Here is a 72,089-nt window from a genome sequence, read left to right on the forward strand (position 1 = left end):
TTGTCTCCAAAACTTACACTTCCTCCTCGTTTACGCTCGAATGTGATGAACTGAGTTTCATCACCATTCATATGCCTTGAGCATGCGCTGTTAATATACCACATCTTTGACTTCTCGGCACATCTCAGGCTTACCTGCAATGTAACTAGTTACTTTTAGGTACCCAATTCTTTTTGGGTCCTTGCTTGTTAGGTCCAACAGGTAAAGCATCATATTTTATTTTATGGCGGCATACTTGGACAGTATAGCCATTCTTTCCACAGAAGTCACAACTGAGCTTCCGTTTAGGATTTTTCACTGACTGGTCAGCACCCCAGTGCTGAGCGTGCCAGCACACCTTAGTGGTGTGTCCTTTCTTCCCACAGAAGTCACACTGGACATTCCGCTGGGGATTCCATCTCTGCTGACCAGTACTTCGATACTAAGCATTCAGAGGAATATTTCTTTTATTTTGAACCTTTAGTTGGTTCTGAATGGATGTGACGTCCTTTCTCAGTTTCTTGGAATCTGATTGGACCTCAGAGACAAACTTTTGCATAATTCCGATGTTACTATGCAAATCTGAGTTGTCCTGAAGAAGATATCGAAGGTCACTGTTGAGCGATTTCCGCAAGTGCACGGTATACGCTTGTAGTAATAAAAGATATCGATCCCACAATGAACGTTTTTTAACAAAACTTATTTACAATCGGTTAAATTTACTTTAAGGTTTATAATATGGAAAAATCGTTTAATCGGTTTTGGTTTTGAAATTGCTAGAATGAGAATTAGGTTAGATTATGAAAACGTTAGAAAATATTCTGATTTAAGAATGAATTTGCAAGATAGGAACTTTTAGTACTTTTTAGAAAAGTAAACAGATGTATTTGTTTGCATTAAGCAAAGAAAACAACTTTAAACTTTGTACGAATTATAAAGATGAAATAAATGACGGAACCTCTAATTAATTGGCTTTGAACATGACAAAACCCTTTCGGGATAGTTGCCCTTAATCAAATTAAAACTCTTTCGAGATAATAATTTGCCTAAGTGTTCAACAAAGTTTCCTTGTAAAGATTTTGGATTAAATACGTTTAATGAAAACACCAGCAGTCACTTTAGTGGATTGGTTACCATAAATGCTGCATAAAAATCTATCGAATAGAACGGACTTTATTAGATGAAATATAAATTGATACAAGTTTACAGAGAACATGGAGCATGGAAACATTTGACGACTTGCAAGTGAACGGGTTGATCAATCCTTTCCTTGGGTTTCGTTAGAGTTTGTCAGGCTCAGGGGCGGATCCTCTACTCAATCTTCTCGTTGAATCTTCGTAATAGAGACTGGGTCGGTCTACTACCAAAATGAAAACTAAACTGGAACAATGTCTAAACGCTACTAAACTTGTTATTATTGAATAAACAATGTGTGTACAGCATATTGCTTTTTACAGAATCGAAATCTAACTTCTGAATCACTTGATTCGGAATTTCTGCATAAATTCTATACTAATCTCTTTTTTCTACATCTCTTCAACTCTCCATCAACTCTTTATTTATAGATGTTGAAGAGTATTGATTGAAGTGTCGTGTCCGTTGTGAAGGACCGTGTCCGTTGTGAAAGATCGTGTCCGTTGCGAAAGGACGTCATTATCCACCCGAACGATCGCGTTTCGTCGAAAACGAAAGTGTGTAACTAGGCTTCTCAAATCTCCTGCTCGTACCGAGAATATTAAATTCTCTACCGAGAATGGGGGAGCATCAATTGGTCTTCAAACGAAGGAAGGAAAAGCTGGGGAACGCGTGTCGCGACCGTGAATTTGGGGGCCGTGGTCGCGGCACGGAACGTTTTTCGGTTTTTCAGCTTTCGTTCACGTCCTCGATTTGGCGTTATTAATTTCTGTCGTCTTCGACTCCTTTTGTAGGGTTTTTCTTCTGTTTTTGAGCTCTTTTCGTTCCTATTTGGATTTTACCAAATATTTATGTACCTTACAAGAAAGAAACATATTCGAGAGTAAAAGCTTCCTAAACAGTTATAAATAGCATAAATTCGTAGCAATATTGATGTAATTAATGATGATATTTTAGGTATATTTTGGGCTTAACAAATCTCCACACTTAATCTTTTGCTAGTCCCGAGCAAAATTTCACTGAATTTATTCTCTAACTAATCTCTTTATGGAAAAAAAAAACTTTGCCGCGACCGCGAATCGCCATTCACGGTCGCGACACGGGCGTCTATCAGACCTTTATCTTTTCTTTCTTCTTCAGTTCATGCACCATTTCGAAAAATTAAGCTTCTTCATGTTCAAATGGTGTGAATTTACACCTTTTTAATCCCAACAGACACCTTAAATTGTCCTGGATTGATTATAAAGTAATTGACAAAGTTCAGACTTCTGTTCTTACATTTTTTATTCATCTCTATCAGACAGAATCTGATTTCTCTTTATTTCATCCTAACATCATTATAAATAATTAGAGAAGATCATATTTCCATACTTTTTCATCTCTTTCAGACAAAATCTGATATTCTTCTCCAATTATTCAAACCTTTCAAAAAGTTCCAGAGACTTTTTCCTTTTCTCAAAAGCATGATTTCCAAGCATAAATCTTCCAAGAAGATTACTGCTGCACGCAACAAGCGTCCTGATTTTTCAGAATGCTATGATGCACCATTTCCCATTTACATACATACTGAAGAACTAAGATATTATAAAACTATTTGTTGTATATAGTTTGTATATAGGTTTGATTTGTGTTTGTTCTTTCTGTAACTTGTATATATGTCTTCTAATTTTATTAAACTATCAAGTTTGATTCTTTGATTCTTTTTGCTTAAACATACGTTAACCATACAAGTTATACGAATACATCTGAATCTAAGTTTAAATGAAATAGTTTAACTTTTAATCTGAATCCAAGTTTAAATGAAACAGTATAACTTTTACAATGACTCTGTAATTATTTTGAATCTGTATCCATTTCAGAAATGTTTCTGAACATCTGACTTTTCATATATATTACACGCTCATAAATTATAAATCATTAATAACTATTTCATGAACGTTCATTTTATATGATAATTCTAAGTTTTGTTCTGTATATATGTTTTTCAATTTTGATAACATATCAACTTTGATTCTTTGGTTCTTTTTGATTCATATGTGTTAACTATGCAAATTATTTGAATGAATCTGTATATATGTCCATATGGAATAGTATCACCTTCACCATGAATTTGTCTATAATGTTAAAATGAATCTTTATGTCATTTCATTATTCTGCATAAGTTTCAATGTTTCAGATTTAATATGAATCAGTGATTAATAATTTGATTTGTTTAATTTTCATATGTTTTTGTATATAGGTTTGTTTCTAATCTTTCTTGTACATATGTTAATATTCATTTATGTAAATATGTGTTATGCAATACGAATTCCAATTCATTTCATACTTTAATCTTATGTTCTGGTTTATGATTGTTAAAATTTATACACTATTAGCACATGAATCTGTTCATATCATTTTGTTTTTAGTACGAATAAATGTAACGAATAATTTTTAAGCAATATTTATAAATGCAACACTTGTTTTATGCAAATGCAACATATATTGCAACACAATTTATTAAACATTATTTTTCATAACGTTACATTTTCATAACTTATGATTATTTGATTAGGTTATCATTATCTATAGAAATAATATTTCTATATGAGCAATATTTTTCATATTTTTCACAAATCTCCGATACGATTTTAAGTAAATTGTCTCGGGTGAATGTATTTTAAGTAATAAATTCTTTATTTTCAATCTCTATTTTATATCATGCAATTCATGATACAATAAATCTTATTTTAAATTTTCAATTAGGTTTATAGGCATTAAATTGAACTAACAATTTTAGCTCGGTTTGATTTCGTCTTACATTAACACCAATTGAAGTTTTTAAGGAAACTTTAGCCATAATACATGTTGAATTTTAAGTCAATATAGGATGAATGTGCTATTTTTCTTTTTCCCAATTTACAATTTCAATTTTCTAATTCATATTAATTAATCAATTAGTTGAATTCTTAACTTTTGGCCACGATTGAGACCAACATTATCACAATCGAGGTATGAAAGGGAAGAAAATTAAGTACCATTTACTTTTGGCCACGATTGCGACCACCCTTATCACAATCGAGGTATGGAAGGAACGTAAAAGCAAAAAAATAATAAGCGTGTATAAGTTTAAAGTAACGATTGCGTCCACCCATGGCATGGTCGGTACCTCTTAAGCAAACACAAAGCAATAAAATACGTATAAAGTTACGATCAAGACCACCCTTATCTCGGGCGTAACTAAGCAAATAAATTAATCCCAAGTACTTATTTAAATTTAATATATCTCATATATTAGTTTAGGTTTGGGAAAGGAAATTTTGTGCTTTGAAATGCCTTGAGACGAAAGACTCAAAAACATGCGTGCTTATATCATCCTGAATGCTTCAATTCAAAATTGAAAATACAAGACAAATGATATATCGTATATTATACTAAGTTAGTTTGATATTTTGCGTATAAATTTGCCATGCGAAGTTAGTCTTTTCGGCTTAACTAATTCAAAAGGTAATACTAAGATATATGTTCTATGTTCATAAAGAGATTAGTTAGAGAATAAATTCAGTCAAATTTTGATCGGGACTAGCAAAAGATTAAGTGTGGAGATTAAAAATAGGAAAAGGTTGCAAAATGGGATAAATTTGTGCCTATACTCGTCCTATAGGGCGCGAGTCGCGACCGAGAATGCTTAGCCGCGGTCGCAGCATGCGAATTTCAGAGAACAAATTGCTCTAAATTCAGCCTGTTTTTGCTGTACTTGCCGAGAATTAATAATTCTTGGTAGAGAATTGGTCAAAAGTGCCTGATTTTGTGCTTTTGGACTTGGGTTGTGCAATTTTGTTGATTAATTGTGTCCTGAACGTAATATAAATTGTACCTGCACTCAAAAACTAAAATAAATAACATTAAATGCAAGGAAAACCAAGGGTTTATCCTTATTAAATTTTTAGTAATGAGACATTAAATTCCTAATTAGAGTTCTTGTAGAACCAATGTTCATTAATTCACATAAGTTGAATGAACAAGCATTTGAATGGAAATTAATCTTTTAAAAGGTAAATAAATAAATAGTGAATGTATATCAACTCTTAAATACGAGTAATCATTTAATCATAGTAAAGTTTAGGTATTGGCAATGTATGTGAAATAATCAAATTAACACAAAAGTAGTTAAACATGATAAACAGATTCATTGAAAAGATATACTGTTTCATTTTGATAAGTGCATACGGATATATGTTAAATAATTATCATGATTAACATAAATGAATCAACAAATAAAAAGTAAACTTGATTATTTAATTAAAAATGAAAATTCACTATTATGTTCAATAGTTAATAATGGTTATAACTTATTAGCATTTAAGATATATATATGAACAGATTCATGTGCTAATAGTGTATAAAGTTTAACAATCATAAACCAGAACATAAGATTAAAGTATGAAATGAATTGGAATTCGTATTGCATAACACATATTTACATAAATGAATATTAACATATGTACAAGAAAGATTAGAAACAAACCTATATACAAAAACATATGAAAATTAAACAAATCAAATTATTAATCACTGATTCATATTAAATCTGAAACATTGAAACTTATGCAGAATAATGAAATGACATACAGATTCATTTTAACATTATAGACAAATTCATGGTGAAGGTGATACTGTTCCATATGGACATATATACAGATTCATTCAAATAATTTGCATAGTTAACACATATGAATCAAAAAGAACCAAAGAATCAAAGTTGATATGTTATCAAAATTGAAAAACATATATACAGAACAAAACTTAGAATTATCATATAAAATGAACGTTCATGAAATAGTTATTAATGATTTATAATTTATGAGCGTGTAATATATATGAAAAGTCAGATGTTCAGAAACATTTCTGAAATGGATACAGATTCAAAATAATTACAGAGTCATTGTAAAAGTTATACTGTTTCATTTAAACTTGGATTCAGATTAAAAGTTAAACTATTTTATTTAAACTTAGATTCAGATGTATTCGTATAACTTGTATGGTTAACGTATGTTTAAGCAAAAAGAATCAAAGAATCAAACTTGATAGTTTAATAAAATTAGAAGACATATATACAAGTTACAGAAAGAACAAACACAAATCAAACCTATATACAACAAATAGTTTTATAATATCTTAGTTCTTCAGTATATATGTAAATGGGAAATGGTGCATCATAGCATTCTGAAAAATCAGGACGCTTGTTGCGTGCAGCAGTAATCTTCTTGGAAGATTTATGCTTGGAAATCATGCTTTTGAGAAAAGAAAAAAGTCTCTGGAACTTTTTGAAAGGTTTGAATAATTGGAGAAGAATATCAGATTTTGTCTGAAAGAGATGAAAAAGTATGGAAAACTGATCTTCTCTAATTATTTATAATGATGTTAGGATGAAATAAAGAGAAATCAGATTCTGTCTGATAGAGATGAATAAAAAATGTAAGAACAAAAGTCTGAACTTTGTCAATTACTTTATAATCAATCCAGGACAATTCAAGGTGTCTGTTGGGATTAAAAAGGTGTAAATTCACACCATTTGAACATGAAGAACCTTAATTTTTTGAAATGGTGCATGAACTGAAGAAGAAAGAAAAGATAAAGGTCTGATAGACGCCCGTGTCGCGACCGTGAATGGCGATTCGCGGTTGCGGCAAAGTTTTTTTTTCTTTAAATCTCGCTGAAGTTACCGAGAATTTTAAATTCTCGACAGAGAATTTCGATTCTCGGTAAGTTCAGAAAAAAAAAATTTCTTCCTTTCCCTTGAAATTTTGAAAATCCTGAATTCTCTACTGAGAATTCACATTCTCAGTAAGTTCAGAAATTTTCAAACATCAAACAAAAGTCACAGTAGAAATTTCAATGAACTCTATATAAATAGAAACTTAAATTTTGTGTAACTTTTAAAATATAAACTAAACAAAAACGAAATGTAGGAAATTAAAATATGAAAAACTAAAAACTAAAAATGTGATAATCCTTAAGAATTCCCAAGGAGAATCTAAATCATGGACAGAATCAATTACTTAGACCGGTTTTAAATAATGGTCATGTCCATGTAACTTACCTGGAACAATAATTTTTTTTTTTACTAGCATTTTTTTTAGCGCCTTTCTCTTTTTTTTTATGCGTTTTCTCAATTTAAGGATTTAGTGATTTCGATTGAATGTCCGAACTTCTAGTTTAGGCCTCGAACAAAAACTACGCACATGAACCGAAACTTTCAAAACTATATTAAAAGTATACAATTCCTTCATGGTGAATAAGATAATTTTATCCTACTTCTGATATATCTGACTGAGAAGAGTTGATCGGCTATTTCTTAGAGAGATAAATGTAGGTGTTTTAAGGAAATGATAAAAAGGAAATTATTTGGGTTTAGTGTAGGAATTGAATAAATTCTTAAGAGATATGATATTTTGGTGAAGGGTTAAGTTTATAGAAAAGAGGTAAAGGTGTTTGAGAAGAGGTAAATTTTGGTGGAAAAAGTCATCTGTCACGTCTGACATCATGTTTCAAAAATTTGCTTTCCCTCCTGATGTAACTGCATGCTTAATTTCTTTTCTGTAGACTCCTTCTTTGAATTTCATTGATAATCAAATCTCCAAGTTATCTTTGAAAAAACTTGAATTTTTTATCTGCAAACATCTAATTGCAAACGTTAAATAACAACGAGGATTTAGTCCTAGTGACCATCCTCAAAATAAAAAACTATAAAAATAAATAAATACATATATTATAAACCAAGGTGCGAAATAAAACACGAAAAACATAAATTTTTGTTAAAAATTTGGCGTTCCCCGGCAACGGCGCCAAAAACTTGTTGAGCGATTTCCGCAAGTGCACGGTATACGCTTGTAGTAATAAAAGATATCGATCCCACAGGGAACGTTTTTTAACAAAACTTATTTACAATCGGTTAAATTTACTTTAAGGTTTATAATATGGGAAAATCGTTTAATCGGTTTTGGTTTTGAAATTGCTAGAATGAGAATTAGGTTAGATTATGAAAACGTTAGAAAATATTCTGATTTAAGAATGAATTTGCAAGATAGGAACTTTTAGTACTTTTTAGAAAAGTAAACAGATGTATTTGTTTGCATTAAGCAAAGAAAACAACTTTAAACTTTGTACGAATTATAAAGATGAAATAAATGACGGAACCTCTAATTAATTGGCTTTGAACATGACAAAACCCTTTCGGGATAGTTGCCCTTAATCAAATTAAAACTCTTTCGAGATAATGATTTGCCTAAGTGTTCAACAAAGTTTCCTTGTAAAGATTTTGGATTAAATACGTTTTAATGAAAACACCAGCAGTCACTTTAGTGGATTGGTTACCATAAGTGCTGCATAAAAATCTATTGAATAGAACGGACTTTATTAGATGAAATATAAATTGATACAAGTTTGCAGAGAACATGGAGCATGGAAACATTCGACGACTTGCAAGTGAACGGGTTGATCAATCCTTTCCTTGGGTTTCGTTAGAGTTTGTCAGGCTCAGGGGCGGATCCTCTACTCAATCTTCTCGTTGAATCTTCGTAATAGAGACTGGGTCGGTCTACTACCAAAATGAAAACTAAACTGGAACAATGTCTAAACGCTACTAAACTTGTTATTATTAAATAAACAATGTGTGTACAACATATTGCTTTTTACAGAATCGAAATCTAACTTCTGAATCACTTGATTCGGAATTTCTGCATAAATTCTATACTAATCTCTTTTTTCTACATCTCTTCAACTCTCCATCAACTCTTTATTTATAGATGTTGAAGAGTCTTGATTGAAGTGTCGTGTCCGTTGTGAAGGATCGTGTCCGTTGCGAAAGATCGTGTCCATTGCGAAAGGACGTCTTTATCCACCCGAACGATCGCGTTTCGTCGAAAACGAAAGTGTGTAACTAGGCTTCTCAAATCTCCTGCTCGTACCGAGAATATTAAATTCTCTACCGAGAATGGGGGAGCATCAATTGGTCTTCAAACAAAGGAAGGAAAAGCTGGGGAACGCGTGTCGCGACCGTGAATTTGGGGGCCGCGGTCGCGGCACAGAACGTTTTTCGGTTTTTCAGCTTTCGTTCGCGTCCTCGATTTGGCGTTATTAATTTCTGTCGTCTTCGACTCCTTTTGTAGGGTTTTTCTTCTGTTTTTGAGCTCTTTTCGTTCCTATTTGGATTTTACTAAATATTTATGTACCTTACAAGAAAGAAACATATTCGAGAGTAAAAGCTTCCTAAACAGTTATAAATAGAATAAATTCGTAGCAATATTGATGTAATTAATGATGATATTTTAGGTATATTTTGGGCTTAACAGTCACTCAGTTTGACCTCCTCAACCTCGTCACATCGCATGCTGAGTGCTCTAATTTTCTTATTACACTTTTTGACAAGTGTGTAGAGGTCACTCAGGGCATTAACCATTTCATTTTTGAGCTGGGGAAGTGATATTACCTCATTTGATTGCTCCTTATCGTCAGATGCAATGGAGGGGTCAGCATGCTCAGAGATGCACGGCTCAGCAAGTTCGTCAGCCATAAAACAGATCTTTGCTGACTCAGTGGCATCAGCTTCTGATGATGAAGACTCATCACTGTCGCTCCATGTTGCCACCATTGCCTTTTTGCCGTTCTTCCTTTCTTTCCTCAGCGTGGGGCAGCTTGACTTAATATGGCCAGTTTGATGACATTCAAAGCATGTAATCGGCTTTGAATTGTCCTTCTTGTATTTGCTGTCGCTGGACTCAGCTTTATACTTATCAAACTTTCTGTAAGGCTTCTTAGAATATTTGTCATTCTTTTTGAACAGCCTTTTCATCTTCCTGGTGAACATAGCCATCTCCTCATCATCTGTTGAGCTCCCATCAGTGGAGTCAGCTTTCATGACAAGAGACTTTTGCTTCTTATCTTCAGACTTTTCCTTCACCTCAAAATTCTTCATCGAGATCTCATGGGTCAGCAGTGAGCCGATGAGTTCATCATATTTATAGGTGGTTAAGTCTTGAGCTTCCTCAACAGCTGTCTTCTTTGCTTGCCAGTTTTTAGGAAGACTCCTAAGAATCTTCTTGACTTGTTCTTCCTCGGTGAAGATCTTCCTAAGTCTCTTGAGCTCATTGATGATGTTTGTAAACCTTGCATTCATGTTAGATATTCCTTCATCATCGTTCATTTCGAACAACTCGTATAGTCTCATCTGCTGGTTCACCTTGGACTCCTTCACCTTGTTGGTTCCTTCGTAGGTGACTTCCAGCTTCTTCCAGATCTCTTGTGCCGACTCACAACCTGATATCTTATTATATTCTGCAGCATCAAGCGCACAGTGAAGCATATTTATAGCCGAAGCGTGATTCTGTAGCTTCTTGAGATCATCCTCTGTCCATTTGGCCTCAGCTTTGACAACTGTTTAGCCAGCCACAACTTCAACAGGAACAAACGGGCCTTGGACTATTGAAAGCCATGCACTCATGTTTGTTGACTGAATAAAGTTTTTCATCCTATTCTTCCAGAAGGTATAGTTAGACCCGAAGAATAGGGGAGGCCGAGTAATGGACAGCCCCTCAGGTAAGATCTGAGTTGTTTGGTTTCCTGGGAGAAACCGAGTGCTGTTTTCAGCCATAGTGGGGATCAGCTCTAGGTAGTTAAACCTTTAACAGTGAGCTTTTAAGCTCTGATACCACTTGTTGGTCCCTTATAACGTAACAAGTTAGTTCCAGGGGGGATAGGAACTATTTAAAATTTTAATACGTTAAGGCTGACTTCTTTTTCTTTGAAAAAGGATTACACAGCGCGCTGAGTAAATAAGACACTAGCTTAGTCAACTGGTGACTAAGTCAGCTTCTTTCGTTGAGTCAGAAGATAGCACTTTGAGTCTATTCCTGAACTCAGACACTCAATGCACACAACTCAGCTTGACCTCTTTACTTGGTCAGTTTTGATTAAGCAAGCAATATATATATTAAGGAGTTTAAGGTTAGAAAGATATTACTCAGCAGATTTATCTAGGTTCGGCCTCCAAGCGTACGTCCTGTCCCCGGAACACGTTCTGAGATTTCGAATTCTCTAATGAGCTCTTTAACGGTAGAGCATCAAACCTTTTACAACTTAGAAGCTGAGTATAACAAGAGTACCTTCCTCTATACCTCTACTCACTCCTAATCTCACGCTGAGTACTATAACCGAGTACTCAGCCTCTCCTTTCTAATCTCTAGAAATGATAAAGATTTGTCCTAAACAATAATTGCTAAGACACCTTAGATGATTGAATAATCACTCTAGACTTTTACACAAAAGATATGAAATTTGGTGTAAGAATATGCTTTGCTTTTTCTTTCAGAACTTTGAGTAGAATTTTGGTCAACGTAATGGCTTGATCAAGTTCTGTGTAGAATGAAGCAACTGGAGGGCTCTATTTATAGAGACGTCTGAGGCATCGGTCATTTCGAATTTCGAAATAATCGTTGGAGGGAAACGGCTTCCTGTCGTTGTCACTCAGTCTTGCTCAGAGCTCTCGGCCAATCAGATTTGAGTATCTTCTGTCCTCGGTCAGTGTTGAGCAGCTTTAAGTCAGCTCGACAGAGTGTCTCTCCATTTATGGTAAGGTCAACTAGACAGCGTTCTGTGTCTTCTGAACTTTACCCAAAGTGGAATTACTCTGTCTGGAAGTTGTTCTTGCTCAGCTGCTGTCTCGTACTCTTTATCGATTCAACTCAGCGGCTTCACTCCGAAGTTGTTCAACGAAGGTCTTCTAGATCCTTCTCTTGCTGAGTTGCGTTTTGATCGTAACGACAGCGTTTCATACACGCGGGCCGAGTTGTCTTGATCTGTTTGACTTGGGCTTTGACTTCCGTATTGGGCTTTGGCCTTTTACTCTTTATGTCTTATAAATAATTTTAACTCAACATTGAACAAACACATTAGTATAATAAATCAAAGCATTTAAACTTAGTGTGTTTAGAATATATTTAATTTTACTTAAATAATTTTGTCAAATCAAAATCATGTGGAAAGGTGTTTCAACAGTGCCTACCATCCACAGACAGATAGGAAAATTGAAGTGGTGAACTGTTCTCTAAGGAACCTGGTGAGGTGTTTGGTTGGTGAACATGTAAATAGTTGGGACTTGAAGTTGTGTCAGACAGAATTTGCTCATAATCATGCAGTTAACAAAAGTATTGATTTTAGCCCATTTGTCGAGTATACCAAATTGTCTGCCAAAAAGATTGCGCATGTGGAAATCATTGAAAAGATTAATCTGAATGCATATCGTATACAACTATTTTCGTACTAACAATGTTTTTAATGTCAAGCATCTAATTTGATTTATAGGTGATTTGGAGAACGATGACAATTCAAGGGCGAATTCTGCTCACCCAAAGGAGAATGATGCGGCAAAGGAGAATGATGCGGTTGAAGAGGAAATAGTTCAACTTTTAGAGTTTAAATTTTAGTAAAAGCACTACTTGTTTTATCATCTATGACTTTATGCAATTAATGCACCGACGGTTTTATCATCACTTTATTGCAGTAAATGCATTAGCGGTTTTAATTAGGGGTGTTCATTGGTCGGTTCGATTTGAAAACTGAACTGAACCGAAATAACTGAAAACCGAATAACCTTAAAAATGAAAACCAAACCTAACCTAATAACAATAAATAACCAAACCGAACTGAATAATTCGATCAGTTCAGTTCGGTTATTCGGTCAAAACAAAATAAGGAACTTCGGCTAATGTTTATTAATATATTTAGTATATATAGTGTAGGACAATTCTTTTTAGTTTTTTTTTAATAAATAGATTTAGTTCAGTGGCTGTTATATTGTATCCTGATGTTGTATTGAAAAAAAAAATATTTTATTATATTATATAATTAAATATAAATTATAATTTATATTAAATTAAAGGGTAAAGTTCAAATAAAACCCATGTGGTTTCACTAATTTTCAAATAAAGGACTGTGGTTTACTTTTTGTCAAAACAAGGATTGAGGTTTCAAACTTGGATTAATGCTATTAAAACCATTTTTAACGATCTGAAAATGAAAATTTTCAATAATTAAAGTTGTTCAATGTCATATTTTCTATGGATCTACATTTTCGATTTTCGAAAATCATCTTTTTTGGAACTTTCTCTCTCTAAACACTAACTTTCTCTCCCTTTACCAAACATCATCTAAACAATCTCAAAATAAAAAAGTTGAAGAATTAAAGTTGCTTAGAATATTAGTAGTTTTTAAAATATGTCATTTTGAAGTCGTCAAATGTGATTTTAATAGTATCAATAGAAAAAGTCTTTATTTTGTTAAAGTTAAAAACCTCAATCCTCGTTTTGACAAAAAGTAAACCACAGTCCTTTATCTGAAAATTAGTGAAACCACATGGGTTTTATTTGAACTTTACCCTAAATTAAATGAATCAAGTAGGAGACAATGTTTATGTTGTGCGATGTACTCCTGGATTCATTTAGATTTAGTATAAATTATTATTTATACTATATAATGGAATAATTTTCTTTTGAGTCATGTACAAATTTTGTTATGTATTATGAAATTTATTTGGATTCAAATATAAAAAAAATAAAGTTTGTTTAGTAACTGCAATTCTACAATATAATCCAATGCATATTTTCAGTCTTATCCTTTAATTTTTGATTAAAGATTGGTTAGCGAGGAAGAGTAAGCTGCGGACATCCCAGCTATGCTGGCACCCACACCACAGACCCAAAAAAGTCCCGAACCAAATTTATTAAAAGAGTAAATAAATGTCATAATACAAAAAGAATAAAAAATAAAATGAAGCCAAAGAATTAGGAAAAACGATAAACGCAACGTCCTACACGATCATGAAAAAAGACCGATCCACAAAAATCCGGGACAACATCCCACCAAGTCGAAGCTGTTGCCGTCCGTCCATAATTTGCAAGCAAATCCGCAACATGATTTCCTTCACGAAAAATATGAGACACCACAAAAGCCACAGAATCGATCTGATTTAAACAATTGAACCATTTTTGTCTAAGCAACCAAGGAACCGAACAAGATTTAGATTTGAACATCTGCACAACGTACATTGAGTCGCTTTCAAGCCAAATTTTCCACCAACCTTTGCTGATAGCTATGTCAATGGCGTAAATAGCAGTAGCTAGTTTGGCAAGATAAGCAAAGGAACTTCCAGAAAGGCAAACGCACAAAGGCACATGCCAGTATGCGAGCGATAAATACCTCCGCAACCCGCAGGACCAGGAGCACCCGTGGCAGACGCATCAATATTGATCTTAATCCAATCACTCGGAGGTGGTTGCCAAAAAAATCGGAGTAATGTGCGGAGCCTTAGCAAGATGCTTTTCAATCCCGAGCTCACCTAAGATTTGAAGTTCAACTAGCGAATTCCAAACGGAGCCCCGTCCAGTGTGAGCAGATTCACGAATAGCTCCCCAAATCTGTCTCAGCGTGATGGAAGTATCAACCCTCTCATCCTCAAAAATGGACCTATTACGAGCAAGCCATAGAGCCCAAATTGTATTAACAATTGTTGTAGCCCACAAATCAGCGATTTGAGTACTGAAACGTTGAATAACAGCATGATCAACCAGATTCTTAAGATTCGAGTCTGTGTTAATTCGTCTTCCAAACAATGAGCTAACACCATGCCAAATAAATTTGGAAAACCGACAGGAGACAAAAAGGTGGTCCAACGTTTCAGAATCTAACGAGCACAAACTGCAACGAGAAACAACTTGACAGCCGCGCAACTGAAGCTGATCATGTGTTGGCAAATACCCAAGATAAGCCTGCCATCCAATAAGCGAGTGTGCAGGAGGAACACTCTAACACCTTAAAAAACAAATCCAAGGCTGTTGAGTAGGAGGAGATCTAAGCCAAGCGTACAGGAGCTTAACAGTTAAAACCCCACTCGTAGCAGGCTTCCAAACACAAATATCAACATCGTCCCTACCCCGCCTAATATTCCGCAATCTATTCTCCACATCCGCAAGTAACACGGGCAGATTATGCCAATTATTACCATCCAAATAATCCTCCACCAAATCAAAACAACGATGCTGTTAACTAGTAGATAAGCCAACCTGTGCAGCCAGTGAAGGACACATCCAGGCCCCATTCCAAAAATTAAGTTCAGAGTGCTGACCAATCCACCAAAAATAGTGATGCTCAACTTCAGAATAAATGGATTTTATCGAGCCCCAAATAGAAGAATTCATGATATAATGACGTGGTTGTCCCGCTTTATTGAGAAAACGAGTTCTAAGTAAGTTAAAGCAGAGAGACTTTTCTTGAAGAAGACCCCAAGCCATCTTTCCATTCAACGCCTTGTTTAAAATAGACAGATTATTGATTCCAATACCTCCATCCTTGAAGTTTTGACAACAAATTTTCTAAGGGACAGTGACAAGCTTCTTGCAATTAATGGACCCAGACCAAATAAAATTCCTCATATGCTTAGTAATACATGTAAGAAGCGCAGAGGGCCACTTATAAATGCTAAAAGAGTGAATGAAGCTACCAGTAATTACAGAATTTACTAGAGCCAATCTCCCAGCCATAGACAAACAATGCCCTTTCCATTTAGCAAAGTGAGCAAGCACCCTATCCATCAAACTAGTCAGATGTTGTGTCTTTGGTAAACCAAAAAACAAAGGGACTCCAAGATAGCGAAATGGAACAGACCCTTGATGAATACCAATAATATCAGCAAGACGATTGCCACATCCAGAAGAAACAAAGGAGCCCAGAAATAATTTAGATTTGTTCCAACTAACACACTGACCCAAGATAGATCCATACAACTCAAATACACCCTTAATAACGGCTAGATTACCCGAAGAGGCCTTGCAGAAGAGAAGAATGTCATCAGCATAAAATAAATGAGTCAGAAACACCTTTGCAGAAGTATATTACATTGGAGCAAGTCGCCCAGTATCCACGAGGTGAAGCAACCAATGGCTAAGAAAGTCCTCGGCAATACCAAACAATATAGGAGACAGAGGATCGCCTTGTCGAACCCTTCTTGAACATCTAAAATATCCACTAATGGCTCCACTGTTCAAAATTGAAATCCGAGATGTAGATAAAACATTTAGAATCCAATCTCTAAATTGAATAGAGAAACCAAAAGCGTCCATCATGACAAGTAAAAAATTCCAATTTAAAGTGTCAAAAGCTTTCCTGATGTCAACCTTCAAGGCTAAGTTCCCTCCAAAACACTTTTTACGAAGCATATTAGTGCCTTCAGAAGCAAGCGAAATGCATTGGTGAATACTTCGTCCAGGAATAAATCCAAATTGATTTTGAGAAACAATGCGAGATGCAATAGAAGCGAGTCTATCAGCCAAAATTTTTGCAATTATTTTATAACTAAAGTTGCTCATTGCAATAGGCCTATACTGATCAAGAGATATCGCACCCTCCACCTTCGGGATAAGGACCATAATACTGGAGCACAGGCTAAGATGTATCATGCCACTCATAAAGAAGCTTTTGACAACAGCAAACACATCAGCACCAACAATATCCCAGAAAGACTGAAAAAAGACCCCAGAAAACCCATCAGGTCCAGGAGAACTACTGCTATCCATTGCAAAGACTGCCATACGAACTTCATTCATATCCGGGCAACGAGTAAACAAATCATTATCCAAGTCAGAGACAAGATGTGGAACAACCTCATAAACTAGATCATAATTCTGCGGCAAGACCTCATCATTTTTAAAAAGACTTGAATAAAATTCAGCAATATGTGTCCCAATTTGATTCGGATTAAAGACCAGCTCATCCTCAATTTGAAGCACCGAAATCCCAGACGCAGCAGCTCGAATAGAAGCCATACGATGGAAGAAGCTGGTATTTCGATCTCCTTCCTTAAGCCATCTAACTCTGCTCTTGTCACGCAAAAAAGCCTCATTTCTATGCAAAATATTATCCAAGTGTGCATGAGCTTTCATCTCCTCATGATGTAGTTCAGGAGTAAACCCATTCTCAGAGATTTCTGCCTGCACACGGGCCAGATCCATCTCAGCATCAGTGAGACACATATCAATGTTACCAAAAACCACTTTATTCCAGTGACGGAGCACCGGCCGAAGTCGCCTGAGTTTATCGCATAAAGCTTGCATAGGAGGTAAGCTAGGATGTATTCCATTCCAAAAATCAGCAATCACCTCCCTAATCCCCGGATGCAGAATCCACATAGACTGAAATCTGAATCTAGAGATAGGGCAATTCCCCTTGGAGCAGCTAAACATCAAAGGGCAATGGTTAGAGTGATGTCGCGGCAAAGCCAAACTACAACTCGATTCCCAGAAGTCCGAGAATAAAGCAAATAATAAAACTCTATCCAACCGACATTCAACCCGCGCAGAGCCAGACCTGCCATTAGACCAAGTAAAGAAGGCCCCATGAGTAGGACCATCAACAAAAGAACCAGAATCAATAAAATCACGAAACTCCCTACAAGGACGCAAAGCAGGAGCCCGTCCCGATTTCTCATGAGATCCAAGGACAGAATTAAAATCTCCAAAGAGCACCCAATGCCCATTCAACCTATTTTGATGAGCCAAAATATCATCAAACATAGTGACACATCTATTTGCCTAAACGCTCCCGTAAACAAAGCAGACAAAAGTATTTAAATTAGACAAACTCAGAATAACAAACTGTTCATGTCTGAAACAAATATCGGTAACCATGGAAGAATTAATCTTTGCAAAAACCCATAGAGTTGGAAGCTCCTTATTGTTTATAGCAATTAAAGACAAACCAAGCCTTCTCCAGAAGGCCTCATTAACAGAACTGAACTCCACCATAGGCTCAGCTAAACAAAGAAAATCCGGTTTATGAAGAGAACACAAACGATGCAAGTAACCCTGAGTATCCCTATTAAGAATACCCCTACAATTCCAGTAAAGAAAGATCATTTAAAACGGACCGGAGGTTTACTGGCTCGTTTGTTTCGAGCTAGAAAATTCTCCATTGTTGTCATAATTTTTTCCCTCCGCCTTACTTTCTTAGTGGTAACTGTGTTCCAGCTGTTGTCATCCTCATTTGCCATATCAGCCCAGGATTTAGTACGGGATGATGATTCAGATGCTGAATCAGCTCCCTCATATCTAGTGAGAATATTGTCCATTCTAGGTGAATCCGGCCTATCAGTTTTATCACAACTGTATTCATCCTCCTTCTCAAGTTGCGGGCTTCCAGGTAGAACAACCTCCACCACACAACCAGTATCAGCAGGAGGCCTAAGCTCAGAAACAATCCGTGAAGTGGCATGTTGAACAGGCACCTCGGTCTGAATTGCATTAGGCTTTTTCACAAACTTCCTCTCCTGTGAAACCATTGTACGTTTTCTTTCAATAACCGGAGCCTCTAGAACCTTTTCCAATGGTTTTTTATTTTTTCTGCAGTTATAAGCCATGTGGCCAATGTTTGAACAAACTTTACAGAAGCTTGGTAATCTCTCATACACCACATCTATCCAAATTTGTTTTCCTTCTCTCTCAATACCCATTTTAACAGGAAGCTCATTCATCAAATCCACATCAATTAACATTCTAGCATAATGACCAAACTCACCTTCAAGAGTGGTATTATCAAATCGTATAAGCCCTCCAATACCCTTTGAAATATCCGAAAACTTTTGAGGATCCCAATACTCCCATGGAAGAGAATATAATCTAACCCAAACCTGAGCATTTGTAGACTTCTCAGCATAGGGGTCAAAGTCCGGAACCCATGGTTGCAAACGGAAAGTACCTGGCTTAGTATTTATAATGCCCCACGCTAGCAACTGATTCTTGATCTCCTGGGATCCCAAAACCACATGAAAAAAGCCTCTCCCGATAGATATCAGTCGCCAAGAATCCTTCAAACCCCAAACCTTTGTTAAATTTTCCTTAAGAGAAAGAACCTTCCATGGGGCATCTCCTTTGTTTAAGATTAACCTGTCAATCAGAGATGAGGAGCAAAGGGCCGCACGCCTATCATAGGCAGATTGAGAAATTCTAACCGATCGAAGACCGCCAATATCAGAAATCACAGTAGACGAGTAAGGAGTCGGATCCATATTCCCAGCAAGGACCTTCGCAAATGACCTGCCCTGCACCTCCAAATTAGGCTTTCTCAAAGGATCCTATGAAATCGAAGTAATCTGTGGTTGCGGGATACGCGATTGCGAATTATGAAAATGGGCCATTGGATTAAAGAGAACCTCTATACCGAGGTAGTTATCTAGATAATCCATGGTGGATAGTCTTATCCTTTAGTGATAAAAAGAATACTGATAAAAGAAAAAAACAACAGAAGAAAAACTAAGCATCTCCAACTTCAATGGACATCAATATTCCCAAAATCACTTGATCATTTCATCCAAATCTGAAATTTAAAAATTATTTATAAATTAGTTGTATTTATAATAACACAATAATTCAACAAGAAGAAATATAAGTTTTACCTATATGATGAATAGCACAAAAAAAAAAGTGGAGCAACCAATAATATTTCGCACTAAATAGTCATCGCCTCTGAAATGTTGAACAAAAAATTAATAACATATATTTTTTTAAATAATTAACCATATATATAATCTATAATTTATTTAATTGCAATAAATTAAACATACCAAACTCTCCAATTAGAAATCTGAAAAAGAAAAGGAAAAAAGGGATTAGTCACTAAGTAAAACAAATAACCATTAAAAAAATAGAAATTAAAAAATTACAATCTTCTTGTCTTTGGATATCATCAATATTTTCCTCCACACTTGGTTTGTGAAGTGAGGTCCTCAACCAATCTTGATCACATATTAAACGTTTTACAAATTTAGGAGTCAAAGAACTCCTAAATGGATCAAGAACTCTCCCTCATGTGCTAAATGTAGATTCTGAGGTTACAGTGGATATAGGATGCCAATACCTCTTTAGCCATTTATACAAGGACAGGAAACCTTTCAGAATTGATTTTCCACCACTTTAAAATGTCAAAATCTCCATGGTCATCTTGTACCACCTCACTTAAATACTTTTCTAGATCTGATTTACTTTCCGCATCCCCACCGTTTACTCTTGTCTTCTTATACTTTTCCTGAAGTTGAGGCTTTGTCCTTTTAACCGAAATCACACTCAGATTATCCACTTAACTTTCACTAATTAGAGAATCATTTACAACAGTCATAGGAGGTACAAGTTTTTTCCTATAATCTTCATACAACTCAAATATTTCCTTTTTCACATTCTTAAATAATGTAGTCCCATCAAATTCACCATATATTTCAATGAAAACATCTTCCATAACCTCAAGTTTTTCACGGGGATCAAGAATAACAGCAAAATAAATGAGCATATTAATTTTTATAGTATCCCCCAATATTTGTCAAACTTAACTTTCATTCTCATTCCCATTAAACTGATGTCTGAATCATCACTTTTTTGCTATTTTAATATTTCACCATATAAATGTGAAATCTCACCCCAAAAAGTATTAGAAGTGACATACAAAGATCCAGAAATACGCAAAGTAGTATCATAAAATTCTTTTAACATAGTACACAAGGATCTAACAACATCCCAATCACTAGAAAGAGGCACACCTTCATCCGCATTCAGTTCAACACTATAAAATGGATCATAATCACTCCCGTATCTCTCAAAAGCCCTCTCAAAATTTTGTGCAGTGTCCAACATTAGATAAGTGGAATTCCATCGAGTACACACATCTAGACACAATAAATTCTTGTTAGGAATTTTTTCAACTTCAATACATTCTTTGAACTTTTTTAACCTGGCAGGTGACTGCCTAATATACCTCACATCATTCCTGATTTTTTTTATAAGCCCAATTAATTCTTTCAATCTGTCAGCCACCACTAAGTTAAGAATATGGGCAATGCACCGCATATGAAGGTATTTGCAATTTCCAATACAACCCTCCCAATTGACAAATTTCTTTTTCAAGCAACTGTTGTGTCATTAGAGCTAGCATTGTCAACTGTAACTGTGAAAACACCAATAATCCCCCACTTAAGCAAACATGATTCAATATTCTTACCAATAGCATCACCATTATGAGAATAAATTGTACAAAAATCCAAATCTTCTTTTGCAATTTCCATTCAGAATCAATGTAATGTATGTCCTGTCCACGTATCAGTAGTGATGGAAATTCTTTGCTTATTAGCTACAAAATATTCTCTCAACCTAGTTTTTTTCATTCAAGTAAAGTTGATAAACATCACGTGCCACTGTGGTTCTACAAGGAATTTTAAACTTAGGTTGAGCAGCAGCCATATGTTTTCTATATCCCTCATAAGTGCTAGGCTCTCTCTCTACATGCTTTTTGATCAAATTTCCAAGTAGACAAATAACTCATATCAGTTTCACCATTACCCAATGCCATCATAGGTTGTAAAGCTAATTGTTTTTGCCTAATCTCAACATTATGTGGATTTTTTTTACATGCACGCATATGAGTATTCAATGCAGTGGTACCATTCTTATATGGATCACAATAGAAATCTTTATCACAATAGTTACACTTGTCTTTTGCATTGCCCTCCTCATCCGTAAATTCAGTAAAATGACCCCACACTTTAGCTCTTGGCTTCATTGGCTTCCTTTTTGCTTTTAGCTTTGGAACTGCTTCAGTTTGTTGTGATTATGAAGCAACTTTTACTATTGGTTCAGTAGCTCTAGTTTGATCTTGAATTCTTTAGACATCTAAAATAATTTTCATAATAAAACAAACAGAAGTTAGAGTTCAATTAAAATAGATTCAATGAAGGGAATTCAAAAGGAATACATCTGATAGGCTCCCCAAATCCAATGTAAAAGATCTCAACTCAAGGGCTAATGGGGAAAATTCTATCGTATGAGATGGGGACTTGGATGCAGCAAGCTATGAGAACAAGGCCTTGAATTCGGGATACCTTAACAATGGAGGAAGATTCTGTTCTAATGGCAACTCTGGCTTTCTTAGAGGTCTGAACATTGGTAATGGATAGAAGCGTGGCATGAGGAAGATGAATATAAGGAGGAGATTGAAAGCTATAGCTCGACGGAAAGGTTTTTAACATGGACTGAATTTAAATAAAACAGAGATGCATGGAATGAGTTTTTAAATAAAATGATTCGAGATGACTATGAAATGAATTTTAATAAAAAATTTAAAATAATAAATGAGTTTGTATTACTAACCTTTTATTTAAATGATAAAAAAGATGATCAAATTTTGAGTGGAGAAATCTTTGATGGAGAAGGACAATATGCACCGACGTGAATTAGCATATGGAAAGAAAAGTTTGTAGACGAAGAGTTTGTGCTTTTTAATAATAGAATATTGTTGTTATTATATGGACAATTTAATTTGTGCAGTAAACAATAAAAAGAAGATGAAGAGTTTTTTTTTTTTTGTACAAGGAAGGAATTTGAAGAGTTGGTTTTGATTTCAAAACTATCAATGCAATTTAAATTTAAAATAAGAAATAATGATAGAAAAATCCAATTTCAACGACTTATTACTTGTTTATTATTAAATCTACAACTAACTTATAAACAGGACCAATTAATTTATACTAACTAATAATTAATAAATCTAATTTTTAAATAAATTTAATTTAATTCGATCGGTTCAGTTAATTCGATAATTTTGATTTAAAAACCGAACCGGCCGAAATTACCGAATTGTTATAAAAAATAAAACCGAAACCGAACCTAATAGATCGAAAAACCGAACCGAAAAACCAAAATACTTCAGTTCAGACGGTTATTTCAGTCTGGTTCAATTTTTGCACACCCTAGTTTTAACATCTAGAACTTTATTGCAGTAAATATATTAGCGTTTATAACATCTATAACTTTATTGCAATAAATGCACTAGCGTTTATAACATCTAGGATTTTAGCACAATAAATGTAGTGGAGTTTTAAATTTTAATGCAATTGCAGTTTTAAATTTCTCTGTCTATTTAGAGCATCTCCAACAGCCTCTTAATTTGGTTCTTAAATTAAAATTTGAGGAAGAGTTAAAAATCATCTTCAACAGCCTTTTAGTATCTCTAACTTTATTTTTTATTAATAATTTATTATTGAGTCTCCCTAACAATAAATAATAATCCTAATAATAAAATAATAAGGAGTAAATATAATGAGTATTATTGGAGATGATATATCTTAACCACTTTTAAATCACTAAAAGTCAATTATTTATATTATTTATAGAGAGTGTACTAAGAGACTCTTGAGATGCTCTTAAAGAACATGTTCATTTAATAAGGAGTTTTTTCATTGAATAAGAAATGAATTCTTCTTTTCCAAAGTTGTTATCGAATGTTAAAGGTTTCATTCGGAGATCGTGCGCGATTTAACGATTCGAAGCAGCGTCAATGATGCTTGAACCATAAAAAGGGTAATATGATATCTTGAAATTGGGTAGATGAAGATTAGAAACAGATGTTGCCAATTTTTGGTTTATGAGGATAGATTTTCTCTTTCTCTTCAACTTAATTGGCAGCATATGTTTGTAATCTTCAGTTTATCAGAGGTATGATTGTTTATTTATAGCCATCCAACACTTTGATCGTGGATGACAATTCTTCCTTTCGCAACTGCAAATCCAACAATAACTCAACCATGATATGATCTGCTTCCATACCCCAATATATCCAAATCAAATAATCGCAATAATCAAAGTCCAATAATATGACATAAGATACTATAAGAAGAAGCATATATAAATATTTCACTTGCTTTCCCATTTAGATCATTAATTGAGGACTCCAATAATCAATCGCTGGTTTTGCTTCAATTCTTCCCACCTGACTCCTAAGAAACTACACTATCCAACTCGTTCTTCTCCACCTAAAAAATTCGAGTATGTCAGTCTGGACGATGCAAGTTCGACAAAGGAACAAAAGATTAAATTACGGAGTAGTAAGCCATCTAAATGAAAACAACAAAAGCAATGAACTTAGCTAAAGACGGCTCAATTGTCTCGAATAATAGATCATAATTCATGCCTACGTCAAGTGGTCGTAACATTCTTACTAGTGAAAGTAAAAAGGATAAATTCTCAGGGTTACCACACATGTAGAAATAGCCTAGCATCAATAGAATTAACTCAGATGAAAATTTGCAACTCCACAAACATATTGCATTACTCAAGTAAAATGAAGTCAGTGAACTGACCAACAACTTCAGCCACCTGACACAAAAATCAGCACAAGTAGCAGGAAGCCCGGGTCCCTTCATCACTGCATAAGCTATCTAACTCAATGCCAAGCTTTCTTCGGTCCACTGATATCAAATAAACAACCTAACTGCATTCCACTGCATCAGATGCAGATTGAGCAACAGAATCAAATAACTAGAAATATCTGTCAAAGGTAAATTAACTTAATAAGGATGTGAGAGGGAAGGCGACGAATGGCAACAGAGACATACCTCACTGAAACTCATAAATAAATTCACCAGCCTGGCATAGGTAGAGAGAAGAGCAAGCAGATAAAATGACAAAAAGGTTAGGCCAGTTCTAAAACCACCTTGTTTTGAGAAAGCAAGCTATAGAAGTGTTGCATAGCAACCAAAATAAAAGTAAAATCCTTACATGCTGAGCCAAAAAAATTTAGCCCAATCTGAATACCTTACCATCAAAACTCTAATTGCACCGTTCATTGTAGCATAAAAAGAAACAAACAATCGAAGTTAAGGTCATACATATATATATATAGCATGCATGAATCGGCACATAAATTGGCACACACGGAAACAAAGAAAAAGAGAGATAATGGGCAGCACAGTCTTGCTATAATCCAGAAAGAGTTTCCTTGGATTGAACTTTTTCAACATAAAAGAGAGTTAGTAATTGATATTCGCTTTAAAAATGAGGACAATAATCTACTTTTTGGTGGAAGAGAAAAACGTTCTGTGTCTTGCCACCTTGAAACAGTCCTAGGCTGTACAAATATTTAAAAAAGAAAAAGTCAGAGACAAGCAGTATCTTTTTTGTGGGGTCCCTTCATAAAAAAATTGGGTATTACTCTCCACCCTTCAGAATACAATGCTGATGAATTATGAACTGATTCCTAATTTGATTAAGATGTTCTGGAGTCCATCTGGATAAGTGGAGGGAGCTACCGCATTTGTCTGTAGCTGCTTTCGCCTCCTGACATGCAAAGTACAAAGCTAACAACATTTTCCAGGAGGCAACAATTGAACAATCTTCATTCAGGCCAAACAGAAAACTGATCTTCATTAAGGCCCTTCCTAACCATCTACTTTCACCCTTAGTATTTTCTGGATCAATCAGCGATTTTGGAAATTTCAAATGAGTATGTACACAGGGAACCCCATCCAGAAATACCACATCAACATCTTCTGCTGTGTACTCTGTGTACGGATAGAAAGTAGCACACTGCAGTTGTAGCACGCATTGAATAACACAACTTAATCAATCTTGACGACAATCAAGGTCTCACAGTTGGCTTTGGTGCCATGTGCCTCTCAATTAATTTGTCCACAAAGGCACGAATCTGCACATTCAAACATCCAACAAAGAGTTATTACCATTAAAACGAGTTTTAAGCAAAACTGTGAAGTCTTTTACCTCTCAAAAAGCATTCATAAGTGCAGTACGATGAAGTCAAACAGACTCATCAAGAATTCAACAAAAAAAAAAGGGGAAAGTTCAAATAAAACCCTTGTGGTTTCACTAATTTTCAGATAAAGGACTGTGGTTTACTTTTTGTCAAAACGAGGACTGAGGTTTCGCACTTTTAATAATGCTATTAAAACTATCTTTAACGACCTGAAAATGAAAATTTTCAAGAATTAAAGTTGTTCAATGTCATATTTTCTATGGAACTACATTTTCGATTTTAGAAAATCATGTTTTTTGGAACTTTCTCTCTCTAAACATTAACTTTCTCTCTCTTTACCAAACATCATCTAAATAATCTCGAAATAAAAAAGTTGAAGAATTAAAGTTGCTTAGAATATTAGTAGTTCTTAAAATATGTCATTTTTGAAGTTGTTAAGGGTGATTTTAATAGTATCAATCGAAAAAGTCCTTATTTTGCTAAAGTTGAAAACCTCAGTCCTCGTTTTGACAAAAAATAAACCACAGTCCTTTATCTGAAAATTAGTGAAACCACAGGGGTTTTATTTGAACTTTACCCAAAAAAAAATTATGCTAATAAATTTTAAAATGTTTTGAACTGATAAAAAATTTCAATATCCACAATGTAAGTCATACAAATAAGATAGCAAAGACAGTTAAACTTTCCTATTACTATGAAACTGAAACAGACCCCATAATGGGGGAAATTGAAAAATGAAATATTCCCGGAGAGAGTATTGCTCTAGCCACAATGTCTACTTTACAGGCAAGGTTATATCTTAAGTCTATACTCTACTATTGCAGTATGTACCTTATTCTTGCGTTTGAAATCAAGAAACTCGGGAACAGCCATTGCTTTTTCTAAATCAGTAGCCTGCTCCATGACCTGATGATAATCAATTTAGATTTAAAATTTGTCAGTAGATGGAAAAGCTGCACGTAACATCTTAGATTACCAAATTCTAGTCAATAGTACTTCTAAAAATGCACAATTTGAATCCAAATACAAACAGAAGGAAAAAACAAGACCTTAGTTGCGGTTTTCTTCATTATTGATTTGTACCCGTCCCTGTCAATTTTTCTTGCCTTATAAACAGGCATCAGCAGTGATGCAACATAATCCACAACAGCCTGTTTGATAAGTTCTGCTCCTCGAAGATGATGTCTTTGCAGATCCTTGTTCGATGTAACCTGTGAGATTGAGCTCTCATTCGCTCTCTGGTCGTTCTTCCATGTAGGTGGTTTTGAACTTGTGTTTGAATCCTCTTCATCCTTTATATGCATGGATGGGTGGAAAAATTCTGAATCAGCTGCAGCAGCTTGAGATTGCCATCTCTCGATGGCATGATAGTCCTTAATCCCCTCACTACCAGAACTATCAACCCATGCTCTAGTAAGCAAACTACTGTCAACAGCTGCATTTTCTCCAGACTGCTCTCTGAAATTCATATGGCACGCAATCTCATTTGAATGACTCCGCTGAGATAAGTTGTCCACTGATACCCTTGAACTATCGAGGTTGACACAAGCTGCAGAGAAATCAACAGACCAGTCCCTCACTCTGCAATTCCTTGAATCTATTTCTGACATACAATCTTGTCTACCCAGTATACCACCAGACCACTTTCTTCTTATATCGCTTTCATCCATCTGAGCATATTGTTCCCGTCTAGCAAATTTGTGAAATGAGGGTATTTTTGGAAGCTGCATCATTGTGTTACACTTGGCTTCTGCTGATGCATATGCCTGCAATTATGTCAATTATATAATCAATTCATGGATGTAGAATAACAAGAAAGAAAATGAACATAGACTCTGAAAAAATTGGAGGGAAAAACGTAGCCTAGAAAAATCAAAGAGAGAAAAAAACTTCAAATCCTAGTATAGGCAATAGACTTTAATTGGAAGAGAAGTCACCAAACGGGTGCTTGACCAATCTAGAACCAATTAATCAGATTCACTAACAGAGAGAGAGAGAACAAAATTAAGATGAATATGCCCTTTCAGTGTCGAATTCGACTTCGATAATGTGCTCACATAATACACTCAAAGGGACAAATCACAGTAAAATCTAGGAAATAGAATGAAGCTGATATTTTGTTTAGAATTACCATGCTAATGGTGACAGAGCAACAGAATCAAAACAAACTATGGGAATGTTAAACAAAAGTGAACAGTAGGATATAAAGATTGTGTCATGAACGAGCTGTTGCTGTTTCAGAGTCCTAATTAATAGTCTATTATTTTAAATTATTTCTTTAATAGTCTTATTTGTATTAGGAATATTTAAATTAGGAGTCATGCATTAATTAGTTTTTCATCTAGGATCTGTTTCGGTTATAGTAGTTTATGTCTATTTAGGATTCATGCATTAATTTGATTTCCGCAATAGTTAGTTAGCATATAGGATGGGTCTTGATTTCCGCAGTTAGTGGTTATTCTCTATTCCTAATTAGTTGATGTTTCCTATTTTGTAATTCTGTCTCTTCTATTTAAAGGGGAGATTATTAAGAAAATGGTATCAGTTGAAAATCCAATTAAAACCTTGAGAGATAGCGGAGTTCTCTCATAACTATAAGAATAATATCTCTGATATATTTACAGAAACGATATTAACATTAACTAATCCTCTATATATATACATCAAGTGTCTGACTATCTCAAGGAGACAAATCTTTGTCTAACTCTTGTAACCCAAACTTAGGTTAGCTAGGAAACCAAGTTCAACTGGACTGCTAGTCCAAGACTCAGTCCTAATCTAAGACAAACTCCACAATCCAAACCATACTGTATTCTTCCAATACTCCCCCTCAAGCTGAACAGGGAGTGGACGAACTTTCAGCTTGTATCGAACAAACAGAAAATAGCCATTGGCCTAAAGAAGGAGAAAACGGCCTCTAGCCGATTGGAGTCATTAGACTATCCCCACAATATTCACGATGAGCTTTCCAAAACTCAAACAAATGGACGAAAGGTCCTCAGACCAACCGTGATACAGCCAAGCAATCTTGTGCTGACATAGGACTCTCCTTAAGGTAGCTAACTGGTCAAATAAGCTTTTGACTTTCTGGATCATCACTATGATCATGACCATGAGCATGAGACTGAGATGCAGACGTTTCTCGAACATCTTCAATGCGCATAAACCTGTGCAAATTGCCTTCAATTTCGTCTATCAAAACATCAACCTGTACCTCACCGAGACAAACATAACATAACTGGAAATTCCAGTTAGGGTTTGAATTGGGAAGATGAAGAATGTTTTTGAATGGCAGCGAATTTTGTTGCTGGTGCAGCAGGGGCAGAGGTAACTATATGCTGGGAATCAGCCATAGATGAACAGAGAAGTGAAGGGGAGAATCAGTGACTCAAGAACGAACAACACAGTCAAACCAGAACGAACGAACAGACGACTGCAGACACAAACCGTAAGCAAGAAAAGACACAGACAAGGAAGAAAGGGGTAAACGGAAAGAAAAGGATTGCCCAGAAGAAAGTAAAATCGAGAAGAGTTTCTAGAATAGAAATTGACGAGATGAGATTATGGAAAATGAAATTTGAAGATGTTAATCAACAGAACCGCAACTCAGGAAGTCGAAGATGATAGGAACAAGACGACTCAAAGGAGATAGCAAGGACTGTAAGGATTTAACGAGAAGGCAGAAACTGGATTTTTAATAGAGACCTAAGCACCGATATTTTTTTTCTTTTTTTTTTTTACATACAGGGCTAAAAAAAACAAAATGCAGAACTAAGAATCTATTTGAAGACGATGAACGGAAATAAAATTCAGAATGCAGACCGAGATAGAAATAGAAAGCACAAACGAATCAGAAGAAAATTGGAAGATAGTTAGTTGTAATCAGACTGGAAAGTGCAGAACAAGACAAGGCAGCAATAAGAATCGATTTTGTACTGGAAAGAGAAGAAGAACTTGGGCCTGAATAGAAAAGCTCAGAATCGGCCGACTAAGGAGAAAGAGAATGATCAGATGAATTGGTGTTTAGGGTTTAGGTGTTTTTGTCACGAGACTTTTTTTTTTCTTCTTCTTCCTCCTCGAGGAAGACATCAAATTAGCCAAAGCAAAAAAAAGTTAGGATATTTGGTGTTTAAACCTTTGTAGCTCTGATACCATATAAGAATAATATCTCTGATATATTTACAGACACGATATTAACATTAACTAATCCTCTTTATATATACATCAAGTGTCTGACTATCACAAGGAGACAAATCTTTATCTAACTCTTGTAACCCAAACTTAGGTTAACTAGGAAACCAAGTTCAACTGGACTGCTAGTCCAAGACTCGGTCCTAATCTAAGACAAACTCCACAATCCAAACCATACTGTATTCTTCCAATAATAACAAGATCCCAAACCTGTGTTCATACAACTTGGTCTCAGAGCCCAGTGTTATGGATCTCCATGCCCTACAGCAGCAAATTGAGAACTTCATGATGGCCATGAACAAATCTGATCAGGAGCAGGACAAGGCCGAAACTGAGGCAAAACAACAAGAGATGTCAGCACGATTGGATGATCTTACTCGGAAGATTAATGCTAGTCATACCAATGACAGAGGTTCAAAAGGGGGAAGTAACATCAGTGGTTTCCGAGAAAATCAGGCAAATATGACTGACAACAGAGCTATATTCCAAGGTATGCAAAACTTGACTTTCCAAAGTATGATGGAGCCGCTGATCCATTAGGGTGGTTGTGTCGCTGTAAACATTCTTTTGAGCACCAATGGACAGTGGAAGAAGAGTGTGGGCTTGGCATCGTTTCACTTAGAAGGCTCATCTTTTTTGGAAAGATTTCAAAGAGCATTGCAATTTGCAATTTGGTCCTCCAATCCAAAGCAACAAATTGGGGGAACTAGCCAAGCTGAGACAGACAGGGAGAGTGGAAGAATACCAGAAACGGTTTGAGCAGCCAGGGCTGATAAGTTGTTACCTCGACAGGAAGTCGAGTGATTATTGATTCGGCTGAAGGATTCTATAGCAGTTGAGGTTGAATTTCCAGAATCCGCCAGATTTAACAAAAGCAATGAGCCTTGCAAGGTGGAGGATCGTCGAATAAATCGGCTTTATTATAATTGTGATGAAAAATATACTGCTGGACATAAATGCAAGAAATTAATTTTATTGCAAGGAATCGAGGAGCGCCAATCAAAAACTGAGGATGACCATGGAATGTCATACTCATTTTCGAAGGGGAAGGCAATCTCATGAACGAGCTGTTGCTGTTTTAGGGTCCTAATTAGAATTATGTTTTAGAGTCCTAATTAATAGTCTATTATTTTAAATTAGTTCTTTAATAGTTTTATTTGTATTAGGAATATTTAAATTAGGAGTGATTCATTAATTAGTTTTTATCTAGGATTTGTTTCGGTTATAGTAGTTTATGCCTATTTAGGATTCACGCATTAATTTGATTTCCGCAATAATTAGTTACCATATAGGATAGATCTTGATTTCGCAATTAGTGGTTATTCTCTATTCCTAATTAGTTGATGTTTCCTATTTTGTAATTCTGTCTCTTCTATTTAAAGGGGATATTATTAATAAAATAGGATCAGTTGAAAATCCAATATGGTTATAAGAGCTTTGTTGATTTGTCTTTGAAATCCCTAGGTTGGTTGATTTCTAATTTTGTCTTTTAATTTGTGTTTATAAATGTTAAATGATTTGGTTTACTGGAATTAAGTTTCATGTAAAATTTAATTTGCTTAAAGCTTAAATTAGCCCTTAACCTATTTCCTGAAATCCAATTAGATCCTTATGCTTTAAAAATCCTCAATTGAGTCCCTAATCTATCATCAAATCATCAATTAAGTTTCTTCCTTTAATGTCATACTAAAGCTGCTAACATATCTATCAAGTTAACATTAAAGGGCGGCCCGGTCGCACTACGCGTCCCCGCTGAGCGAGGGTCCGGGGAGGGGTCCCACCACAAGGGTGTACTGGGGGCAAGCCTTCCCCTACCAATTTATTTGGCAAGAGGCCGCTCCTAAGACTCGAACCCGTGACCTCTTGGTCACACGACAACAAGGTTTACCGTTGCGCCAAGGCTCGCCCTCTTATCAAGTTAACATTATTTAAATATTTTTATGGGGGCCATTAAACTTACAAGCATAGTTGTTAAATCAAGAATCCAATCGTAAGACTCGGTTCAAATATTCGTATTATATAAAATAAAATATTTGTCTAAAAATGCAATTTTAATTTGTAAAAGAAAAGGTCATATAAACTAAGTACTTAAAATTCAAATTCAAATCTAATGCAATCCTAAATAAAACTAAAATTCAAATACCAATCTAATGCAATCCTAAAATTCAGATGTAAGTGTGCTCTGTAAGTGCTCGACGTCCACCATGGAAAAGAAAGAAGAAAGTTTGGAAAGAAAAGAAAGAAAGTCAGAAAAGGGCCATATTTGTGTATGTAAATTGAATTTGGAAAGTTGTGAGTTTTAACTTTTAAGTAATCTGTAACTTTATCTATTTCTTTGAATTCTAATTATTGATTTTTTAAAATTTTTTATTCATTTACTTTAATTATAATTGGTTGTACGGGGTCGCACAAAAGTCATTCATGAATCCTATATTTAATTGAACTGCACAGATTCCAAAACACTTGATGGCTGGTAGTTTTTTCTTCACATGCGAGAATCGTTAGAATCGGACGACTCAGACGATTCGGCCGATTCACCACTGATTCTGGATATTTTCCATTCTACCTATAGATTCGGACTCAGACTTGAATCGTACAATTCGAATCATTAATCGTGCAATTCTAACAACAGTGCTTACAAGCTGAATATTTAAGAGGGAACGGTAATAAAAAAAAGAAAAATAAACATAAAAAGGTGAAAAACACCTAAATGGCCCTCCATATTCAAAATATTTGTAACTAGGTTGATTTTCTATTACAATTTTATTACGAGTCCTATTTCCGCAATAGTTAGTTACCATATAGGAATTAGTGGTTATTCTCTATTCCTAATTAGTTGATGTTTCCTATTTTGTAATTATTTCTCTTCTATTTAAAGGGGAGATTATCAATAAAATAGTATCAGTTGAAAATCCAATTAAAACCTTAAGAGTTTCTCTAACAATTCTGAGATCGTGGGGCTCTCTCTTAACGAGCTCCTAACCGTTTCCAACAAGATAGGTAAGGGAAGGAAGACTTTTAAGCATTCTTTCCTAGAGGATTTTAGGGTACAAGGTCCCACAAGAAGATCCCAAAACCATGTTCATAACAGATTGTAAAACAAATCATTGCAGCGACTGTAGTACAAAGGGAAACGAACCTCAACAGCTGCTCGAGCAGCAGCACGGGCTGCCTCAGCAACAGCTAATGCAGCCAATTCTTCCTCAGACATGGCATAGTTCTTCTCCTCTACCTCAGTATCCTGTTTGCCTAGGGAAGCATTGGACATCGTTTCCAATTTTGAGTCTGTCAAGGTTTCTGACTTGACCAGCTTTCCATTGACTTTCTTCATGCTTGAATTAGAAGGTAAATGGCTTCCAGATTGTGGCAGAACATCTAAACCCCCTTTACTCTCCAGATCACCATGAATAGATCGCAGTGGTGGCTTTCCTGATGCTGAATTGCCGATAGATTTTCTCTTTGAAGCATCTACTGCAGTTGCTTGCCGCAATTGCTTTAGCCTACCATTTGAAGCTTTTTCTCTGCGGAAGACTTCCAACCATACACTAACCAGCTGACTTGCTATGGCACGTATATCACGGCTAGTATGCACGCACACCTTTTCCTTCACAGTTTTCCCTATGCCTACAGCAACATATTTGAAGACCAATAAGAAAACAAGACTGAATACATTATACAGTAAAACCTCAATAAATGAATATTCGACAAATTAATAACCTCGATTAAATAATAATCTCGCTAAATGCATAAGATAATAATTTTAAAAATAATTCCTTTTGAGACCCATTGAAAATATAAAATAATAATTCATTAAATACGTATGAAAATTACACATAATTCATAAAATAAAACACTTCCTAAATAACTTTTATTTCAAATTTTATGCTTTCCTAAAATATGTATCAACATACTTTTTCTGTAGAAACTCTCTTGCTTTAGTTTGAATCATTTCTCCAGTCATGTTCACTTTCTCTTGATATTGGAGAAATCATTCATACAATACCTTTTCTAATTCAGGATATTTTGCTGATTTGTACCTTTTAACATTGCTATTTGTTATCTCTTTTGACAAATATTCTGCTGACCTTTTAAGAGTATTTGATATTGTTGATTGACTAATAAAGAGATCACACTTTTGTTGAACCCACTGTTGCAAATCTTTTTGACTTGAAGAGGGATGCTTAGAGCATCTCCAACAGCATCTTAATTTGGCTCTTAAATTAAAATTTGAGAAGGGAGAGTTAAAAATCAGCTCCAACAACCTCTTACAGGGTGTTTGTTGGAGGGGATATAGAAGGAGGGATAAACCTCTTATCCCACTAAAGTTATACCTAGAGGGGGTGGTATAGGACATGGGGATAACTTATTTAAATGGAAAAGCCTAATCTGTCCCTCAAATTTTATTATTTATTCTATTTGTTGTGTTTTGAAAATTTAGTAGAGTGTTCCAAATATTTCTCAAGTTAATTTTAATTTTTGAACTTTTGAAAAATTAAGTTTGTCCATATATTATTGTAGTACCAATATAGAATGAAATTAATTACATTTAATCTATCATCTTAAATTTATTAGTTATTCTATTTTTTGTGTTTTGAAAATTTAATAGTGTTCCAAGTATTTCTCAAGTTAGGATGATAAATTAAATTTAATTAATTTCATTCCACATTGATATTACAATAATATAGGGGTCTATTTAAATTGGGATAGGGGTAATATAGTAAAATGAATCATTTTATGCATATCCATATCTTACATACCAAACATGAGATAATAAGCCCTTCTATGCTATTTTTATCATTATCCCAACCTTTATCCCTATCCCTATCCCTATAGAATACCAAACGCCCTCTTAGTAGCTCCTCAAATCACTAAAAGGCTCTCCATCCTCTTTATAATAAAGAGCCTCCCTCTACTCTTAGTGCCTCCTTTCATTTTTTTTTAATAATTTATTATTGAGGACTCTATGAGATGATATGTATTAATTGTTTATATTATTTTTAGATAGCAGATAAGAGTCTCTTAGAGATGCTCTTATTTTTATACTCACATAATGCTTTCTCATCTCATCGGTTAGCGTAGACTTTTTTACACCTTTCAAATGAGTAGCCATGAAAGAGAAGATATAATATATGAATTTTTATATTTTGGTATATGAGGTTAAAGTACATTGTCTATTTATAAACTCTATATTGTGTGCTTGAAACAATTAGTAACACTTCATATTCTAAGAGCAACTATAGTGGAAGTAACAAAGTTTTGTTACTTCCACTTGCCAACTAAGCAAAAATAACACCAAACAATAACATCCCACAATAATCCTTTCTTACTTCTAAATTTTGTAGGACCCACCTATCATAAAACACTTTACATTCGCTCAAGTAATATACAATTAATAATTTTTACATAACACAATAATTTTTTCAGTGCTTATTATAATTTTTTCAATACTTATTATAATTTTCATGTATTTTACTGTTGTATTTCATGTATACAAGTTATACCCACTAAAGTTGCTCTAATTACATGTACATGCATTCTATTTTGAATCACGTCAACACAAGATTAATAAACTCCTTAATTAATAAACTTCTTTTTAACAAGATTAATAAACTTAGATACAATGCACCACCATTAATTAATGTTTATTTATTTTCTTTTCTTAGTTACCGAAAAACAAATTAATTGTTTAATTTGAAAAATATAATGTACAAAATAAAAATTATTCTATAAATTAATAAAATATAAATTTATCGATAAATTAACAACCCCGTATAAGTTAATAATTTTACACGTCTCAAGGATATTCATTTAGAGAAGTTTTACTGTAATAATTATTTTCTACACCTTTTATCAGGATAAAGCACCCACAACACACATCTAATTAAGAAAAGGACCCGTCTCCTTGTAATAAATAAGCAGATGTGTAAAGATGCATTCTGTTAAGGAAACGAGTAGTGTTAAGGAAATGAGTAGTGTCTGAAAATTCTCACTTCAAATCTTAGTGAGGAAATACAATATAAACTACTTGAACATTCCCCATTCATATTTCCACATTAGCTTGATCTTCAATGAAATTTTACCAACATAGACAATATATTGGTTCAAATGTAGTTTACCGACACAACAAAAGCAAACAATCCAGCTGTATTAATAATATTCTCATAAAACAAAATCCTCACACCCATATGCATTCATGTGCGCAAGTACATACATCTGTAAAAGAAAAATCAGATTAAGAGACCATACCAGACAATCGTACAGCAAGTAGATCGGTTGAGACACGTACAAGAATACGAACACAATGACGCAAGAGCTGAGTCCCATCTTTCCCCATTGAATCCTTTCATAAGATAAATTGTATTGAGTCAGAAACTTCAGTTGCCATGTTACAAACAGCAGGTGACACAAGAAACTGGAAAATCAATAAATAATTTGAAGAAAAACTTGTTATTTATTATTAGGCGAGCAGATTTATAATATTATGAACGAGCCCGCTAACGGGCGCCCCGGGGCACAAGATAAGAAATATATTTTATTATTTTTTATATAACAGATATTAAACGATTTGCATTGTAATTAGTCAAATTCTATGCACTAAATATGGTTGTAATTGGGTAGTCTATTTAATGGTAATTTAGCTGTCATTTATACCACTTCTTCTTCTTCTTGTCTCTCTCTCTCTACAAATCTAACGTGTACTTCTCTCTAATATCAGTTCTTTTTTTCTTCTTCTTTAATTAATTTAGTTATCATTCAAATCATGCACTTGTGCTCTAAAAAATTAGAAAACCAAGTATTAAAATTAGAGGAAATTAGTGAAGAATTGGAGATTGTGTAAATAATAACCCAAAAATTCGGATAATGAGTTTCTTCTACATTATTTGGAGGCTGCACTCGAATTGAAGTATGTAATGAATTTTCCAAATTCGGATCTTCCCCCATGAACGCAACTATGTTTTCATTCGATGGGAGGACATTCAAATCAAGCATTTTGCTTTCAAAAATTAGAAAATCAAGTATCAAAGAAATAAGTGGGGAATTAATTTAATTAATTTTGGCACAATTTATTAGATATATATTGTATTTATGGTAATTATCCTATATTTATGCTAATTAGCATAAATATAAGATAATTACCATAAATACAATATATATCTAACATAATTATTTAAGCTTTTGTCTTTAATTAATTAATTTGTGTCAAACCACTTAATGCATATAATTAGCATAACAACAACAACAACAACAACAAAGCCTTAGTCCCGAAATGATTCGGGGTCGGCTAACATGAACCATCATATAAAACCGTGAAAATCAAGTCGTGTCAGCGACACAGATTCGCTCCCTCCACTCCGTCCTACCCACTACCATATTTTCCTCAATTCCCAATAAACTCATATCACTCTCGATCACCCTCCTCCAAGTTTGCTTAGGTCTTCCCCTACCCCTCACCACTACATCCCTTTGCCACTCTTCGGTTCTCCTAACCGACGCATCAAGCGCTCTACGTCTCACATGGCCAAACCACCTTAGTCGGTTTTCTCTCATTTTATTCTCAATAGATGTGACCCCTACTTTTGTCCTAATTATTTCATTACGCACCCGGTCCTTTCTCGTGTGACCACACATCCATCTCAACATACGCATCTCCGCCACCGACATCTTATGGATGTGGCAGTGTTTCACTGCCCAACACTCCGTACCATATAACAATGCTGGTCTAATTGCCGTCCGGTAGAATTTTCCCTTCAATCTATTAGGCATGCCGGGATCACAAAGGAAACTCGTAGCACTCTTCCACTTCGACCAACCAGCTTTAATCCTATGAGCAACATCTCCATCTACTTCTCCATCCGTTTGGATAATAGATCCTAAATACCGGAAGCAATCCGAGGCCTGAACAACTCTCCCATCTAGGGTGATTGTCCCTACCTCCCTACTCCTACGGCCGCTAAACTTACACTCCAAATATTCTGTCTTACTTCGACTCAACTTAAAGCCTCTAGATTCTAGAGTTTGCCTCCATAGTTCCAACTTCATCTCCACTCCTTCTTTCGTCTCATCAACCAACACAATATATATCTAACATAATTATTTAAGCTTTTGTCTTTAATTAATTAATTTGTATCAAACCACTTAATGCATATTATATAAAAAATAATAAAATATATTTCTTATCAAGCGCCCCGGGGGCGTCCGTTAGCTTTTGCCTATTACGAAATGCAACATACCAGAATCCATGAATCAAGCATGGCAAGCCCTTTTCTAGTCCCCGCAAAGGACTTCAGGGTTTCAACAGGAAGACTCAGCAACTTTTTGGCCAGATGTAATCGTCCTGCAGTAGTTTTTGCACTAAAGAACATTTCTTTCAATAAAGCTTCCCTGGTTAAAATTTGGGCTCCATCTAAAGTATTCTTGTAGAGGACATTGGAAATCTCAACTGCCTCAAGTCGTTTTGTTATGTCTCTAACTTCATCCCTTTCACTCTCTGAGTGTCGCTGTGCAGCTTCCATTACCTCAACTTCAGCTCTGTAGTCATTTCCAGTATTCAATATGTCAACTATACGGACAGCCTCACGGAGCCCACTCACCATTGCACCACCAACTGTGTCAGGATGCTCCTTGCAAGTAGCTTCACCAGCAAAAAATATACAATTCTCAACAGGCCTGCCCAATATATCATAGTCTTCCCCAGATGACCCAATGGCAACATAGGAGTAAGCACCATAACTGAAGGGATCCCTGCCCCAATCAGTCACTACTGATGCAATTGGATCGGGTACAATTGTTTCCCCAAAAAGCTTACGGAGTACCATGACCGCATGGTTTACATGATCTGATGAGCTCATACTTTGTTCGTCTAGAGCTGCCTTGCCAACAACTAAGGCTATGAGAACAGGAGCCCCAACAGTTTTCCTGACATTCCAAAACATAAAACAATGACCCCTCCGGTCAGTTTCCTCAGCAGTAGCTCCAAAGTAATCCACAGAATCATCCCAAAATACTTCTGGAAATTCCATTACAACTTTATTGAGAACTCCAAAACCCAGCCTCTGGATGGAAGAACGTTTCCATAGGGGTAATGGAGGATTAAAACTTATGGCTTCTGCTTTTAAGCACCCAAGTGGCACTGTGATCAACACAGCGTCGCCCAGAAACTCTTTGCCGTTGGATGTAGACACTCTGACTCTATTATACTGATTTCCACTTAATCCAGTTTCCTTGGTGCAATATGAAATATCTGCGACTACATGATTCAGGTGAATGTTAAGCTGTCTGCTGAGGGACTCAACAACATTACTGTAACCCCCTTTGATCATACAATGAGCTCCTGCAAATCCTCCATAGACATCATCTTGATTCCAGTACGGAAGAGATACTTCTTTCAATGAAGCAGCACAACCATACTCCAGATGAGCAAAATGCCAATCCATGACTCTCCTCTCAAGAGGACTCAAAATCTCATCTTTAGAACAGCTTCTCTCGGGAACTTCACCTTCAGCACCACAAGTTTTTGAATCATATAAATCGTCAAATGCATCAGATTCCATTTCTTCAGCATCTTTTCCTACACGTTCAACACGGCGACTCTTAAGGGCATATTTTAGCCCATCCTCCAGAGACATTTTCATTGCATGTTCCCCCTTCTGCGCGACAAGCAATACCATGTCATCAAGAAGGCTGTTGAACTCTGCTTCCAATACTTCATCAAGTTTTGTAGGAACTTTTTCTCTGGTGACAATATCGTAAAGAGGGCAATCACTATTCAGGACTGTCAACTCAAGGCCCAACTGGGCACATATCAACGAAGAAGGGTCTGGTCTTCTTTCAGTTGCTACATCAGCCTCAACACCAGTAATAATACTGGCCCCAAGATCCACAGGAACTGACAGGGATGAGTGATCTGTATAAACTCGACCTCCTATCCTACTCCTAGCCTCAAGCAGGGTGACAGAAAATCCCTGCCGTTGCAAGTGGCGTGCAGCAGTTAAACCAGCAGGACCAGCTCCTACCACAATGATTTTCTTTGTGATCTCTGAGTCACCGAGTGACTCATAATGCTCCTCCTTTAACTCTGGAGTTATGACATCTGTTCCACATAATGAATCGGCGTGAGCATCATCCAAATGGATCCGTCCATTGGCTAATTTTGCACTGACAGTATCAGTTTGCTGGATATCTCCAGTTGGGTATTCTGCCACATTGGATGCTTCTAGTTTCACAAGCTCCATGCTTTTTGTAGCATTTGTTGCTGGGTGTTCTTTATCAATTTTAACTCCATTATTTGCCTCCATTGAAGTCTCAGAGCTTTTAGCTTGACCGAGGATAAAGGAAACTCCATCCTCCAAATCAGCAACAGAGGCCCCAGGATTTACCTCAAAAGTTTTCTCTTCAAGAAGTTTATAATTGTGCTTGACACTAGGTTCCGCCTTCTCTTTCTGGGAAGCAATTCCAATATTTATATAGCCCTGTAAAGATTTCATAATTATTTATATTCTGATACTAGAAGAACAGAATATACACAACAATTCAGCATTTTTATGAAGCAACAAGTTGTGAAAAAGGAACAAAAATACCAAATCATTGAAAAGCTGATAAAGAAAAATAAGCAGGGATAGAGGTCAATAGGGAGAGGGAGAAAGATATATGAATAGAAGGGAACAAAAATTGGTAGTAAGTAGTAACCAGAAAACTTACATTCTGATCAAGAAATGCATACACTTCCCTAATTAGAGAAGCACGTGATGATTCATCCTCAAAAGGATTATCTGTGACACCACAGTCAGCAAGAGGTAATATGCGGCTAACATCTTTACTCCAAAGACCTAAGATGTAATTCCTGCATATGGAAAATACAAAACAAATTGCGTTCAGGAAAACGGGTGAAGATTCAGAGTTCACCACCCATATAATACCTCATGGCCTGTCCCAAATTCTTGACTAAGCAATTTCATATGGCATATTCTAAACAAAATACGATTGTTCGATCAGAAGCAGTAATGAACTTAAAGAAGAAAAATAAACAAATTAATTATCCAATTTTAGAAAATGCAGATCCATCATAACCTCATTTACTAATATAAACAGATGTCTTTGACCTGTAAAAGTTAAATAAATTAAAGCAACATAATCAGTAATTGGAGTGCAGCAGTGCGGATAATCCCAAGGGCCAAGGCAAGAATTTAGGCACAAAGCTTCCATAGCAGGCAACAATCTAAATAGCATATTCTTACTAGAGAATAAGAAATAAAGTAAGATTGACTATATACAAGATAATGAAAGAACAGAAATACTACTTTGTCCTATAATATTACATTATATCCCGCAGAAATGTGTAACCAAAATCAACTTAGGATTAGAAAGTTGTAATAAAATACAAATCCAATAAATAGTCTATTTCAACAAAATAAGAAAAAGGTACTAGCTAGTTTATAAGTCACAAACACTGTAACAAAAGGATCCGTAATATGAGTGCACGCTAAAGAAAAATAATATATAAAATCATAATAACAACAATTAACATTTCTAAAATGCAACAAATAGTCAAATACTAAATCATATCCAATTATCCATAATCATAAGATGCATGAAATAAATTCCAAATTAACTACTAACTCTTCCATAATCATAATTCATGATAAAAAAAAATGGGAAATTTACAAAACTAGGCCTTTGGAGAGGCCCATTTACATTTCTAGACCTATTTGAACACATGCTACCAAACTAGATACTTTCAACCCGTATACCAAAAATACCCTTAGACTCTTCAACTTCCTATCCCAAACTCAATGCAAGCTTCCAAAACATGGCAAGTTCCATTGATGTTCACCTCATCAATACGACCGAACTGGAGTGTTTCTTTCCATTGATGTTGATTCTAACACCTCTAAGGAACACAGACATACTATAATTGGTTCGCATCCTAAAATTTTAAACTGAAATAACTGATACCTATGGAGAAAAGTCAAAACTGTACTTGGCATCCACCATAACTATTGGTTCTCATTTTATGATTTTGATTCGCATTTTATAAAATGAGAAGCCAAAAAGCTTATCATTTCATAAAATGCGAACCAAAATCATAAAATGAGAAGCAAATATAGTTTCGCAAATCATAAAATGCGAACCAAAATCATAAAATGCAAACCATTTTGGTTCTCATTTTATGAAAAAAGCTTCTCATTTCATAAAGTGCGAACCAAAATCATAAAATGCAAACCATTTTGGTTCTAATTAGTGTATTACAGTTCTTCCCATTGCCTTCTTCGTGAAGATTATATGGAAATCGAGTTTCGATTCTATTAGTTTCTGTTTTCTTCGTTGTGCTTAGTTATTTTTGAATTTGCATTGAAGAGATTTCTAACGAATACCACAAAGATTATTGTTTGCTCTTCTTCGGTTTAAATTGCTTACTAGACTGTTACGGTAATCTTTGTGGTTAAGTCATATGCTAATTTTGCGATAATTCTTCAGAAAGTGCACGTCGGGGAAGAATATGAGGGGTTTGAAGAAGAAGAGGGGTCTGTGAGGGTATTTTTTGGAAAAATGTATTGGAAGAGTCTAGTTTGGTAGCATATGTCTAAATGAGTCTAAAAATGTAAATGTACCTCTCCATTTGGCCAATTTTGTAGATTTCCCTAAAAAAAAATCTAAATTTAAAGACTAAAGTTCAACCAAATCCTAAGCTAATTAACTAATAGCCTAATAACCACTTTTCATCAAGACTGAAGTCTCCATTTGCAATATTTCTGAACTCTTCAAAATGGAGCAGCATTTTTTTGTGTTGTTCTTTGCAATATTTCTTCCGTTTAAATCTTCTTTCCTATTTTAGTTATTTCTTTTTACTCTAATGTAATTTCAGCCGTAGATCATATAGATAGGAAAGGGTTAGATGAAACATCCTATTTTTAACTTGGAATCCTAAAAAACAATATGTAGCTTCTAGCTTGGGTGTACTATGGTCATTATGTCGAGCAAAGCTGAAGAAGTCAAAGATTAAAAGCCTATTATAATTTCTAGTGTTATTTCCAATCCATAGATAATTCATGATTACTTGAGTTCTTACACATCTTCAAGCGCAGAGATCAGAAGAGCACAATTAGATCACATATCTATTCTTTTTAGCAGCCACAAAAAGCTAAAGATCAAAGGAGCTTATCCTTTTCTCCAAGTCACTCAATGAAAACAAAAATTTGGCTACAACTTAAGTAGAATAAAATAGGCTAAAAACTTAGAGTGCAACCTTCATAAAACATTATGCAAGAAAAATTTCAAAGGAAAGTAGAGCTCTAGGCATCACTGAGAATTTACTGACCCAAAATGTACCAAAATAACCCTAAGCAAGTAATAGATAATAAAAAGAGTACTCCTTTGAACTGAAAAAGTATTAAGAATAAATATCTAATAGAAACATGAAAGATAGCAGCACAGGAAAATGCAAAGTGAATATCCAAGTGACTAACCTGCATTCTAGATATTCCTGAAGCCCACCTTTTCGTTTTAAGACCTCCTTAAATTTTATCTTCTCAGCTGGACCAGCCGCACGGACTTTCAGTCCAACGGACACAGCTGTTACCCCGGCATTTTCAGCCTCTGCAACACTAAGTAAAGAAGAATCAGACTTCTCTCTCATTCTAAAAGATCTATCACTGTCCACAACCTGTTCATTTTCCAAATAAAGGTGATCACTTATCAAACTCTCCCAATCAGGATCCCCTTCATAAGCCATGTCCCCAAGTCTACGCCTTTTGGGCTTCCGTGCACCACGCTGAACAGCTGATAATTTACCATCTTTGATGTCATAATCAGGGATGGACACTGCGTCTTCAGGATAACTTTCATTTTCCTCTGGAGTTACAGATAGAGGAGAGGCAGCATTAGCTTCTTCATTCATGGAAATAGAATCATGACTTGGGATGCAGGTCTCTGTCATGGCATCATGAGAACGCAGATTTTGATGTTGAGGTGACATGGAAGACTCATTCAGATGAAAAGTCTCAAAGGAGTTCCCTTGATGGTTCATGTGGAAATTGTTATGGACTTCACTAGATATTACATTGATTGAGGATAGCTTACCATCAGAACTTCCAACGTCTGCTGTTCTATGAGAAACTGAAACAGGACAAGTATTCTCAGAATAGCCAAATGGGCCATCACAAGGACCACAAATTTCTCCAATCTTTGGTGAAGATTCAGCATGTAGGGAAGCTTTTGAGAATTGATCAAAATCAATCTGGTTGTCAATTTTAGATGCTTTCTCAATCTTCAAATGGAGTTGAGTTGAATTAGTAGATAAGGTCTTCAAGGAACCAGCAGAAACATTTCTGGATGAAATCTTAGATGACTTGTTTAATAAATCATCATCGAAAGGCAATGATATTTCTTTTCGACTTGAAGGAAAAGAAATTTGAGGTTCTGCTTCTGCAATGCAAACAGCAGAAGCATCCTTAGACAGCTTCTCACATGCTTCTGTTTTATCTTTGTTGAAATTACGTTCACTCGACCTGTTAATGTCTTCAAACTGCACTGAGGCAGATGTAGGCACTCTCATAGCATCATGAAAAGTGTTTTCCTGCCCCGAAGAACAAAGCTTGAAATCGTTCTTCAAAGACAGAGTTTCCAGGCTATCCTCATCCCCTTGACCAGAAAGGGAACAATTTTCTTCAGAAATTCTTTGTGAGCAACAAGGATTCAACATAGGTCCCTCTTTAACATTTGAGATATCAGGATCCAGAATTCTTTCATCTTGGTTCTGGTCTGAAGGTATACCAAGCCTCTTATGACTGGAACTCATATTTTCATCACAATTCTGTTCCATGTGATCAGAAGCTTTACAAAAACCATTATCAAAGCTCTTCTGTCTAACTGCCTTGTTGTCTTGATAGGGAGAATTTTTTAGACTTTCCAAATCTTTGCAAACAATGTTTGAGGCAGAATCAGTTCTAGGTACCTCTACAGCTACAGATTGGGAAAGCACTGAAGCACCATCAGAGATAGGGTCCAACCCGTCTGCCAATCTCAGAACCCTACCATTCTTTTTTGAACGTAAATTCAAGCGAGACTTCCTTGCTGGGCCAGACTGCACCTTCTGAAATATACATGACAATGAGTCCTCCAATTTATCACCGAGTAATGAACAATCCTCCTTCTGATCTCCTTCCTGAGATTCCAAAGTTTCAGATATCACATCAACAGCAGAATCACTCTTAGATCTACCTCTCTTAGCATCACCTTTACCTTTTTTCACCTTTTCTTTAGGTTTGGGTTCTGCTAGTCCTTTATCGGTAGAAACATGCAATACATCACCACCTTTGCTGCAACCTTTATTTGCAGTACCTTTCAAAGGCTTTGCACTAACAGATCCAGTATCTTTCTTAGGACCCTTCAATCTTTTCCTAAAACTAGCTAGTGTGTCATCCATGCCTGCTAAATCATCATCCTCAGCCAACAGTTTCTCTTCCTTAGCTTCAGCCTTGACCTTTTTAGGGTTCCTTGGTCTCTTCAACTTGAAGAGAGACCCAATCGGTTCATCATCATCAGAATCAATACCAATCTCAATTGGCTTCGATCTATTCTTTGCTCCAGACTTCTTCTCTTCCCCTTCCATTTTATTAGCCCTAGGTTTCAAGGAATTGAGAGACAACCCTTTAAGCAACCCTAAGTTAGCCTCACAAGGGTTAGAACCTGACAAATCATCATCTTCCATTTGTCTATAGTCAAGAAACTAGAGCTCATATTTCTAATAATGTCTCTTCTTTTAACAATTTAAACCCATATCCACCAACTTGCAAGCTATAACAAAAGGAACCGGTACCTATCCAGACACAATAATTCACAGAAAAACGGTATAAGAAAAATAGAAAATAATAAAAATCAGCATAACAATAAAATAGAATTGCTCTCAATTAGTGACCTACAATGCAAGTATTGTCAATGGCTTCCTCTATGCAAGAGCAGTGCAAAAGGAGAAGGAAAATAGGGAAAATAAAAATAAAGTCAAGGTAAGCCTTGAAAGAAAGAGAAGAATGGAAATCAGACCTGAAAAACTGGAGTAACAGGAGGAAGATGGCGTTTATGGATGTGCCGAGCGAGAGCGAGAGCGAGAGTGAGAAGCGCACGTTAGCGTCTGGTTTCTGGAATCGGAGGAGGGTTGGGCCGATATACTGTGTCGCGATATAATAGTATGAAGCTTATGATTTCGTTTTTACTTTTTTCCCAAAAAAAGATAAAAATAAATAAATAAATAAGTTTAGCCGGTCTCGATGTGTAATACGCTGCTCACGAAGACGGGGGGAGATTTGGCTATTGAATTGTTGGGTAGAGTTTGAAATTAGTATCACGTTTTTAGAGGAAGTACAATTTAATCTTAACGTTCAAAATAGCGTATAGGTTTAATATTTACAATATAATATCAATTTAGGTTTAACGTTTATAATATAGTATCAATTTAGACGTCACGTATAAAATAGTACCAATATAGGCTTAATGTTTATAAAATAATACGAATTTAATCTTAACGTTTACAAAATATATCCAATTTAAACTCAACGTCATAATTAAATTAACCATATTATATTCTTTCCTTATTAACTTTATATGTTATCTTTTTATTTAGTTCTATTTTCTTATTTATTATAATACAATTAATTAGTATTCTTACCCATTAAGATTTTATATTTGTTTTTCATCAATGATTCCATGACTACTAAATTTCATTGCTCATGTAATATATGCAAATTAAAAGTAATTGAATATCCACAATATTTCGAACAGTGACATGTAATTGAATATCCACAATATTTCGAACAGTGACATGTATTTTAACTAGTGTTCGAAATATTGTGGATATTCAATTACTTTTAGTTTGCATATATTATATGAGCCATGGAATTTAGGAGTCATGGAATTGTTGATGAAAAACAAATATAAGGTTTTAATGGGCAAAAATACTAATTATAATAGATAAGAAAATAGAACTAAATAAAAAAGATAACATATAAAGTTAATAGGAAAATAATATAATATGGTTAATTTAATTGTCACGTTTAGCTTAAATTAGATATATTTTGTAAACGTTAAGTTTAAATTCGTATTATTTTGTAAATGTTAAGCCTATATTTATGTTATTTTGTACGTGAGGCCTAAAATGACGTTATATTGTAAACGTTAAGCCTAAATTGATATTATGTTGTAAACGTTAAGCCTATATTGTGCTATTTTCAACGTTGAGCCTAAATTGGTACTTCCCCAAAAACTTTAAACTTATTTTGGTACTTTATCTTTTTTTTTCTAAACAAACACATTAGGGCATACAACTTCTCATGAAACTAGAAAGAACAATCAATCTATCTGTTACTATATCCAAAAGAAATATTAAAGGTATTAACGACTCAAACCGATATTGAATCTGTACAAGCTCGGCTTAAGAATATGAGAGTTCGGGCTCGGCTCGAGCTCGAAACTCGGAGCCTAGAATTTCTAAGCTCGGCACGAGCTTGAAATAGGTGTTGGTCCCTTGTAAGACAGTATTAGTTCCAAAGGGGGATGAATGGAACTAACGAGGAATTTTGGCGTTTTATAAATTCTCACTTTGTTAACACAAGACTCAAGAATGCATAATAGTTGGAATCAGAGACTTCCTTAAGGTAGACAGAGAAACCTGATTATCTTTACGATTCTGATTACAATTATGACGTTTCGGACCAAATGTTAAGCTTTAACAATTGAAGAAATATAGCGCATTGCTTAAGTAGTAAGTGATGGAACGGAAATAGATAAGAACCTTGATGCAATGACAGTTATAACATGTAAGTAATCAGAAGCAGTAGGTCGGAGGTTAGAAAATAGTTACTTAACATATTTATCATGGTTTGGCCTCCACCCTATGCCCAGTCCTCAGAATACATTCTTCTGAGCTTTAATCCACTAGAGCACTCTTTCAAAGGTAGAGCACAAACCTTATACAAATAGACAGAGCATCTGTAAAGTACCTTCCTTTACAATCACTCAACTATTTATACTTCTATTGTTTGCCTATAACCGAAGCAAACAATAGAGCTTCCGAAAGAAAATATTATGAACAATGGATTTTCTTTTACAGGAAATACAATGAAGATCTAAACAATATCCTTGGACGAACTAAAATAAGAACAATGCTTAAGTGTTTGAATATTGCTTTTGAAGATTGATTTGAGAGCTTTGGATTTCGTCAAGTTAAAGTGAAGCTTGTGAGTTTCTATTTATAGACAGTTGAAACCAAAAGATCCCTTTGAACTTGAAGTTACCATTCTGATAAAACGGAGGTTGCCCCATTTGCTCCTGTCACCTTTTTGTCTGGTAGGTGAAAAGGTTTGCCACACGTCCACAACTTCAGTCTTAGGCCGTGTAATTCTGCCACCTTTTCTGTCTGCTGCTATAGCATAGGTACGTTGATCTGACATGCCTGTTGTGTCACTTATCTTTTAAATCAACCCTTAGGAATAAAGCATGCCAACTGTTGATTTCTTTTAACTTGTGAACTCCGGAAGCAAGTAGGGTTTTCCGAATCAATGATTAGGCTTTGTTTGGCGATGTGGTCCTCCGGCACACAAATAAGCCTTCAATGTTTCTCAAGCCCCTTCTGTTTTTCTTTACTATAACTTAGATCAAAACACTCAACACACAAGATTAGTGAATAAATCAATTTTAGCTTTAGTTTGTTTATTTGGCATTCTGATTAATTTATTTTTGTCACATTCAAAAACCATGTAGGAAATCGTGTTTCAACAATCTCTCCCTTTTTGAAGTTGGCAAAAATTTCAGAGAAGGAATGTTTGTGTCTTGCTCCCCTAGAATTGTTGCACTTTTACTTTTGTGTTGCTCCCCCGAAAGGGTTGCATTTCTGTATTTGTTACTGGTGTCATGTTTGATTCAATATTCAGAAGATGTTAGGATGCATATGTATTCAATAGATTTTGCAAGTTATGAGCGAAGGCGATTTCTATTTAGACACAAAAGACATACATATTTTAGGCTTATCAGCCTTCATTCAGCAATGGCAAGGAAAAAAGAAGCAAATAAGGGAAATCCTAACCTAACAAACAAAAGTAACTAGGTGATTGGATTATCTAGAACAACCAGCACACAGTGGTTTAACATATTGTCACCTTGAAACTTTTCTTCGTACCCTTTCTTGGGGTTCTCCTTCTGGGCTTTCTCCTTTTGAGCATCAACAACTTCCTTCTTGTTATCCCCCTTTGTATCAACTTCCATAGCTAGAGGGCCAGAAGAGGTCCAGGAGAGAAGATGTTGAGTCTGGGTATTGAGGTGATCATAGCTCTTCTTCTGTTCGCTGAAGATGTCAGCTGCAAGGCGAACCCCATTTGCACTAAATTCATTGTGCAGGATGGCTTCATTCACGAGTAGGTGCAGAGCTTTTGAGTTAGCCAGACAACATTCAGTAAGGGCATGAGCGTACTTTTGAAGAATGTTTAGAATAACTGTATCCAAAAGCTTATGCTGGGCATTAAGAGTATTGACTCTTGCATCCAGGGAGGCAGTAGCAGCCACATTTTTAGACAGAAGATGGAGAATTTCAGCGTTTGGAGCAGATGAGTTCTGGGCCAGAACAGGAGAAGATAAGCTTTGTAGTTCTTTGGTCAGGTTTGAAAGTGCGGGGGAGAACTGAGTATTAGAGGCTCCGAGATCAGCTGCTACCTGAGCTAGCTGTCCGATAGTTCTTTCTATTGCAGCATTAATAGAGGGAGGAGTCTTGTTCTCTTCTGACTTAACTAGATCAGTAGGTGCATCATTTGGCAGAGTGGATGCCGCAAAGGCTGAAGTTCCTTGAATTTGGCTTTGTGCTTTAGCTGACTGATTCAAATTTGGTGGAGGAGTATTGGGTTCAGAGTCAAAGGATGTGTCCTCAATAATAGGCTTATCAGAAAATAGTGGAGCAGGATTTAGCACAGTTTTCTCATTGTGAGCAGATGGAGCTTACTCGGTATGAACTGGGTCAGGAGTGATCTCAAGGGATAGATGTTCGGCAAGTGATGATGGAGCGGCTTGATCTTCACATGGAAAATCAGAGGCTTGTTTTTTCTGTGGAAATATGATGGACAATGGTGTTGGAAAGATGGAACTTGTGTGAGATAGCTCTAAAGATGGATCACTTACCTTAGGAGCATTGGCGATATTTTCTTGGACCGCAGTATCAATGAAAATTTTCTTTAAGGGCCTTTGCCCAGGGATTCTTTTCAGATTCATTGCCTTGAGATCTCCGGTCTTAACATGAGGAGGTGATGGAGTTCCTTCGGATATACGAATGGGTGATTCAGTTGGCGACTTGCTAGAGCCACTTCCAAGATAGCTTCCTTTAAGCCAGCTTTGCTCAGTTGGAGTGCCTTTTGAAGAGCCAGGTTATCATCATCGGAGTCCTCGGAGTCAGATTCTTTGGTCTCATAGACCTTCCCTTTTTCTTTTTGCGAAGCCACGGTCCTCTGAGAGACCAGTTTAGCAGTTTCAGGTGTTATGTCAGGGGTAGGAGTTTGGACAGGTTTGGCTTTCTTGGACTGGATTTTTAGAGGTTTAAGCTTCTCAGTGGTCTTGCGTTTGGAGCTCCTCTTCCCTTCTATTTCTACACTCATACATCTATAGGCCTTGCTGTGCTCCAGGCCTCCAATTATCTTTGCATTGATGATGGTGCCTGAGTCTGATTCCATATTAAGAGGATAGGGATATTATTCTCATTAAGAATAAGAGTAATGAGATACCCAAACAACATATGAGCTTTACATTTTTTCACTGCAGCAATGAGTTCAGAGGCTTCTCCTCGAGCAGATGCCACATTAAACAGAGGTCAAGCTTGGAAATAGAAGTGGTGCTACCTTTCTTTGGGAGAATATAGTGTGCTATGAGATAATGAGCATACCGAGGATCAACAGGAAGCGATGTGGAGAGAAGATCTCCTTGAAGATTTGCAGGAGTTAGATAGTCTGAGGGAAAACCAGTTTTGTGCTCATCTCCGCTTCTTCGGAGTTCTGATCCAACAAGATCCATTTCTAGTAGATCGACTAGGGTTTGGTGGAAACATAGATGTTTACATCTTGAACGGTGGTGAATAGACGATCAGGGTCTTATGGATGAACCCTAAGATTTTGGTAGAACTCTATGACTAATCTTGGATAAATGACACTAGGGATGCCGAAAAACTTTTCCCACTTATTCAGCTTGATCCATTTTGAAAATGGTGTAGTGGTGCTGATATATTTATAATCAAAGTATCTGGATTTTTTGGTGAGATTTTCAAAGGTTCTTATTGTAGCTTCATTATATACAGCGATAGGAATGATGTCGACTCCAGCTTGTTGTTCTGCCATTTCTATGGAGATTTGAGATAAGTTTTGAATACGCAGGAAGGAGAGAGAGAAAGAGAGATGATAGATTCAATGTATAGACTTTTGCAGGTGTTCTTCATCTCATTTTATAGAATAAAGCGGGAAGTTAGAGGGATTTGAATTGGAACCGTTCGATTGCAATTATTACAATGCTTGGGGTTTGGATCATGGTGTTAGGTGGCGCAGTTATTAGAGTAGCCGTTATTATGGCCTAGCTTTAATAAATACCTCTAGTCATTTGTTTTTTTAGTCTCTTCAACTATCCTAGGTGAAAGTACGTCTCCCGTTTTGCCACGTGTCATATAGATTCGGTTGGGAGGTCTAATTAGATACGCTAGTGTGTAGTAGTCAGAGTACTCATGTATGCTACCTAGGCATGCACATTGGTTCAAAGGTCTGATGATTTTCATATATAAAACATACACTTGAAATTTATTAAATTGGATTGCACATACCGATAGATTCTCCCAGGATACAGAACTGCTCTTTTGCCAAAGGTTTTGTGAAGATATCTGCCAGCTGATCTCCTATTGGAACATAAATCAACTTGATTTCTCCATTGAGCACGTGATCTCTGATGAAATGATGTCTTATGCTGACATGTTTCATTCTGCTATGCTGGATGGGGTTCTTGGACAGATCTATGGCACTTTTGTCGTCACACATGACATCGATGGTCTTGGTTTTGACTCTGAAATCTTCCAGCTGTTGCTTTATCTAGAGGACTTGAGCAACACAGCTTCCAGCAGTAATGTACTCTACTTCTGTGGTGGATAGAGCCACAGATGACTGTTTCTTGCTGAACCATGAGATAAGGCAACTTTCGAGAAAGTGACATCCTCTGGACGTGCTTTTTCATTTTAGCTTATCTCGACCATAATCGGTATCAGTATATCCCAGAAGTGTGAAGTCAGAGGTGATGGGATACCAAAGCCCTACTAGCGTGTTGGATATGGACTCTAGCAAGTGTACCAGGTCAAATGGAGTATTTGGTGAGACCAAGTGTCGTATTCCACAAGGATTGAAACTAGTTGGTTGAATAGGTTACCTTAAGTGTTAGAATTCAAAGTTCAGTTGGTTTGATTTTCAGAATAACTAGGCATGAACAGGCAAAATAAGTAAAACGATAAATGAGAAAATAAACGGGTAAATTACACCAATGGTACCTGAATTATACTTCAATTCACACTTTGGTACCTGAATTACATTTTGTCTCAAAAATATACCTTAACTAATGGTAACCGGACAATATAATACGTTTAGCCAGTCACTAATTGGTCAACCCGATTTTTGACCATTTTTAATTAAAAATTTGACTAATTTCTCTCTCTTACTTTCTTTCTCTCTCTCATTCTCACTCTCTCTCTCTCTTCAATTCTCACTCAACTATAATGGTTCTTCTTCCTTCTTCTTACTTTCCTTTGTTTCTCTCTCTAAAAAATAAAATTCAATGTTTATCTCTCTCCCATTTCCTTTCTCTCTAATAAATCCAACGTTTTCATCTCCAAATTGAAAATTAGCCACAGTAAATTAAGATTAAAACTGTTGAAAAATGAATACAAAAATTGGTTATACAATCATTAGAAGCTTCGAAAGTATATTAGCAAAAACAAGCTATTTTGTTTCTTTATGCTTCTCTAGATTGTTGGATCTTTTCATTTTGGAAAGATGAATATAAAAATTGGTTATTTACACTACTGAGTTTATAAGGTTTCTGAAAGTGATGCCAAGAATTAAATAAGTACTGAGAAAATGATATTGTAAAAAGGAATCGTATTCTATTCTCTACGAGGCAAGATTAGAGATGCAATTCAGAAGATTTGAGATTTGAGCTCCTGTCCTTGGAGCAGATGTGTCTGTGTCAACCATAGAAACCGTCGGAAGCAACTCGTAGTGATTGCAGTAGTCGACGCCGAGCAGCGGTTGAGCCGCCATACTTCATCATCAACGAGAGAGATAGAGAGAGAAACAAAAAGAGTGACAGATTAGTCGACGTCGAGTAGCGGTTGAGCCGCCAGACATCATCATGGACGAGAGAGAAAAAGAGAAACGAAGAGAGTGATAGATTAGTCGACGCCGAGCAGCGGTTGAGCCGCTAGACTTCATCATCAACGAGCGAGAAAGAGAGAGAAACGAAGAGAGTGACAGAATAGAGGAGAGAGATTGAGTCTTTCTAATTTTTAATTAAAAATTATTTAATAAATAGTCAAAATCTTAAAATGGTCAAATAAATGGTCTAAATTCTAATTGACTGGTTAGTGCCTGTTAAAAATATTAAATTGTCCGGTTATTCATATTTGAGGTATATTTTTGAGACAAAATATAATTCAGGTACCAAAGTGTGATTTGAGGTATAATTCAGGTACCTTTGATGTAATTTACTCGAAAATAAACCACAGATTAAACAAGCACATGTCTAACACTACGCCTGCGAACAACTATAACTACACTATTCCTTCTTAATGAAGTAGCACCATATTCCTGATTTGGGTATCTTTCTCATTGTTCACTAAGGTCCGGTGTCCCATTTCCAAAGATTCTAAGCAAGTATTATCAACCAAGTCTCCTTGCGTTAAAATACAAGCAAGCAATAAGATTTAGAAAGCATTCATAAATGAAACCCCAATATATGGTTGTTTTCGTCTATGTCCACTACAATATAAGCCACATAGCTATTTCTGTTACGTCGGAGCACCATCTTGCCATCTTTGGTAACTAACATGTAGATTGGATCCTAATCTACTCATTAAGCATACTATGGACAATCATTCATGGATAGAAATACTTCATTAATTGAAAAGGTCACTTACAATCGCCGTTTTATGGCTGGCTAGGCCTGCAAGGAAATTACTCACTCATTCCCATGAGTGAACAGTTTGTTCCTCCCAAAATCATTCTTCCGACAATAAAAGTAAAAACAAAGAATAAAAGGAAAGGTGGCGGAAACTGAGGTGCCCCTTTCTTACGACAACTATAATATTTATAGGTCATAAAAAACAAACCTTAAAAACAAGAGTAAAATAGTACTAAAAACAACTACACAAGGACAACTAAACAATCTCCCTACACTTGGCACAAGATGTAAGTTATCTTGCTTTCCACGTTTTTGCTCCCTTTGTCTCTCCATTAGCTTGCTCGACCCGTGCGTATATCCGTATCCTGCCAGGTTGACCCGTTTTTGCTGTTGTTTATGCTGTTCTGTTTCGCTTGTAGCTGTTCATGAGGAATCCTTCTTGAATTGTGATTTCTGCATGTTTCTTCCATTTCTGGTTCAAAACTATAACTCTGAAGCTCTTTCTCCATGAATGTTTAGCCTCGTAAACTTACTCATTTTACTCGTATCACCTACATCACTATGCCATTTTCCCTTTCACATGACACAAGATACATGACAGACATTTGTTTTCGTGTCGTCTGAATATTTTTCGTGACAATATTTTAACTATATGTCATCTGAAAGCGGAAAAAAATGCGCTCGATTCTCAGATGACATTACGATTACATAATCCTGTCATCCAAAGAAAACGCGCATTTTCGTTAAATTTCACTTACTCAACAGATGACACTTATAATAAATGAATGTCATTGTTTGCCGAAAACAAAAAAGCGGCAAATGAAATTTCACTTACGCGGTCAATCCCCAAATTTTAGGCACTCTTGTTTGACTGAAATTTTCAGCTGATATATAAACCCTCTCTCTAATCCCAAACCCCATTTTAGGTTATGCAAGAGCTTCATCCCTCTCTATCGCCATGGCTGATTTGGACATGCAATCACTGGGTGAGCTATAAACACGGTACTGGTAAGTATCTATTGATTGGCATTGGTCCTTACTCTCTCTTTTCCTCATCCGATTTACTTTTGTGTATGTCGATTTCAGCAGCTGGAATAAGGATCTATTGATTTTCAAAGCTATGATTTAAAGGGTTAGATCTCTCGCTTAGATACTGATTTTATTGTATTCATTGTTAGATTCACCGATGAAATTCTTGGGTCATTATCTTTTTTAACCTAGTGTAATACATTGCCGATTGCTGAAGATGTTCTGATTTCTTTTTATTTGAACATAATATTTGCAGGGATAGTAAGAATGCTACATGCGAAGGCTGATTGAAGAGATTGTCAATCGGTTCATGCCTTTAGCATATGGGGAGATTTCTTTAACTTACTGAATATATATTAATGTTAAGTTGGTTTGAACTGATTGGTCATGCATTTAGAAGTGCTTGTGTATGTTTGATGTACTGTTTTGGAACCTAGAACTCATTGATTTAGGAAACTAGCCTAATTTAGTATATATATTGTTTGATGTACTGTTTTAGAACCTAGGACTCATAGAGTTCATGTATGAATGATCATTAAGCATGTGCCTGATTAGGCATACTCTAAAGCTTTAAATGTTCTTTGAGATTGGCACTACTCTTACACCTATGAGTTATACTGCTAGAAGTGATTGAGTATGTGTATGTGTATAAAACATGTTTATGTATGATGTTCTGTTGATGTTTATGTTTGAGGTTCTGTATGAGTATGTGTACGATTGTTCATTTGGGCATGTAGCTTATTAATCATGCATCAAGTATTAGAGGAACATTGTAAAAGGGTCATTGAGCATGTGGCTGATTAGGCATACTCTAAAGCTTTGAATGTTCATTGTGATTGGCACTACTCTTACACCTATTAGTTATACTGCTAGAAGTGATTGAGTATGTGTATGTGTATGAAACATGTTTATGTATGATGTTCTGTTGATGTTTATGTTTGAGGTTCTGTATGAGTATGTAGCTTATTAATCATGCATCAAGCATTAGAGGAACATTGTAAAAGGGTCATTGAGCATGTATGAAGCATGTATTAAAAGGTAAATTTAGGCTAATTGATATCACCATTCTCTTTTTTATTTGAACATGACTTATGATGATAAGTAAGGAATAAGTTGTATGCTTGTTATAGCATGTTCACTTGAATAAGTTGTCTACTTGTTATAGCATGTTAGGCATACTCCTAAATCTCCATTACTATGTATCATGTCACTTGGCTTGTTATGCTTATGGAAAAGTGTTTAACAGGGTGATGAAGTTGTATGATTCTAACAACACAAGTTTATGACTAAGCTTGTGGTGACAGTATCATACACTTCATCACCATGCTAACTTCATCATGAACTGTATAATCCAAGTGGCAGGTATGTAGTGGTGGCTTTATGATGCTATGAGAACAAGTTTTAGATATGCACGAATAAGTTGTCTATTTGTTATAACATGTTAGGCATACTCTTAAAGCTGAAAATGTTATGAAACCATTCAGGATGGTGATGAGATAAGTTTAAAATATACCTTCCACTTGGCTTGTTATCTGATTGAAACCATTCATGATGTTGATGGGTTTTCGATGCTATCAGCATAAGTTATGAACTTGATATTATGTTTAGGAAGGTAGCTGATCATGCATACTCTTAAAGCTGAAAATGATGAACTTGCCTGATTCTTTTCTATTTTAACATGAGTTATGCTGATGAGACATATGTTGGCTTGTTTTATGTTCTGTTTATGAAGTAACTGATTCAAGAATAGACATATGTTTCATATCAATTTAGCATGTTATGTGTTAGGAAGTAGAACTGATTCAATTTAATAGACATAAACGAATAAGTTGACTACTTTGTTATAGTATGTTATCATCCACTTGAATATACATATATATGTCTACTTGAATAAGTTGTCTACTTTGTATTGCCTATCAAAAAAGGATAGCGTGCAAGGGGGGCATTATGATGTGACGTGCGAATAACGTATAATGAGGGGGGCGTGATTGTCACGACCCGAAGCTAGCCATGACCGGCGCATAAATTAAGACTACCTTAACCTATGCTAGCCTCAAATTCAAATAAAACATTATACTGTGATGATACAACTAAAAAGAAATATATACCACGTAATACTCAAATGTCTCCAAATATGTACAGTAACAATATCTAGCTAACAATATCCTCCTTCAATATCAAACCCAAATATCTGCGCAGCTATAGAGATCTTAATATGAAAAATATAAAATCAATGTGGTATGAGATTTCCGTCTATGCGAGCGAAAATCTCAGTGAGTGATAATCATAGCACAACAGACGGGGAACAGGCAGATATGCAGATAAGTTTCAAATTTGTTTTTAAAATTTATCAAACATGATGGTGCAGAGAAGTTAAATAATATTGCGATATTTACTAAAATCAAGTAAATCGAATAATAATTTTTTTTTTGGTAGAAAAGGAAAAGAAAAACGAACAACAACAAACTACCCAGGAATTAGCCTAGGGAAGCTAACCCCAATTCTATCTTCTAAGAGAAGAGGAGAGATGAAACTAGGGGAAACAGGAAGGGTAGTAACGCCTAACGTCCCTTCATGGCCCGCCGCCGCCAAGCGATCAGCAACACGATTCTGCTCTCTAAAAATGTGTCTGAACTCTACGAACTCAAAGGAGGAGCAAAGCCTTTTAATAGCTTTGATGAGGTTGCGACTGTTAAGACCCATAGAATGATTCTCAGAAATCATTTTGATTGCTTCCAAATTATCAGACTCCACAGAGAGCCTCTTATCGAATAATAATAATAAATCACAGAAATTGTCAAAACCACGGTACAGTAACATCAGAGTGATGATATTCCACATCACCAAAGGCCAGATAACAGAAACAGATGGTAGCGCTACCAGATTCAGATACAGAATGTCTTCACTGACCTTATGCATGATTCTAAAACAACCGACACAGAGACAAACACGTACACAGATAAAACAATAACAAATAATGCAAGCCTAATATGAAGGTCAGTGAGACATGAAAACAGATACAGATAATACTGAGCACGTGTACCGGTTTCAAAGTGTATAATTTATATCTCATAATATTTTTCAAATAACTTAAATATCCAGACGGCATAATTCGAATAAAATTTCTTAAATATCCAGACGGCAGAATTCGAATAAAATTTCAGATTTTTAATACAAACAGCAACAGATAAAATCAATCAATTAACAGAATTAAATATAATCTCAAAGAATTTTTACTTCCAAATAAGATAAATGATATCAGACAAACTAATGTACCAAGGGCCTGTTCCCAGAAGCCTATGCTCTAATGGAGAGAATATTTGACAAATAAATTTAAACTCAAGAAAGTCTTTTATCATTTAAAAGAATAGGCACTATTTTAAACAAATAACATTTTTAGAAAAGTTCATCAGAACTGTCTTAAAGGATCGAAAATAGGAGATAAATTTAAAAATCGGATCGAACTATTTTTATCAAACTTTTTAATATTAATTACCAAAGGACCGAGATATATTTTAAACAAAATAAATTTATCAAACGGATTTCATGCCAGAGATTTCAAAATCAAACAAATAGTGTCATGAACCATAGTTACCACTCACCTCGAACTCCAAATAATAGCCAAATCCAAATCTTAGCTATCAATCTTTCCAGTCCATCCGAACACCGTCAAATTTCCTATTCGATCAACATATCCAACTAAATTACTCTAAAATTTTCTATCAGACTCAATGAAATCTACAATCCACATAAGATTGAGTCAAACTAAACTATTGGGGAATTGAAGTAAGTGAAGTAATATAATAAAAGGCATTAAAATACGAATTTAGTGGAAACTATGATACATAAAGAAAATATAATTTTTCTAACACCATGAAAAACAAATACTATATATAAATATCCGATTTTATAAAAGGACAAGAACTAACGAGTAAATTACCTTTTGTTGTTTGAAGAGTTAGATCAATGGCTTCTCAACTTGCTCAAAATCGATGAGTACGACTAAAATAAAAGAAGTCTCGGTGCAAAAGAGAAGAACTCGATTTTTTTTGCAGAAAACGATACCTTTAAAAACTGCTTTTATTTGATTATTTATTTGTTAAGAGTTTAAACTAAAATAGATAACTTAAATATAGGAGAAATAAAAAGGTATTATATTAACAAAAGAGTTATTGTTGACAAAATAAAGTAATTAACCCAGGCCATGATTTAAAAAAAAATCGAAACACTGTACCTTTTGTTTTGTTTTTTTTTTTTGTTCTTTTTTTTATTATATGGAAAGTGCATAGAAAAATATTAATATTAATTCCATAGTTGATAAATTATTATAATATGAAAAACCCAAAATTACTAATTAACACATTATATTCAAAGGCAAATAATTAAAATTATACATCTAATTAGATTTATGTTTAAAGAATCATTTCGAAAATTTGGGATATTACAGTGATGCGTGATTGGAAAGGAGATTTTGATGCTAAAGAAACACTGGAGCTGGATGGATGGAGTGGAGTACTGGAGGGGCATGGAGCCAACATTGAAGATCAGATTGATTACCAAGTACATTTGTAATCAGTAATCATTCTGTTCTTCAAGATTGGCTCTATGCCCATCCAGTAGTCCACACCATCCAGCTCCAGTGTTTCTTTAGCATCAAAATCTCCTTGCTTCAAGAATGTGCAAATGGTAAACAAGGATATCGGGATGATGGGGAACCATCAGAGTTAAATGGCGTCGAATACTGGAGGGGCATGGAGCCAACATTGAAGATCAGATTGATTACCAAGTACATTTATAATCAGTAATCATTATGTTCTTCAAGATTGGCTCTATGCCCATCCAGTAGTCGACATCATCTAACTCAATGGTTGCCCAACATCCAAATTTCCTTGCTATTCGCACATCACGCCCCCCCTTGTACGTTATTCGCACGTCACATCATAATGCCCCCCTTGCTTGCTATTTGCACATCATATATCCATTGCATGCTCTTCAGTCCATCTCCTGGCAGTTGCTACATAACTTGCCCTGTTGCTGATGTATTGTTCAGCAATTCGCTCTCGGCCAGGAAATGGCCCCTCAATGAAGGGCTCTACCAACAGTCCATAAATATTCCACAGCAGCTATAAAATGCATAGATAAATTAAATTAGACCCCAAACATAAGTAGATAAACTAGACCCCAAACATAAATAGATAAATTTACGAGTAAAAAATACATAGATTTACATCTTACCGTGGCAATACTATGGGCAGGGCGATCAAGTAGCTGGGGCATAGAAACATGCCCCAAGGGACCAATATTAGGATGGTAAATTTTGGTCCTGAATATTACCTGCGAACAATAGTAATATTATGAGTGTATTTACAAAGATATGAACTGATTTATGTGTGTTAACAAGTTTATGCATGTTCTTACAACTGGAGGTGTGGAGGGGAAATCGATAGGGAAGTCCATTTGGACTATGAATACACCTCCTTCATAAGGGGTGTTTAGAGGGCCATTCATCACGGCAGTCCATTGCTGCCGGTCAGGACCATGTATATTGACAAGCCACCTAGGTGCCTCATATCAGAGTTGTTCAATCTGAAACTCAACATTACGATAGAGGTTCCTTCTATTCCTGCTCGACATAACAATCTTTAAGTATAGTGTTACGTTGCCCTGGTGTGACTATTGAGAATTGGTAAACGCTTCCTATTTATAATGTGGGGGGTAAGTGAAGGGTCTAAGAATGGAGAAAGGGTAAATTGAGATTAATCAGGTCTATCTGTATATGGTGTGTAATTAATGAGCATCATCAATTGGTTTTGCAGATACCAAGACTTTGGGGATTCTAGGAGATGATGACTTAGATATGCTTCAGTTCAAGTTGGATTTGGCTTTCCAATCAACACCACCACGCCTCTGACTATATATACAGATTTGGAGATGTACATTAATTGCTTATATTTTTTTGTGATCAGACATTCATTCAGTTATTTTGTGTAGTTCAAATGTAACCACATTATGAGCATTAGTCTCCAGTAAAATTAAAATCATTGATATACAGAAATTCTTGTTCATTTGATAATTATTGTTCATTTCCAGAATCATTCGAAGAAGAAGGCAAGGAGTGACATTTACGTTTAAAAAAATATCATCTAAACGACAATAAAAAGACATTATATTAAAAGAATCTGTCATCTAAAACAAATCTCTTGACATGATTGATTAAGACCTATGCCATCTGATACAAGTTACTATGACAAAAATTATTATAAAAACTGTCACCGTGAATACTAATATGCCAATTTCCCATATAGCGACTTGACATTTTTAATTATTAGTATGTCATGTGATGACATTAAAAGTGACGTTAATAAATAAAAAGATGCATCGCAACAATGTTCATATGACAGTACGAGATTAAGCTGATGTCATGTATAGTATCTTCAAATGACAGAACCTAACCGTCGTCTGAAGGTGCAATAGACGACAGCGAGCCCTGTGACAGATTTATATCTCGCGGGACGACGGTTTTTAACCGTCGTCGGAAGGGGTTTTTAGCATAGTGCATTCACAAAACTTTGCAAGTATCTAAGAATTCTTTTCACAGCTATGTGATGAGATTCCTTAGGGTTAGACTGATATCTAGCACAATAGCATACTAAAAATTGTATTCAGGTCTACTAGCAGTGAGATCGAGAAGAGATCTGATCATACCTCTGTACAATTTATTGTCAATTGGCTTACCTGTCTCATCTGTTGAGAGTAAAGTATCTGTGCTCATCGGAGTGGAAATTGGTTTGCATTGTTCCATGTCATATTTCTTAAGTACCTCTTTAGCATATTTGGTTTAACTTATGAAAATTCCATCTTTTCCTTGCTTGATTTGAAGTCCAAAAAAGAAGCTAAGCTCTCCCATCGTGGACATTTCAAATTCATCTTGCATTTGTTTACTAAATTCTACATATAGAGATTCATCAGTAGCACCGAAAACAATATCATCTACGTAGACTTGTGCCAACAGAATATTATCTTTCTTCTTCTGAATGAATAAGGTTGTATCGGTGTTAGACGAGGTGCCGCGGCCTAATCTCCCGGGCGGACCGGGGGGTGGACAACCTCAAGGCGACGTAAGCGGTGATTGGCGCCGAAAGCAACCAATCGCGGAATCAAGCTGCTCGGCAGGACCGGAGCTCGGAGATATGGAAGAGTCGCCACCCACGAATGGGAAAATGAACACCGATCCCTTGCGGGAGACCGGTGTGGGTTCGGGAAACTTAGGTACGAGCCGAGAAGGCTAGCTCCTTTCCGGAGAAAGGCTACTAGGCACCCCGACATCGCCCGGTTATGAACCACCGGCCTCCTACTCAGCATGTTAGGCGATAACAGACTAATCGTATACTTCTTTAAGTTTAAAATTCATTTGAAACCCTTTTCTTTCTCTTTTTGGAAACCGTTTTGAGCATATGATATTGAAAAGCCACATCAGTAAAGAATCACCCATTTATGTTTATACATACACAAAGAGGGGGAAGAAATAGGTGATTTATTTACAACCGTATTTAAATGTTATGTTGTGTGTCTATTCTACATTAACTTATTTCTCCAAAACGATGTTTATTACATGGTTCGCGCCTTAATCGCCGTTGGAACGATTGAGGTGCGTTTTAAAGCCCCGTTGGATGAAGTTTACCCGAATCGCCGTTGGAACGACTCGAGTATTTGAAGACGTTTGAGATAAAAACCTTTTAACGAGAAAACGTGGTTAAACATACAAGTCAATTTTATTTTGTACAAATTCTTTAAGAAAGTGATTCGAAAATTCTATTATTCACAACGAAAACGATTTTAATTACAATAATCCTTTAATCCGCCTTTGAAACGGACTAAGGTTTTAAAACATGGTGTTTTGAAGACGGTTTGAAATGCTAACAAAAACGACTCTATTTATTCACATTAGGAAACTCCAAAAATTCATTAGTTTAAATAATTCAATTGAAAACTCTCTTTTTTGTGATTTATTTTCCCCACTTATTTAATGGACTCTCTAATTGTTATACTTACAACAATAAACTTATTTAAACTAATATTCACACTCAAATAAAACCTTCTTGGAACATGGACCCATGAATGGGCCAAAAGAATAAAGAAAATAGTTTAGACATATATATATATACATTTAAATAAAAAAGGAGAAGATAAGAAAATAAGAGTTAATAAAAGGAAACTATATAATATATATATGAAAATGCTAGATAAAATACATTTATACTTTAAAAATGCTAAAACAATAAGTAAATCTTATGGTCAAGAAAATAATATTTACCCAAAAATAACTTCCTTCAATAATTAACGAAATAACCCAAATGTTCCTAAAACTATACATATATATACATAATTAATATAGTTTAAATACCAAAAATGACATATACTAATATCCGTCCATTGTTTCTCAAAATATCAAAAAACTAATATTTAAACATAGCCTAAGTTAATAAAAAGGAAATACGTATATATATATTTATACTTATATTGTAAAATAAAATAAAAATGATATACCAATATTCTAAAATAAATATATATACTAAAATTCTTTAATAATTTGAAAAGAATATGTTACGTAATTATATATATATATATACTAAGGATTAAAAGTCTAAAAGTTAAGAAAAAGGGACCGAAATGATATTTTTTACATTTTAGCAGATTTACCGACCGAAAATCCGTCGGTAAACAACCTTTAGTGACAGAAATGGCAAATTACAGCAGCACTCCAACATTTTCCAGATTTATTCAAAAGAATTAAATTAAATCTAATTCAATCGTTTTGGACTTCCGAACTACCAAAGATGGATCATAGTCGAAAACGGAAGTTCCTAAAACGATGTTTTTATTTTAAAACGTTATTTGGAAACCTCTTTTAAATCAAAAACTTATAATTACAACGTTTCCGATACCCGAACTACCTTTTTATCGGATCACGGTTCGTATGGGGATATCCAAAACGAGGTTTTTATTTTAAAACAAAACCGAATTTTATTTAACACGAAACGAAAATTAAATAAATACGCTAACTAAATAAAACGTGACAAAATAAATAAATGACTAAAGGAATAAAAACTATAGCATAAAAAAATAAATAGAAGGAGAGAAATAAATTAAATAAAATAAAGAGTCTAGTCCTCGGATAATACCTTTGATTCGGTATCTGACAGTCGAAGCCGATTGATTCCACGAACCACGAGCTCCCGATTTTAATAAAAATTTAGTAAAAATTGAACTTAGGAAATTTGGAATTTTTGAGAAAAAAAAATATTTTTCTCAAAAAAATCCACTCTCTCTCTCTAAAAATGTTTAGAGTGAGAAAGTTTTCCTCTCTAAAAAAAGCCTCTCATTACCTTGGGATCCGTGCCCTTATATAGGGAAACGGATCCCGGAACAATGGGCGACGCCCAAAAAAATTTGGGCGTCGCCCATTGTGGTTGGGCGGCCGCCCAACGGCGTTGGGCGAGCGCCCAACGCGAGGTTGGGCGCCCGCGCCCAACCCTTGTCGGGCGTCCGCCCGACGCGTTGGGCATTCGCCCGATGTGGTTGGGTGCCCGCCCGGCGACCCTCGGGGCCTGCCCCGCGCCGTCGGACGCGTGCACACCGTGGCCGCCGAGCGCGCGTTCCGCACAGCCAGACGCCCGCACGTCGCGGCCGCCGAACGCGCGCTGCCAGGCACGTGTGCTCAACGGCCCACGAGGGCGCGCACCGCCAGCGGTCCCCGGCATTGCTCGGACGTCGAGAGCGTGCCACTCGCGGTGCGTCCGACGGACGCCGCGCGCACGTCTCGAGCCGTCAAGCGGGCGTTCGACCATCATCGTCCGCGTGCGGGATGCCGTTGCGTGCCCGCGTCGTGCCGTTAATTTTCCTCCGCTTATTATTCTTTATATATTTTTCAAAACTTCCGGAATCAATCGCTTTGACCGTCTTGTTTCAGGTTTTCGTCACAGGTCCTCCGACTCGGTGTCTACAGTTGCCCCTACTTTTCTATTTTGACAGTGATGTGTGTGGTTCGAAAACGTTTTGTTGCTAACGTAACACATGCAATGTAAAACATATAAAAGTAAAAGACACGTAACGAGTAGGAGGAAACATACCTGACCGTTGCGCTGCACGCTCCGGCGTTGCTCTCTGACTGCATCAGACTCTGCTTCGGGCTGCACCCTAGTTCACGACCGCAGGAATAATGGCTAAATAGCTACCCTAGTTTACGACCGCGGGGATAATGGCTAAACAGCTACCCTATTTCAATATTGCGGGGATAATGGCTAAATAGCTACCCTGATTTACGACTACGGGGATAATGGCTAAATAGCTACCCTATTTCAAGATTGCGGGGATAATGGCTAAACAGCTACCCTATTTCAAGATTGCGGGGATAATGGCTAAACAGCTACCCTATTTCAAGATTGCGGGGATAATGGCTAAACAGCTACCCTATTTCAAGAGTGCGGGGATAATGGCTAAACAGCTACCCTATTTCAAGATTGCGGGGATAATGGCTAAACAGCTACCCTATTTCAAGATTGCGGGGATAATGGCTAAACAGCTACCCTATTTCAAGATTGCGGGGATAATGGCTAAACAGCTACCCTATTTCAAGATCGCGAGGATAATGGCTAAACAGCTACCCTGATTTACGACTGTGGGGATAATGGCTAAACAGCTACCCTATTTCAAGATTGCGGGGATAATGGCTAAACAGCTACCCTATTTCAAGATTGCGGGGATAATGGCTAAACAGCTACCCCATTTCAAGATTGCGGGGATAATGGCTAAACAGCTACCCTATTTCAAGATTGCGGGGATAATGGCTAAACAGCTACCCCATTTCAAGATCGCGGGGATAATGGCTAAACAGCTACCCTAGTCTACGATCTTAGGTAAATATGGCTCAAAAGCAACTCCGGTCTGCGACCATGAGTCAGATGGCTCAAAAGCAACTCCGATCTGCGACCGTGAGTCAGATGGCTCAAAAGCAACTCCGGTCTGCAACCGTGAGTCAGATGGCTCAAAAGCAACTCCGGTCTGCGACCGTGAGTCAGATGGCTCAAAAGCAACTCCGGTCTGCGACCGTGAGTCAGATGGCTCAAAAGCAATTCCGGTCTGCGATCGTGAGTCAGATGGCTCAAAAGCAACTCCGGTCTGCGACCGTGAGTCAGATGGCTCAAAAGCAACTCCGGTCTGCGGCCGCGAGTCAGATGGCTCAAAAGCAACTCCGATCTGCGACCGCGAGTCAGGTGGCTCAAAAGCAACTCCGGTCTACGACCGTGAGTCAAAATGGCTCAAAAGCAACCCTGGTCTCTAAATCCACCGCAGGTGTGTAGTGATGCATATAGATGGATGAATGTAGCCTAGTCTATGGATGCATGTAAACACCTATGTGTGTGTGTAGGTGACTGTGCGTGTGTTTGAATGTGCATAAGTGTGGCTTATGTGTTTTGCTTTATGCGGATGTATGGACATGTGTGTATGCGAACTATGTACATGTGGATGAAATGCTCGGATGGATTCCCTTTTCATAGGCTTGGAGGATTTTTGTAGCTTCAGATCGAGAAATGATGTTTCGGGCCGTCCCCAAGGAGTGCGAGGATGAGGGCGAGGTTAAGTTTGAAACCAAGGGTTGTAAGGATAAGGATTTGGTCTTGATGAGCTCGTGTCAAAGGGGCTCTCGCTTTTAACCAGAGTTTGACGTATTCATTTTTTCCCTAATTTTTGCCTGAGCTGCCCTTTTCGGGTTTTCAACTCCACGGGATCTCTCCGATGTTCTCTATCTCTCCTTTTGCATGAACTGCCCCTAGGGGTTTTCAATTCATCTTTTCTATATCTCACTGATTTTCTCTATCTCTCCTTTTGCTTGGATCGCCTCTTTGGAGGTTTTCAATCCAACCTTTTTGTTCAATTTTTCTTCTCTTTTTCTTTCTTTCTTGATTGTGAATGATACCGGATAGCACATGGGGTTTATATTCACGGGCCATTTCTATGCTAATCATTTGATGATGAGTTCATGCCCGATGCCTTCGTTAATGGAGAAGCTTCCGGAGTGAGATGCATGTTGATCTGATTGTAGGGCCGTGCCCCCGATTAAAGTTACCGTCTTGGTGTAGGTTAGAAGTTGATGCGGGCGTATGCCCCTGCCAACTCGAGGTGAGATTTCGTGTGCGCCAAACTAAGGATACTGCCGTTGGGAGTAGCTATGGAGGAGAGACTCTTCGGTCGAAGTTTGACCCTTGAGAGGACCACATAGGAGCAGAGGAACCAGACTTCATGGAGTATGAGAGAGAGGAATAGTCTTTTTTTTTAGTTTTTCTTTTTTTTATAGATTTTGGATCGGTTTATGGGTGTTGGGGTGACTTCAGTTGAGATGGGGTGCCTATTGATGCGGGTGTTTTTATGGCAAATGCAACCATCTAGCTTAAGTAAAGCACTTGGCAAACATACATTGAGTTGATTACTGCTCAGTTTATTAACCACTGTCACCGAAGTATGCCCTTTCGGGTTTTCACACTTCAGTTATTTTAACTCTCTCCTTCTATCCCCGGAATTTTCAAATAAGCGCCCCACGGGGTTTTCACTTATTGGGGTGTCCCTTATTGTTGCATAGGCCGTCCTTTGCGGATTTTCAACCTATCGGGATTTTCTTTCTTTCTTTTTTTTTATTTTTATGAGAAGGATTCCTCGGTTCCCTCGAGATTGATTAAAGTTCTGAACTTTGTTGCCGCCTTCGGCTTCCCTTGACTACGCATTTGATCTTTCTTCGTTACAGTGAGCTTTTCTCGTACATTTGATTACACATTTGTTAGACAATGTCAACCGTTCTTGCCACCTTGACGCCTCTTGGCTGATCACGTCAGCTTTTGATTTATTTTCTTTTACTTCCGATTGACTTGACTTTGCCCCAGGGCCTTTTTAGCATCATTTTTTTTCTTCTTCCTTTGTTTAACTTTGAGTCATCATAGGTCTAACCCTTTCGTTGATCCTGGAACAAAATACTTTATCGCTGATAGGTTAGTTGCCCCCGCCTCATTCTAAATGGCGCACTCCTGTACTTGTGTTCCCCCTTGGGGGGAGAAATCTTTGTCGGTGCCTCAGTGTAAGTATGGCTCTGAGGGCTTGTTGCTTGCTCCATATTTTCTTTTCTTTTTCTCTCTTTTGGACTTTGTTGATTGTCGCTCAATCTTCTTCTTGGCAAAAGCCGGTGAGAACCCTTCGTTTTATGGATCTACGTCCGACTTATCATTGTAGAGTCAGGGAATCGCTTCTCATGATTTATTTTGCTTTTTTTTTATTCTCTTAATTTTCTCTCTTCAGTGGTTAAGTACTGAGCAATAAGTATATTCTAGAGCTTATGTCCGTGCCATGATAGAAGCGGGAATATCTCAATTAAGTGGATATCAAATGTAAGTACGTATGTTTAGGATAAACTTGTGGAAACGAAATTTCATTGAATTCAAAAGGAGGTTAATAACATCTTGTGGAATAGAAGATAAAATAAAAGACAAGGATAAAGACTACAAGTGCAATCCTCTCTCTCATACTACTTCAAGAAGCTTCAAGTTCTCCTGCTTCATAAGCGTCCTCAATCTAGAGAACCTCTTCTTTCGTTTATCTTGATCCGTGGTAGACCTCACCGTTCAAGGAACAAGTCGAAGACTTCATCCGCTGAGAAGGATCTGGGTCACTTATCTTCCCAGCTTCGATGAGATCTTGGATTTCATGCTTCAACTTCATGCAAGTGCTTGTTTCGTGACCATATTTCTGGTGGAAGTGGCAGTAGCCCCTGCATTTGACTAATTCAGTGGTTGGACCTCCCGTGGCTAGTAGGGGATGAAGTATATCATGCATTTGTAGACCCTCCAACACTTCTAATAAGGGTTGAGTGAAAGTGGAGAATTCCCTTCCCTCCCTTCTATACTGAGTGGGCGACGGAGGGCGAACAACCCTGGTAATCTCATGTCCCCGATGGTGTGGATCTTGTTGTGTTCGTGAAATATGGTGTGAGACTACCCTTGGTGGAGTGAATATTTGTGGATTAACTTGTGACGCGAGCTGGAACATAGGTTTCTCCCCAATAGCTTTTGGGATCTCTGCGACCAGTGACTCGCTTAGGACCTCCCTGACCAACCTTTTCAGCTCTATCTTGAATTCATCTGAAGCAAGGATATCGGGAAGAACTCGTTCGATTTCTGCTCTGAGATTGAAATCTCCTATCATCTCTTGGGAATTTTCAACCCCCTCATGCTTAGTATTCTCCGGATCATTAAGAGCACGTTTGAACTCATCAGAAAAGATGTATTTGGCTAAAGCCCCTTGCACACGGCTCTCAAGATTGTGGTTTGAATTGCTGGACTGGGCCATGAGTTGGGTTTCTAACAAGGAAAGAGAAAGGATCGGTGAGTGGAGCTTTTTAGGCATTATGAATTTTGATGATACACGTGCGATGCGAATGCTAAAGCTATCTACTTGTGCCTCCTATAGATGGATGTATGATTTATGCATGATTCGTGGTCTGCGCTTTATTTCTTACAACATAAACACGATTTGACTGGAGCTAAACCCCTTCTTCTTTTTTCTTTTCTTTTTTTTCTTTTTTTTTCTTTTTTTTTTTTTTTACCAGAGCCGTCGGCAGTACTTTGGTCGTTTGTGCTAACTTACCTGTTTGGAAGTGCCGATGCCTAAAACCATTTCAACTGTTATACACACATTAGTACGAACCCTACAAGTTAACCTTGCAATGCTTTACAAGATGTACAATGTTGAATGACGCTCGACACGACTGACACTTGTGAGATTGAGACGACCCTCATGATACGTAAAATCCCCTATGACACTAGGTAAATGAGAGTGTACCCCGATGATATCCGTGACGTGTAGATACATTGGAGGGGTAGCGATATGAGTGGTGGGAATGGCATATTTGGTACATCGATACGACTCACGATCTAAAAAGAACAACCTAAGTGATCATGCCTGAGGTGTATGTGAGGGATTGCCATCCTTGGTAGTAATGACGTACTTCGAAGATACGCGGTGTTACATGGACTGATATGATGCTCATGGTATGTCCGAGACTCAAACAGACCGTGACGGAGACATGCGGGGCACTTGTCCATAGTTTACTTGGTATTGATACTGATAACAGGGAACCGTCTTTCTGGGAAACACAAGTTTCCTGAAACAGGTCGACATAGAGGATGTGTCCTAAACTAGAAGCAAGCGGGACGAGACCACTGCATATGGGGTGTGGGTCAATGGTTAGTTTAAACCCAAGACACGAATACGTAGGTATACCAACGGAACCTTGGCGTGTTATGCAGAAAGTGGTATACGTAGGTGCGCCAATCGTCAGCTTCTCCTGGAAAGCAACTATTACGATGATGGGTATTATCTGATGGGATAACGAACACGGAATTCCCGACACTCGAGGTACGAATAGGATGCATATGTCAACGTACGAGGTACGTGCCAATTATTAACTCCTACTTGGCTCACTAGCATCTTGACATAGTGGTTTGAAACGTGGTGCGTTCAGGAAATACGATGACGTACGTGGTATGCCTTAGAGGTAGCCAAAAGGCATGATGGGAGTCCCACTTGATGTGCCCCCACGATTGACTTATACGTAACTCACGAACGATGTGATGGCTTGATTTTGGGATTTCGACCATTGTGGGGGAAATCCAACATGCTAGGTACGAGACACGAATAGGGTACGCATATGACACACGTATTATCTGACCAACTCTGGGTATAGATGAAGCACATAGATGACTCGAGGGGTACCTTCTAACAACATTGGAAGTGTCAGCTACACACGATACCGACACGCATGGTGCAGTCTAAGGATTAACTTAAGCTAGAGACCCCAAATACCTCGATGAATTTGCGGCCATCGGTGCGTCTAGTAGAATGAGAAGTGTCCTAATTCGATCGAGGTATCAACGAGACGGAAACGACGACTTACCCGGTACGTGTCGAAGGTCAATTTGTTTCATAGCGCAAACCTGATGATGACATGTTTTATGAGAATCCCTAAAGATCTTATGTGGATATTTACGACGTATAGGGTTCATCACCGATATTGGAGATGACTAGGACCTATTACTATGAACAACTCGAGGAGCAACGGGGACACACACCAAGACCTTCAAGGTAAGTGCCAAATGTTGGATTTAGCCGCGGTATGAACAACTCGATACTACTGATACGAGCGAGACCCAAATAGCGACACATAGGGCATATGTCTCAGACTCGTAAATAAGGCAATTCAGAGTTTGGGGCGCATAGACAATAATACCAAGGGTGTAAGAGGAGCGTGTCGAGGATTTGACAACATAAACCAACCGCTGTTTGAGGCGTACTCAAGATATGAGTGACAATTTACAAGGCGTACGTCAAGAGTTTGATAGGAACCTCATGACATGAACGACTCAGTGTGTCGAGGTATGAGCGGGATGCTCGAGACGGCCCCATAGGGTACGTGCCTAAGGGTGTGACTTGGACTCGATGACATGAATCACTCTATATGACACGTACGGGCCAAAAGTCCAACTTGAACTTGTCGATACAAATGACTCGACGTTGGGGGTGTAAGCAAGATGCACGTGATGACATATATGAACTTGCCCCAGATTCGACTGGAACTCAATGACATGAGTGACTCGACATTTGACATGCGAACAAGACGTACCGAACCGCGTATGTGGGTGTGTGCCACAAGCTTAACCTTGACTGGATGGTATAAACGACTCAGTTTTCGACATGTGAGTAAGGTGCGAGGGATGACCTACGGAACACGCGTCAAAGGTCGGTCCAGAATTGGATAGCCTAATGACATACTCGTGGGCTACAAATATTGACAAGGCGACATGTGGGGCACATTTTGACAAGGCCCAACGTATGACTAAAGCGCAAGTGGTGACATACGAGATATGCACCGAAAG

The 72,089-nt window shown here is 36.5% G+C and overlaps 1 protein-coding gene across 2 annotated transcripts; it reads right to left on the bottom strand.

Moving 5' to 3' along the window:
• Nucleotides 1–24,935: 24,935 nt before the first annotated feature.
• LOC136235809 (lysine-specific histone demethylase 1 homolog 3) lies at nt 24,936–46,109 on the bottom strand. Of its 2 annotated transcripts, XM_066025845.1 has the most exons (9): nt 45,955–46,109; nt 43,380–45,730; nt 40,615–40,756; nt 38,148–40,385; nt 36,163–36,256; nt 33,056–33,540; nt 26,775–27,491; nt 26,557–26,631; nt 24,936–25,659 (listed from the first exon to the last, which is right to left on the bottom strand). In XM_066025845.1, exons 2-9 carry the CDS (start codon nt 45,620–45,622, stop codon nt 25,594–25,596), a joined length of 6,060 nt encoding a protein of 2,019 aa, XP_065881917.1. In that variant the 5' UTR covers nt 45,623–45,730; nt 45,955–46,109; the 3' UTR covers nt 24,936–25,593. The 2 variants fall into 2 exon arrangements, 1 of the variants encoding a protein (XP_065881917.1); XR_010691939.1 differs by lacking the exons at nt 24,936–25,659; nt 26,557–26,631 and adding an exon at nt 30,127–30,247 and having other exon boundaries at nt 27,364–27,491.
• Nucleotides 46,110–72,089: the final 25,980 nt, after the last annotated feature.

The sequence above is a fragment of the Euphorbia lathyris genome, chromosome 7, assembly GCF_963576675.1.
Source record: "Euphorbia lathyris chromosome 7, ddEupLath1.1, whole genome shotgun sequence".
NCBI classification, from domain to species: Eukaryota; Viridiplantae; Streptophyta; class Magnoliopsida; order Malpighiales; family Euphorbiaceae; genus Euphorbia; species Euphorbia lathyris.

Excerpts from the sequence above, each read along its gene's own strand:
- LOC136235809 (XM_066025845.1), bottom strand. The coding sequence starts at position 45,622 with ATGGAAGATGATGATTTGTCAGGTTCTAACCCTTGTGAGGCTAACTTA. Across the intron at positions 33,541-36,162 it reads ACTTGCTGTACGATTGTCTG|GCATAGGGAAAACTGTGAAG; the intron begins GTATGGTCTCTT and ends ATGTTGCTGTAG. Across the intron at positions 26,632-26,774 it reads TGAAGAAAACCGCAACTAAG|GTCATGGAGCAGGCTACTGA; the intron begins GTCTTGTTTTTT and ends GATTATCATCAG.